Source organism: Triturus cristatus, chromosome 7 (genome assembly GCF_964204655.1).
Source record: "Triturus cristatus chromosome 7, aTriCri1.1, whole genome shotgun sequence".
Lineage (NCBI taxonomy): Eukaryota > Metazoa > Chordata > Amphibia > Caudata > Salamandridae > Triturus > Triturus cristatus.
Window position 1 is genome coordinate 1179205774 of NC_140590.1, and position 72089 is coordinate 1179277862.

Consider the following 72089-nt stretch of genomic DNA (forward strand, 5'->3'; position numbering starts at 1 on the left):
AGGCGTAGCAGGGTGCCACAAATGATGCTGCGGCTGCACAACGAACGAGCATGTCTTGTTGGTGGGTATACTCTGTTTGTCCTGTGTGTTGCGGTATCTTTGGCTCTTACGGCATCTCCTGACCCACTTATTTACATGATGTTTCCATGTAGGGGACTCTGGCTATCCCAACATGCCATGGCTGATGACGCCTCTCCGCAACCCAAGCTCATCTGCAGATCACCGGTACAACAATGCACACGGGCAGACCAGGCGAGTGATTGAGAGCACGTTTGGCCTCCTGTTGCGGTATCTTTGGCTCTTACGGCATCTCCTGACCCACTTATTTACATGATGTTTCCATGTAGGGGACTCTGGCTATCCCAACATGCCATGGCTGATGACGCCTCTCCGCAACCCAAGCTCATCTGCAGATCACCGGTACAACAATGCACACGGGCAGACCAGGCGAGTGATTGAGAGCACGTTTGGCCTCCTGAAGAGCCGATTCCGGTGCCTTCACAAGACAGGCGGGTCCCTCCCATATGCACCGGCGAAGGTCTGCAAAATCTTCCTCGTGTGCTGCATTCTGCACAACATGGCAGTGGAGAAGGCAGTGCCACTCATCCTGGAGCAGGATGAGCAGGAACATCCACCCGTGGGGGATGAAGGGCTTGGTCACGAGGCAAGTGAGGAGGAGGAGGAGATCCGGAGTCAGCTCATACGCAACTTCTTCTCATAATGGTGAGTCACTGGGTCTGAGTGTGCACGCTTGTAGCCTTGGGTGGCATGTGTTGCAATGTGTGTGTCCAGCTGACTGTATGCTAAGTGACTTAGACGTGTGTTCTGATGTGTTACTCGAGTGATGATGTCATTCCACACATTTTAGCTGAGACATTTTCTTTTAAATTAGCATGGGGACAACATTGTTCCTGTGTAGTAAATGACCATGTATGCGGAGAAAAATATTTTAGCTGACTTCTTGTGTGTCTGTCATTCCCAGGTTCTTGCGCATGTTGTCTGCTCGTGTCATCGTTGTCCTCCTGCTATTCCTCATGAGTATTGCAACGTGTGCTGAATCAGCGTTCCATGCACGGACATGGGGAAATGGCATTTTGGGTAAGGAATGCAGCAAGGCATTTTGGGGGTGGTACGTGTTTGGAATGTGTGGGGACTGCTTCTGTGCATGTTGTGTTACCATGCATACATGTCGACTCACCATGGGGCACATAACATGTAGCATGACTCCCATGAATTGATAGTCAGCTTTCGTGACAGTCATCTGTAATGGTTTTTGGATTCTGTTGAAGGCATCAATGTGTGTAAAACTTCCCTCTGAAACATACGGGATGCTACGGGTGGACATAGTGTGGGACATCCCCATAACAGGTTCAATGGGGAATTGCAGCCTCTCCGTGTGCAGCAGGAGGTGTTTGGCTCATCCCGTTAACTTGTGTGCCAGTTCATTTGGATTTACAACATCCGTGTTGTGAAGGGGGTGTCCAGCGTAGGTCCCACATGTTCAGTCAAATGACCTGTGAGTCTGTTCATATGGATGCATTTCCCTTAGTGGGAGTCTGTAGTGAAGACTGCTATTTATATACGTACAATGCTAAGTTAGCACAACCGCGTTAGATGTTAGAAAGCCATCTTGCCACTTTTGCTGCTTTTGCACACGACACTGTAGTTACATGTTATTAATTGAGAAATGCTTGCTCGCCTTTGCTTCACATGAGAACTGTCTGTTGTTCACATCCCTAACAGTGAGCAGCGACCTTGGTCTGAACATTGTGTAAAGAAACAGTCTGGGTCGCTAGAAGGTGCATGTTGTTGGGTTCAGGTTGATCGGCCCACTATTTAGCCATAACACGCACGCAGCTGCAAATACCTGAAAGTCGAGTGCTTTTGTCACGATTCCCCATCTCCATACCCTTAGCACACTTAGCACAGAGAGTACACACCTCAGCGCTCCCCTAGGGTATGAATGCACGAGAGAGAATGACTGAGACCCGTGGCACTACAACTCCCAGAATACCCTGGGACATTCCTCCGCCGATCTGATTGGCGGACACTAATTCAAACTCCCCCTTAAGCACCTCCTCCACAGGAAGAAGGTGCTTGACAATTCGTTTAGCTTCCTACGTCGGAGCGGACGATTTCCTTCCCGCGCAGGATTTCCGAAGACAACGCCGTTGCAGATTTCATCAGGGCGGACGCTTTCCTTCCCGCGCAGGATTTCCGAAGACAACGCCGTTGCAGATTTCATCGAGGTCCCGCTGGGACATTCAGCGCCGCGTTTGGAACTTCCTTCACGATCTTTACCGGACCCCGAGGGCTGCAAGGCATCGCTGTTGGCACTCACGCAAGTACTACTCCCTGAGTGTGACCGCGTTTGCCTTGCTTGTTACCCTCGTTCCTTTTTGCTTGCTGTGTTCTTGTTCTTCCCGCACAGAGGTGCAAGGAGAGAACTTAACCCGTGGTAATTTCTGCTTGTGCAGAACTGTTTTCTGCTGCCTCAGTCCACCCCGGCTCCTCTTCCCCTGCCCTGTGGGTACACACTCTCGTGCCGATTACAGGGGGGTTTCTACAGCTGTCCAGATTGCCCCGGGCTGTGCCTCACGTCAGTACTTTTCAGCTTCTGCCTTGGAAAGAACGGGAGCACAGACTTCCATCCAAAACATTTGCCTTGAACCCGTGGAGAACGGAACGCGTTCTCTACGTGTTGAATTCGGACACGTATTTCCTGGGTCGTTACTGCCTGGTTCCAGTAAGTGCCTGGGGTGGTTGCCTTGGGAAGGGAAGGGACGGGTGCGAGTGGATGTCAGTAGAGATAAGTGCTGATGCTTGTGTACCTTCTTCTCGTCCCTCTGTAGGGCCCTCCCGCTATCCGGATTTCGAGCGCAGACCAGACTCAGGCCAGACGCTTCCCAGGCAGTGGCCTTTCTTATTTTGTCCCCTTCCCTTTTCCCCGGGGTGCTGAGTCACATAGCTGCGTATTCTTGCACTGTGGGGCATAGCATTTCGGAGAGCTGGGAAGCCCCTCAGCTCGTCATCGTTCCCGCTGGCTGCTGCGACATGGTTAGTGGAGTCTAACATTGTTCGTCATCACTAACACCGTGACAGATTGTCAAGCCCACGAATTAACGACCAGCCTGAACGATGGACACGAATGTAGTGTTGACCTCGTTACTAGAGAGCTTGAATGCTCTACAGTTAGAGGTGCAAACTGCACGCTTAGAGAACCAAGATCTTAGAAAGGAAATGGGTATCTGCGTAGAGAGGTGGCAGGTCTAACGCGGAGAAGCCCCTACATTAGAGAAGCAACGCTCCCCCCCCCCAGGGGTCACCACACGCCCTCCAGCCAGGGAAGACCAGGCAGGTGTTTTTTTTTTTTACCATGTCCTCAGGTCCTTCACAGTCTAGTGATCCAGTACCTACAGTTCACGTGATTCAGAATACTAGCTAACCTCTGGCACCCCCTGAACGCTTCTATGGCGAACCCAAGAAATTTGAGACTTTTCTAAATCAGTGCCGGCTTCACTTCTTGTGCAAACCAGCGGTCTTCCAGGATGACACGGCAAAAACAGCATTCATGATGTCGTATATGGGGGGAAACGCCGCTAGCTGGACCATCCCGTTGATGGAGAGAAACGATCCGGTCTTGCACCAGTTCCAGGACTTTTGCATAGAATTACGTAAACTCTTTGACCGAAAATCCCATATGTTAACCTTGGACCGTGAACTCCTCACCTTAAGGCAAGGGACACAAGATTTGCTAACATACGTCACCGCGTTCAATCGATTAGTGGTAGAAACCGACTGGCCACCTGAAAAAAGAACCACCTTGTTCTACCAGGGCCTGAGAGGGGAATTGAAAGATGTACTTTCCCAAGTAGTTCAATTACCTCCGACGTGCGAGGAGATGATCGAACTGACCGTACAATTAGACCACCGGTTACAGGAACGCAAGGGAGATAAGACTCGGGGGGAAGCACGCCCCTGGTACCCCAAACCTAAAAAATATTCCGAAACAAGACCCAAGAACTCGGAAGGAGCCTGTCACCAAGACAGCCGACTGTGAGGGGAACCAAAGAAACGGCGGAAAACTGAAGAGCCCGAACCAGTTAGAGATCGCTGGACCGGGCGGAAGAAGAACCTCGATCTCCTCCGTCATAGCCAATACCCTACAACCCGCAGTGGCGCACCTGAATGTAGCCGTATCCCTATGGGTGACCCGGGGTTCACCCCTTAAAACAGACGCCTTATTGGATTCGGGGGCAACAGGGAACTACATGGATATCGACTACGCTCAGAAAATAGGCGTCCCCAGCGAAAGAAAAGAAAAACCCGAATGGGTAAAGGCAGTGGATGGCTCCGTGTTAACCTCAGGACCAGTCACCTCACATACACCACCGCTACTAATGCAGTTCGGTGAGAACCATCTAGAATGCATACAGTTTGACCTGATTGATGCGCCGCAATTCTGTCTAATTCTGGGAATGCCCTGGCTGACACTTCATGATCCAGAGGTAAAGTGGGCAGCCCGCACCGTTACCATGAGTTCCCAGTATTGCAAAGAACATTGTACTCAAGTTAAATTTCCCCCCGGAGCCGTCGAGAATACCAAGGCAAGGCTAGTGGCAAGCGCAAACATACCAGAAACCTCTGTTATTGCAGCCACGCTACCAGAGGAATACGCTGACTACAAGTCTCTCTTCGATAAACAATCCGCGACACAACTCCCGCCACATAGAGTTTACGACTGCCGCATTGAGCTGATTCCAGGAGCGGATATCCCGTGTAGTCGGGTATATGCATTGACAGAGGCTGAAACCCACTAATTACAGACATACTTGGAAGAGAACCTCGCCTCAGGATTCATCACCCATTCATCCTCACCAGCCTCGTCTCCCCTCTTTTTTATACCGAAGAAGGACTGCGACGAGCTCCGCACGTGTATAGATTATCGCGCACTAAACCGGGTTACGGTGAAGAATCGCTACCCATTACCCTTGATTCCGGTACTCCTCGATCAAATCAAGGGGGCCCGATATTTCACTAAACTGGATCTACGCGGGGCATACCACCTGGTTCGGGTAAAGAGCGGAGACGAGTGGAAGACCGCCTTCCGAACAAAATTTGGCCTTTTTGAGTACCGGGTGATGCCATTCGGGCTCTGTAACGCCCCAGCAGCGTTCCAATACTTCATGGACGAAGTATTGAGGGGATACTTGGACAGTTTTTGCATGGTCTATATTGACGATATTCACGTATATTCCACCACACTCCAGGAACATGTTACCCACGTCACCGCTGTTCTGGATCGGCTTCGTCAGCATTCTTTGTATGCTAAATTGGAAAAATGTTTATTCCACGTACAAGAGGTCGCCTTCTTGGGCTATGTCATCAATGCCCAGGGGTTCAGAATGGATACGAGCAAGGTGGACGCTATCATACAGTGGAAAACCCCACAGCACGTAAAAGCAGTACAAAGCTTCCTCGGCTTTGCGAATTACTACCGGTGATTCATAAAGGACTTTTCAAAAATCATCCAATCCATCTCGCATCTACTGAAAAAGGATGCTCCTTTTGTCTGGGGAGAGGCAGCAGACCGATCCTTCCGAAGTCTGAAGGACAAGTTCACTCAAGCTCCCATCTTGCGACATCCAGACCCGCAAGTCCCCTTTATTGTAGAGACGGATGCTTCCCAATACGCTATTGGTGGTGTTTTGTCCCAAAGACATCCTAAGACAGGGCAACTACACCCGGTAGCCTACTACTCGAAAAAACTAAATCCCAGCAAAATCAACTACTCCATATCGGACAAGGAATTATTGGCGATAAAAAGGGCCTGCGAAGAGTGGCGGCACTATCTGTTGGGGGCTCATCATACATTCGAAATCTACACAGACCATCGAAACCTGCTCTTTTTGAAGACCGCGAAAGCACTAACACCACGCCAATTACGATGGACTCTTTTTTTTTCGGATTATGATTTCATTATAAAGTACCGGCCAGGTTCCCAGAATGGAAAAGCGGATGTCCTCTCCCGGCTTCCTCACGAAGAGGGAGACACAGCAGACGCCCTCATGGAAACTCCATTCATTCTGGCAGAGGGAGTTGTGAAAACACCCACCATTGCCGTTATCACCGCGGACCAATTCCTGAAAGAAGTCCAAGCATCCCTGACCAACATCGACACACAAGCCTGGTTAACGAAAGCCCCGGACACAAGATCGGAGAAAGAAGGTCTGCTATTTGTTCAACACGCTCTGTATATCCCTACGACAGAATTACAAGAGCAAGTAATGACATGGGCTCATGATACGGCTTTGAGGGGACATATGGGAATACAGAAGACCATAAAAGTTATAGAACGATCTTTCTGGTGGCCAACACTGAGAGCTGATACGCGAGACTACGTCAAAACCTGTGCCGTGTGTGCTCAGGGTAAAGCCGTGCATTCGAAACCCACAGGACAGCTACGACCTTTACCAGTTCCCCCACGCCCCTGGCATACCATTTCTATGGACTTTATCGTAGAAATGCCTCCTTGTCAGGGATATACGGTGGTACTAGTGATCGTTGACCACCTTACCAAAATGGGACACTTTGTCCCTCTGGAAAAACTCCCTACTTCGTATGGTTTGGCAAAGTTAATGCTCCAACACGTAGTACGAGCCCATGGAATTCCCTGTGTGATCATTACAGACCGAGGGACACAATTCACCTCCCGCTTCTGGAAATCGCTATGCGCCTCAATGAAGATAGAAGCCAAGCTCTCAACAAGTTACCATCCCCAAACAGATGGAAAAACGGAGCGCTTGAACCAAACCTTGGAGCAGTACCTCCGCTGTTATACCATGCAGAATGCCACGGATTGGGTCGATCTCTTATGGACCGCGGAATTCGCATACAATAATACCGAACACTCTACGTTAGGATGCTCTCCGTTCTTCTGTTTATTGGGACACCACCCAAACATACTCCCCTTTGAGTGGCCCATAGAAACAACTCTTCCAAGCCTCCAGGAACACCATGCTCATCTAAGGGCAATTCTCATAGAGGCAAAACACAACCTGGTGAGAGCGCAAGCAGCTCACAAAAGATTCGCAGACAAGAAAAGAACCCAAGAACCCGACTATAAAATCGGGGATAAGGTCTGGCTAGCTACAAAAAACATACATCTGAAAGGCATAGACAAACTCGAACCCAAATACATAGGCCCCTACAGTATTGAAGAAATCATCAATCCAGTAGCTGTACGACTAGCATTGCCCCCTTCCTGGCGAATACATCCTGTCTTCCATGTTTCCCTTCTCCAGCCATGTCCAGTCAACGTTCGAGTTATAGATCAACCCCCTCCAGTTGTTGTAGATGGGCAGGAGGAATATGAAGTGAACAAAATATTGGATTCCCGATTGATTCGGAGACGAGTCCAATATTTGGTAGATTGGAAAGGATTTGGGGTGGAGGATAGAACATGGGAACCCGAGCAGAATCTCCATTGCCCCGAGTTAGTAGACCAATTCCACGACGACAATCCAGGGAAACCTGGACGACCGCCGAGTCGGCGATCCTTCAGGAGGGGTTCTGTCACGATTCCCCATCTCCATACCCTTAGCACACTTAGCACAGAGAGTACACACCTCAGCGCTCCCCTAGGGTATGAATGCGCGAGAGAGAATGACTGAGACCCGTGGCACCACAACTCCCAGAATACCCTTGGACATTCCTCCGCCGATCTGATTGGCGGACACTAATTCAAACTCCCTCTTAAGCACCTCCTCCACAGGAAGAAGGTGCTTGACAATTCGTTTAGCTTCCTACGTCGGAGCGGACGCTTTCCTTCCCGCGCAGGATTTCCGAAGACAACGCTGTTGCAGATTTCATCAGGGCGGACGCTTTCCTTCCCGCGCAGGATTTCCGAAGACAACGCCGTTGCAGATTTCATCGAGGTCCCGCTGGGACATTCAGCGCCGCGTTTGGAACTTCCTTCACGATCTTTACCGGACCCCGAGGGCTGCAAGGCATCGCTGTTGGCACTCACGCAAGTACTACTCCCTGAGCGTGACCGCGTTTGCCTTCCTTGTTACCCTCGTTCCTTTTTGCTTGCTGTGTTCTTGTTCTTCCCGCACAGAGGTGCAAGGAGAGAACTTAACCCGTGGTAATTTCTGCTTGTGCAGAACTGTTTTCTGCTGCCTCAGTCCACCACGGCTCCTCTTCCCCCGCCCTGTGGGTACAGACTCTCGTGCCGATTACAGGGGGGTTTCTACAGCTGTCCAGATTGCCCCGGGCTGTGCCTCACGTCAGTACTTTTCAGCTTCTGCCTTGGAAAGAACGGGAGCACAGACTTCCATCCAAAACATTTGCCTTGAACCCGTGGAGAACGGAACGCGTTCTCTACGTGTTGAATTCGGACACGTATTTCCTGGGTCGTTACTGCCTGGTTCCAGTAAGTGCCTGGGGTGGTTGCCTTGGGAAGGGAAGGGACGGGTGCGAGTGGATGTCAGTAGAGATAAGTGCTGATGCTTGTGTACTTTCTTCTCGTCCCTCTGTAGGGCCCTCCCGCTATCCGGATTTCGAGCGCAGACCAGACATAGGCCAGACGCTTCCCAGGCAGTGACCTTTCTTATTTTGTCCCCTTCCCTTTTCCCCGGGGTGCTGAGTCACATAGCTGCGTATTCTTGCACTGTGGGGAATAGCATTTCGGAGAGCTGGGAAGCCACTCAGCTCGTCATCGTTCCCGCTGGCTGCTGCGACATGGTTAGTGGAGTCTAACATTGTTCGTCATCACTAACACCGTGACAGCTTTTAATATTGCAGTGCTGCATGCTTTAGACACATTCGGAAGAAGAGCTTTCCCAGGGGCAGAGTCTAGCTGATCCTGTGATGTGATTCCACGAAGCTGATCTTTACGGTATGGGGTTCCCCATTCAAGCCTAGAGACCTTTTATTAGTCTAATAATAATAATATTAGTTTACTAGCGAAAGGAAGGTTGCTGTCATCCACTGTCATTTTATTATGATTACTCCTTTCATTTTCTATGGTATTGTAACTATGCTGATGGTTTTGATCTTAATCATTTGTCTGCTTATGTTAGCCAAAGTACTGCATCTTAGGACACGAGGGTTATAAAATAAACTCTTTAAACTTTACTGTGTCTCTGTTTATTCTGTTGTGGACTGATATGAGAATTATTACGAACAGGTATTTCTGATTCCCACCATTCCTGAGAATACACTAAGTCGCTTGTTCTGGGTTGTCTATACATTGGGACCGCCGAGATAAAACTCGGATAACGAATGGGACACTGATGCTGGTCGCATAAGGGGTTCTGGGTTCTGAGGTGAGTTTTTAGTACACCACAATTCACTGAGGTCCTGGTTTCCTGTGCATAGTTCTGTGCATAAACAGAATCCCTGCAACAAGCCTGAGTAATAAAGGTGTTCCTCACCCTCCAAAGTGCCTCATCTCTGTCAATGCAGGTCTCTTGCCACTTTGCATGCGTCATCTCTGGCATAGTTGTCAAAGATTGTGCATATGAGTGTATGTGTAGTTTGGCAACATGCATGCAGTTCTTCATGGCTTATAATCTCTATTGTGCATGAAGTCCATGGTTGTGTATGTATTTGGGCAGGTTGCTCCCGGCAATGGGCCGTCAACGCCTGCTGAGGGTGTGTCTCCTGTGCGCAGCTCGGCCTTCTGTTTCCTGATCCTGTGTCAGTCATCTTTGGTGATTGTTCATCCATTTTCTCTGGGTGAGCCATGAGTAACCTGGGACTCCTTCCTTTACATACGCCTGTTGCAGTTGTCCTTTCTGACATCCTTGTCTTTGTGTGCTACTTTCGGCCTAGTTTCCAGTACATGCCGCCTGCTGCTGCGGCCTCTGCGGCAAGGGCCCACCAAGTTCCCGGATTCTGCAACCCACACGCCTCCAAGATGCTCCTCCCTTCCTCCCTCCACCCATTCATTAGGCTGTCATCAGCTTGTCTGTGCCACTGTTGCCACCACGCGGTGCCAAAGGCAGGACCGTCAGCGCATGCAACGTGCACATTGCATGACCCTCATGTCCTTGCATGACACACATCACACAACAGTCTCATGTTGCAGCCACCCTCCAAGCAATGTCCAACCGAAAATCAACCGCATGGCATACCCTAAGCGCACACTCGACACCTTCGCATGCTGAGTGTGTAACTCCAACTGCCTACACAGCGCTGCCCCGCCTTCCAGGCCCTGTCACACCAACCAGGTTATGTCCCTCCTACTCCACACCAGCTCCGTCCACCAGCACGCCATTGGACTCTGTTACCTCCTCAACACAACAGGCCCACACATCACCTTCATGACAGTGACCTGGATGAAAGCATCCTCAGCACACAACTTCTTCATTGCCATCTCAGACGAACAATCCCGGAGGATGAATTGATATCTAGTCCCAAGTACGCACTCAGGGTCACAAATCCGGTTTGGCACAAACCCCCTGCAAACCCTCAGAGTAACACTCATCTACAGATCTCCAGGCCTACATCCACAATTCCGCAAAGTCATCAACATGTCCATCGTCACGCACGCCCTCACATCCACAGGATACATGTGGCTGTGGGCCAGGAACTTCTGGCTGGATGAGAACCACACCAGCATCCATCATTGGTCCATCCACATTAGCATCCACGTCTCCGACGAGCAACACACTGCCACACACCCCGCTACCAATCCGCCAAAGATGCTTGATGTAAGTCAACACAGACATGCTGTGTGGGACACTGGAACCAACACCACCGCCACGCCCTGCAACCTCACACACTGGATCAGCAACTGATCCAACAACCTAGCCACGTTGACGGACTTTCCTGTGACGCACATCAACAATTCATCCACCTGGGACAAGGCAGACCTACTGGACTCATACACGTCTAGCAGGACTCTTGTGCACAGCTTTCAACACAAATAACCATCAGTGGCCTTACAACCCTGGAAAACGGCACACACAGCCATCACCATATCATCAGCAAGGACAATTGAAGATCCATCAGATGGGGCCGAGGTCAAAAAACCGCTTGACATCAAGGAGCTCATCAGCATCGTGAGTGCACTGACATCAGCTCTCCATCCAAAAGACACCCCACCCTTGCAAGGCTGAGCCAATCCCTTGCAACTTTCTACCACTGCAAGCTCATGGACATACACGCAAGCCTTGGCACACAGAGGCAGAACGCACTATTATACTCGGGACCAACCCCCCTCAGGTTTTGGACTTCCATCATCAGCAGATACAACACCCGGCTCATGTGCAACATCCCCTGGGGATCTCCATCAGGCCCCTTCCCACACAACATCTCAAAAACATCATTCCCCATCCTTGTAGCCCCCGTCCAGCACGTCATGTATGTATCATTGGAGTTAGCCACATTCCATGGTAGAAAGAGGCATGCAGTGACCCAGGCCCTTCTTAGACAATGGACGGCAGGAACGCTGGCTCTCAAGGCACCTCAACGTGCTTCCCTAGCCAGCAAATGTCATCAGGAAGACAGTCAACGAGCAACTGGCAAACTTCCTCCACGCAAAGAGCTCCAGGCAACCTGCACAAGACTGCAACCGTCATCATTGCCACCAACACTGACAACTTTGCCCTGCTCAACAATGGTGAAGCCATCCCCCTTGACCTCTCCACAGCATTATACACGATGTGCTCACACACTGTCAGCTCACACATCTCCAACACTGGTATCCAGGGGATGGACCAGGATGAAATCACCAAGTAGCTCACCAGCAAGGCCATGGGAGTGGGACTCAAGCCTTCAGCATGTAGTACAGTGGCGCCATCTGGCACATGGCTCAGGGCTCATCTCTCAGCGTGTCAATCTTCAATGTGTCCAGGACCCCCCTCTCCACCATCACATGCGCACACGACCTTATCATCATCTCGTATGCCATTGACAGCCAGCTGCTCCTCACCCTCACCAAAGACACAGCCATTGCCAGTTCCAACCTTCAAGAAGGCATGAGGTCCGTTGATGAATGGCTGAACATCAGCCACCTGAGGCTGGACTTGTACAGGACTGAGGTAATCATCTGAGGATTGTCCCCTTACAGCTGGGTCAACTCCTTGTGTCCCACCCTCCAGGGCACTGCACCAGCACCCAGTGGCCACGCACACAAGATGGTGTGCATCATGGACTTGTCGCTCACAATTGCCATGCAACTCACCAGCATCTGTACCTCATGCTGCAACACCCTCCGCATGATGCACATGATCCACAGATAGATCCACTCCAAGGCAAGACAGACCGTCCCCCAGGTCCACGACACCAGCCGTGTCAACTACAGCCCCGCCCTCTACGGAGCAAGTACAGCCAAACTCCCAGAAAAGTTGTCCACATCCAGGGTGCATCTGCACACCTCAGCTTCAACATCCAGCGCCCCAGCCACATCACCGTCCACCTGAGATAGCTGCAATGGATCACTGTCTGCTGCAGGATGACCTTCACACTCCTCACCCACACTCAGGAGGCAGTCCACAACCCCAGACCCCAAACCAACCTTTGACGTCTGTAATCCAAGACCCCGTTGGGCCAACTCCATGCATCAAACCTTGCCCTGGCCACCATTCTTCACATCCACCGAATTCCAGCATGCAGGACATAGTTCTCCCACCTGGCCAAACATACCTGGGACTCCCTCCCCGGGAACCTCCACATGAGCCATGACCTCTACGCCTTAATGATACTCTTCCAAATTGGTCTGTCCGCACAGTATTGCAAGCCCCCCCTCAGCAGCTTGAGGCCATCACGGGTGAGTATTGTGCTCCATGTCTGTATTGGATGATACATTGTGACCCATGTGTGTCCTGTACCGGACTCAGATCCCAGGGTATGGATGGCTGGAGTTAGTTCACACAGCATAGTTTGACATTTCCCCACACGTATGTTGTGTACTAATGCAAAATGACTGCAACATCTAATTAAAGAAATGTAGTTATTTATTCTCGGTGGGGGGCGTGTTTTGTGGGGAAAAATAGGTGCCATACAGTGTGCCTAGAATCCAAAGTTCACAGGGGGAGATGGGATCCTTGGCATTTGAAGTCATCAGAGTCCAGAACACAGTGTTTGTCATCATTGGTCAGACTGTGACCAGCAAGTCCATGTGGCAGAGAATGTCAGTGAATGAGGTGAAGCTGTTGCGCCTTTTCCGTGGACGACCCACCTTCCTCGAGGGACCCTCAGATGCAGGCCTTGACGATGTTTGGGACGCTCCATCGGACGAATCCTCCTCCTCCTCCCTCCCTGTGGCTGGTGGTGGTCTTCACCTGGTGGCACAGGGAGGGTTGCCCACGTTGTCGGCGATCCGACGGAGTGAGCGGCTTATGTCCGTTTGCACCGCCAGGAGCTCAGCCAGTCTTGCGTCCATCCGTCCTTGGTGTTCTTGTTGACTGGCGTGTTGCTCGGCCTGCTGGTTCTTAATCTCTGTGAGGGTCTCCACTACCTGGCTGATGGCCCTGGTGTCCCGCCGGTATGCCTCCAGGATGTTGCGTATGTGTGACATACCGGTCCCTTCAGCTGGCTGGTCAGGTTCTTGCCTCCGCCTGCCTCCACTCCCACCACCCCTGCCCACACGAGCCTGGCTTGCCGTTGTGGGCACATCGGGTCTACGGGACCCCTGAGGGATGGCAGTTGCGGGGTTGTCTGCCTCATCCTGGGTGCCCAGAGAACCTTGTCCCTCCAGGTCAGACTGGCTCAGTTGTTCAGTGCGGGCAGGGCTCCTGGGTGTCTCCTGGGATGTGGCAGGAATGGGGGTGGTGGTTGGCACAGATGTACCTGAAGCAGGTGCTGCAGGGGCTTGGACACCAGAGGGTCCAGGTGGGTTGGAGTCATCCGCGGAATGTTGAGAGGCGTCGCTGCCGGTGGGATCAGGTTCCTCCCGAGCCTGGGACTGTGATTCTTTCCCCCCATTGTTGGGGGGAGATCCATGAGGTTGCCCTGGGTGTGAGAGAGGGACGATGTTAATGCTGTTTTATGCGACATCCATGTTTCATACATATTCAAGTTGGCACAGTTCCTCCAGGTAGTTGTATGTGCCTAGCATTCCCCTCAATGTTCACTTGTGGATGGGTATGTTGCGGGGGACAGATTGATATGTTCTCCTGAGTGTTTGACATGTAGATTTTTGGCTTGGATGCTTCTTTGGCTATGGATTGATCTTGTTGTGTCACATGTGCATTGTGAGAGTGGGTAAATCCATTGCCTGCCCCAGGGGTGTGTGCTTGTGTAAGGGGTGTGTGTGACAGGGCCTGCTGGTGGGTGTAGTGTGATTTGGCAGTGGGTCTCCCAGGTGATGTTTCTGTCCCCTCATGGAGCATGCTGCCATGACAGTGAGTGTGAGTTCCTGTCCTAGATATCTGAGCTTGTGGTGTTGGTGTTTGAGTTTACAGTGGTCACAGGAGGGCCTTGTGCTGCCTACAACAGGGCCAAGTGTCAGCTACCTTGTCAGTACTTTGCCAGTCCCTGTGCATTGCGCATGGTGCATGGGTATGTATCTGGGGCATATGGGCTGAGGGCAATGGTGTCTGATTCTGAGTTGAACAATGTGTTCTGTGAGCCCCACCCTCCCAGCATCCCGAACATCCAGCCTTGGGTTTGTGCTTCGTGTAGCCTGTGACATGGCATGGCCTTGCTTTGTGAATGGGCATACACATGTTAGTGGCATGAGCGTTGTTTTTGAGTGTGGTTGTGTCCGGTGAGGGCTTGGGGGTAGTTGCGTGCATTTGGTGTAGTTGGGGTGTGGATGCCATTAACCCCATGTTACGTAAGGTGTTTGTGTACTCACCAGGCTCTGCAACTCCTTCGACTCCATGTACTCCCACCGGCGGAAGCAGGGCCATCACCTTCTCCTCCCAGGGATGGTAATGTACTGGTCTGAGGGGGCAGCCCACCTCCAGTGATGTTGCTCTGGGCGTAGTCCTCGTTCATTTTCCGCTTGACTGCCCTCCGCAGATCGTACAACCTGGCTTGGCATTCCTTCCTGGTCCTTCTGATGGGTGCAACAGCATTCAGCCTATCGACGATCCTCTGCCACAGGCGTGATTTTTCGGCTATGCTGGTCTGTCTGACCAATGTTCCAAAGAGCTGTGGCTCGACTCTGATGACTTCGTTGACAAGGATGTCCAGCTCCTCCCTTGTGAACTTTGGATTCTTGTCTGTGGTCATGGTGTGGGGTGAGGGTGTGGATGGTTGTGGGTGTGTGGGTGTGAATGTGAAGGTGTGTGTGGGAATGTGAAGAGGGGGTATGTGTGAAGGAGTTTGTGTGAAGGTGTATGTGTTAAGGTGTATGGGTGCAGTTGTTGGGGTGTGCTCTGTAGCTGCAGTGAGTCTGTTGCAAAGGCTCATGGTTTGTGTGTGTGGGCCCTTTTTATTGGTCCATTTGTGGGTGTGCCTGAGTTTGAAATTTTGGTGGGTGTGTTATAAGAGGTGGTTGTGAGTTTGGGCATCTATTTGCCTGTTTGGATGTGCCAGGTCAGTCATTTTGATGTATTTTCCACTGTAGACGTGTTTTGTGGTGTTGTGCGAGTCGAATTGACCCTCCTTGTGCTGTTTTACAGTGTCCTGGTTCAGTACGAGTCGTTTTCGCGTATGTAAGGTGCGTACATACGCGATGTTGTTGTACCGTGCTCGCATACGCAATGTTGTTGTAAGGTCCGTACATACGCGATGCTGGGGTACGGTGCTGGGGTACGGTGCGTCCAAGTATGGGGCTGGGGTACGGTGCTGGGGTATGGTGCGTCCAAGTACGGGGCTGGGGTACGGTGCTGGGGTACAGTGCATACAAGTACGGGGCTGGGGTACAGTGCTGGGGTACGGTGCGTACAAGTACGGCGCTGGTGTACGGTGCGTCCAAGTACGGGGCTGGGGTACGGTGCTGGGGTACGGTGCGTCCAAGTACGGGGCTGGGGTACGGTGCGGACATGGGGGGGGGTACGGTGCTGACATACGGGGGTACGTGTGGACATACGCAGGGGGAGGGGGGACTGTATGACTCGAATCCCAGGCACAAGTTTACCCAGGATACGAGTGGTACAGAGTTTGCTCCGTACGGGACGTTTTACACACGCTTGTGTATTCGGAAGGGCGGTACGGATCGTACTTGTGCGCTCGGACTTCAGTTTTACGATTTGTACGTAAAACTGTCCGGGTACGTCTCGTAGATTTTTTCCCGATGCGATTCGTATGTATTTTTCACGTATGAATCGTACTTCACCGATGGGACGGGACTTGTACGATTCGTACGTAAAAATATACGGATACGAGTCGTACGTGAATTTTTTTTACCGGATCGGAATCGGCACCTTAATAACAAAACAAGACCGTACATACACGAGGATTGGGGTACGCCTGGGGTACGGTGCGGACATACATGGGTGGGGGGGTACGCCTGGGGTACGGTGCGGACATATGCGGGTGGAGGGTATGCCTGGGGTACGGTGCGGACATACGTGGGTGGGGGGGTACGGTCCGTACATACGGGGGATGGTGGGGGGTACGGTCCATACGTACGGGGTGGTGGGGGGTACAGTGCTGACATACGGGGGGTGGGGGGTACAGTCCGTACATATGCAATGTTGGGGTACGCACCGTACATGATGACACATACGATGTGGGTGATGGCATGTACGTCGCGTAGCGGGCCCCCTTTTCGTCGTGCATCGCAGCGTACTTAGCTTTTCCAGCACTTTTTGTCTCCCGTAAAAATATAGCCGTGCGGAGTGCTGTGGGTACGAATCGTACTTGCTGGTCCGTAAAACGCTGCCTGACTCGCGTACGCGCTGTCCAGGATCAGAATTGTATGTATTTTTTAGCCGTACAGTGTTTTTTACGATTCGTACGGAAATGGTATTTCTGTACGAATCGTACTTGCTGGTTTGTAAGGTGGAATTCCCGGGTACGAGTCGTACGGAGAAAACGCTCCGTACGACCATTCGTACCCGGGTTTTACAGGATCGGAATCGGCACCTATATATTTGTAAACGATATTTAACATGTCGATATTTTTGTAATCAATGTTACTTACCTGACAATCGATATTCTTGTCAACGATATTTTTGTTGTCGATATTTCTTCCCCAAGATATTTTTGCGGCGATATTTATGTATATCAATATTTATACATCGATATCCCTACTCTGTACCACCTGGAACAGCCTCCCCACGATCCTCCGGACCATCACCTCACTCCCAGAATTCTAAATGGTCCTCAAGATCTGGCTGTTCGAATGAACCTCCCAGAACCTGCAAGGACCTGGATACCTTATTGGCTGACTAGCCGCGTTTATAAATCCTGATTGATTGATACTTGTATTTTAATAGTGCATGTACAGCCCTGCAAAGTTTCCCAGGTGCATGTGTGATATGCTGTACCAGTCCATGTTTTTTTCTTTGAATTCAGGGATTTGTAGTCTTGGTTATTCTGTTATAAAAACAGAACTAACTACCAGTCAAAGAAAAAAAACTGCATTGGAGCAGCACAGCACGCATGCACCTTGGAAACTATACATGTGTGTGTGGAATATGGTCCCGGGTGCAAGCAGAGGAGGTCCGCGGCCCTTCTTGAATTTAGCCAGCACTGGGGAGACAGCGGGCAGGTGGGAAAAGCTGGAATGAACAGGGGAATGAATGAGGCAAGAGGGAAGTGTTTTCTGAGCAGGGAGAGGGAGAAATGAGAGATGAACACATAAACATATGACCAGGGGCTGCTGAGGGGCCTCAGAAATGCACCCAAGGGTCTTGGAAAACAAAAGGCCCATGAGCAGTACAAGAACAGGAAAAGAAGAGGGTGAACTGATCCCACATGGGGTTTTACTTGAAAACTCGGGTGAGAGCACAGCTCAACGGGGCCTGCACAAATTCGAAAGAGAAAGAACAAAGACCTAGGTGAGGGCTAAAAGGTCTGCACCACCAGGAGCAAAGCTTGGCTGAAATATTGCACATGCGCGCACAATAAGCTGAGAGGAAAGGTTGGAGCATTGCTCCACAGGAAAAGATGTCAGCAGGGGAATTTGTGGAGATTTTCAAATTACTGCATAGCGAGAGCAGATGCAAAGAAAGTTTCCAACGATGAGGAATGAGAATCGGCTCGCAGTCCTGGGGTGCCGGCCAGTCTCGAACACTGACTGTTTATCTTTCGCAACGTGTGCTGGTGTTATCTGTGAGGAAAGCCCAGACGGGAGGCAGTATTGTTCAAATACACGGACGTGATAAGATAAGCTCACACCGTCTGTGGGGGGATGAGCCGAGGTACGAGGAGGAGCTCAGACCATTCCTAAGAAAGATAAATCAAAGTAGGGAGAGCAAGAGATGTATTTATGGCGCCAGTGCATGGCCCCATAACTGCACGTCACACCCTTGGTTCAGCACAGGTGTCATTGATGCCCACTCTGGGGTCCCCCCACAAGCTGGCGCCAAGCAAAGCCGCTATCCGCAATGGGGAGGGGCATATCTGGCTTAAATAGGGGTGCATTCTCCAGATCCTTTTGTATGAGCAGGAGATCAAAACATCTGTGACAAAACCCGAAGGTTGCTCTCAATGTGGTAAATAATAATAATAATAATAATAATACTGATATTTGTAGAGCGCGAACAGCTACCTCACAAGGAGGTGTCCCGGCGCTATAGACCGCTGGGGAACCCGTCCTGGCTATCCCTGTGAGATGGTCCCTTTCTGGGTATCTCCAAGGTGAAACCAGGCATCCCCAGCGTCTGTGGGGGGCCGTTGTAGAGATGAGGCAAGCTTAATGCCCAGAGTTGCCGAGTGTGTTCCTGGTTAGAGTAGGTACCGAGGCGAGAATTATCGAGTCCGTTTTGACCCTGGTCCACGACCCTGCCGCGTCGGGAATTGAACCCTGGTCCCTGGCCAATTCTCTGCTTACGGGTCTGCCGCCTCTAACCAGTGAGCCACACCTAGTAAAATCAAGCAACTGATTGAATGTCGATAAACATATTAAACGGAGGCACTTTAGATGTTTTTTATTAATAGACTTTTCATTTGAACCACTGATATTGTTCAATTCCCCAGTCATCTCAGGGGGAGTGACGGTACACAATTGTGGTTTCTAGAGCAGCCTAGTGGCGGATGGCACACTCAGCACAGCTGCCTTTAATGCTGTGGGTCAGTAATGCGAGAGAAAAGCGCTCCTTACACAAAACCTATGGGTTAGGGCCTCTGACAGGAGAGCTATACCTCAAGTTACAGAGACAAGTCAGGGTGAGACCTCTGACAGCAGAGCTATACCTCAAGTTACAGAGATCAGTGAGGGTGAGGCCTCTGACAGCAGAGCTATACCTCAAGTTACAGAGATCAGTGAGGGTGAGGCCTCTGACAGCAGAGCTATACCTCAAGTTACAGAGATCAGTGAGGGTGAGGCCTCTGACAGCACAGCTAACCTGTAAGCAATGGGCTTGTGAAATATGTGATCTCCTCAGATAAAAAGGATTCTGTCCTATGAGACTGTCTCAAGACTAGGCTAGAGACCAGCTTTAAAAATGTCTCCCACCGCATCGCGCCTTTGTCATTGGCGGCCGTTATTGCAGCACTGTAAAACTGGCCCCAAAAACAAAATCGTCCCCAGCGCTGCAAACCCTCACCCCCCCCCCCCCCCCCCCCCACCTCCAACCTTCCAGGGAAATGCCCGGTGCCCGCTATAGCCAGTCCGGCACTAGGAGGAAGGCAGCAGAGAGTCTGGGGCTGGCAGTATGGTTTGATGGCAATTTAAGTGTGTGGCAGGCTGGCAGAGTGGCCTGAATTTGAGGCCTGGCAATGGATCTGCAATGACCAAGGCTGGCAGTTGTGCTTTGAGCGCCAGCAGCAGGGGGCGAGTAGCGGAAGACTCAGGGCTTCCTAGGTGTTACATTTAGGTATGAGAGATAGCTGCATGGCTCCAAGGGATACCTGGGATCCACAGATGTTGAAAGGCGGTAAAGATGGTCCGAAGCCTGGTAGAGAGGATCCTGATTGTCAGAAGTAGGGCTCTTGATAGTCAGTGGTGGGACCATGGAGTTGTCACGGGCGGGGTTCTATAGTTCACCAAAGGGCCCTGAGAGTCTATAAATTGGCTCTTGTGATCAATAGAAAAAAAGGCGGCTAGTGAAAGCTGTCAAAGTAGAAATCTGAAGGAAGAAGAGTCAGGAGAGGGGTCTAAGAGAGCTTCTGGGGTAGGCGGGAGCATAAGGAACAGGAGAATGTGTGGAAGTGCTTGCCGGCAGAGCTGGCCATGATATAAAAAACACTGGATAGGAGCTGTGAGCGTGCTGTTTTCTCATCTCCTTTTATATTGTGAAAATAATGTCGATAAATAATTCTAAATGTGGCCACATCAAGCAAACATTCCCATATAGTGATCACTGGCACTATAAAAGAGACATTTATTAGGCGTACACAACAACTGCTTATTGGCCTATTTAAGTCTTCAAAATGTAGGTTTTCTTGATTAATTCCAATGTGCACTGCTTAATGTTTAAAATAACATAAGTGCTGGGGCACAAGGTTTCGATCAGGTGATGCTGAATGACGGGTTTGCGTAATACCAAGGCTGCCTCGTCTTGATTCCACTTCATCCCTTTCCTCCACTACGCTAGACCTCCGGTACTTTTATCTCACTCTTGCAGTTTCCTTACTTTTCCTCCCTGCTTTCTCCTTTTGCCACTGTTTTCCCATCTTTCTCTTCCTCCTTCTACGCTTTATGCCTTTATCTCTGTTGTTCTGAGTCAAGTCTGTCATTGAAAATCTCCTGATCCCCAAAAATGAGTGCCGGTGCCCACCACCTGTAAACACCGCCACAATTTAAGCACTTCAAATGTGTTGTGACTTGTTTTTTATTTTAAAAGTGTCAGTGTCATTCAGAGCCATATATATGTCACACAACTGCCTTTATCTTGCTAGTTGTAGCCCATCAGTAGCCCATTTTCGGGGTGTTTTAGACAACGAGAGAATTGTACTTTAAGGCACTTAAGCTACTACCTTCTTCAGAGCCATGATGCAGGACACAAGATGTAACACTGTCCTTCTAAAGCCAAACGAGTCTTACAAAAGGCAGGCTGCACCAGGCTCTTTCCCTCACTCTCCAATGGAGCTGTCTCCTTTGTTCCAGCGGCTGTGCCATGTGCTGCTACTAGAAGATCTTGCCTCGAAAATGCCAAGAGGAAAGAGATGTATGATGGCAAGGTCTCGGTGTGGAGCCACTGCACCTCTCCCTGGTCAGTCCCCACCTTGTGCTGTTCACCATACTGCACGAGATCATGTCTCGTAGTGTGGCCGGTTTCTGAAACTGTCTATCTCAATGGATGCTACGGCAACAAGCAACAAGGTAACATTTTAGCCACTTAAAATCACCACAGCCACATTCTAGACCATCCTTTGTTTCACCCAGAATGCCAGTCTAGACACAGACCTGCCATATGAAAATCAGTCTTGATCCTGCTACAATAGTTAGTCCAAACTGCAGGGCCACGTCCCAGTGGCGTAACAAAACTTGAGAGGGCCCACCTGGGTAAATTACATGGAGGGCCCCCCACTCTGGATTTAATTAGGAGCTCTCGGGCCAGAGTACTGTGCTGAGGGGGCCACCTGCAGATCGGGTCCCCCCGCACCACAAGGGATGCAGGCGCCTGTGCTACGCCACTGCCAGGTCCCCTTCAGTTGAAAGCACAAGCAACCCCAGACTGGTTTTGAACTACTTATGCCTCATCAGTGAGGTATAGATTAAGGCCAATATTAATGAAGCCTTTGCGTCATCCTTACGTCACCCAAGGCAACGCAAGGCCATAGCAAAGGCTTCAGTAACATTTACAAAGCCACTCAAGGCCTGATTTGTAAGACCTTGCCTGGCTTTTGTAAAGAAATGTAATGCAAGACAGCTGCTTACGCTGCGATACGTTACATTTCAACTCGGGAGGCCTTCCATAGGTGGAGCGTGGGCATTTCCCTGCATCCACCCATGGATTTTGGTGGATTGCCAGGTTTACAAAGCCTTTAACATTTATAAACCTGGGACTGTGTCAAAATGCTATGCTTTCCCAAGTGAGGTGTAACAAGGAGAAATATCTGTATTTCTCCTTATTTCCTCATTCCACGAGTGCTGCATTCTCCAACACACACAGAAAGAAGAAAATGCCTCTAATGATATTTTATGTGCAGTAAGTTGCGCCTTCTTGTGCAAAAACAATCCTGTCTGTAACCCGGGCATCCTCGCACTATGGTGCAAGGGTGTCTGCACCATAGGAGAGCAGAAATACTCTATATCTTTGTAAATATGGAGCATTTCTGACTCTCCCTTTCATGTAATGCAGTGCAGCCACTTTGCTTGCTGCCCTCCGTTGCGTCAAATTTTTGCAAATGGGTCCCTAAGTCCTTAGGCACAGTGAGTACGGGACCCACGTCTTGACATACCTGTTGCACTTAAGACGTCTACTGCGACAAACTACAAGAGGATGGAAGGATGCGTTGAATTCATCTCAGCCACTGGTGATCACCTTGTGGCTGCTTCTATTTGCCTTGACAGAATTAATTTCAGGGAAAACACCTTGATTAGATTGCCTTTATTGTTGCGGTGGCCATCAAAATTTAACTTAAAAATTTACCATAATGTTAGTTGAGATGTTTTGTTCTTTAACCCCGGGAAGTGCCTTTAAAAGTAAACTATTAAGCCACACTTTAATCTCATCACAGTGCTATTTACACATGCTACATTAACATTTGGACGTGGAGCCATTGTAATTTTGGTCCTGAACATTCTAACAGGAGGTAGACACCAGGGGGCGCATTGTTAAGGAGAGATAGATTGGGGGAGCGATGGGCGTGAAGGGCCAGGGGTGTGACTAGGTGTGCAGGGAAAGGGCACATGAATCAGTTTGTTTAATAGAATGAGGGAGTGGGCGGACCATTATACAGGCAGAAATAGGGCCACAAAGTTGGGTTTCAGGGTTCCATACAAAGGAGGCATAAGGGAAGAAGGGTAGGAAGTCTGGCCTGAGTTTAGGACCAGCCAAAAACCAGACTAAGAGCTAAGTGACGTCAGGATGGCAGTGCCATTCAAGATGGTACCTTTGGAAGATTTAACGACTTCTCTTCTGGTTTTTTTTGCTATGGAAGTAAAGGGTGACTGTAGACAGGTATATGACTTATCCTATGACTTTATAGGCCAATTGGATTGCTCATTTTGCTTTTCAGATAAATGCAAAGCAATTGTCTTAATAAGGGGGTAGTACAGGGAGGTGCAATGTCAAAGTAAGATATAAAATCAGGTTTTATTTCTCCTTGGCTAGTGGACACTGAACGTTTTCAATGAATAGGAATACAAACTGGAGATTAAGATTAGATGTTTGTGGATAATTCTGTGCCCATGGGTTGCTGTGGGATCTGTGCAGTTTTGGAAAAGTTTAGCGCCTTCCTCAGCGGAGTGGACAAGAGGAAGTCTAGGAGGGAGTATGACGGGTGGATACTGAGGATACTGAGTGTTGCGTTGGAGTCTTTTTACAATGTCTATAAAAGAATATCACATTAAGTGCTGTGCAGTCTTGTTCACTTGTCCTGGATAAGGACAGAAACGCATCTGAAGAAGACGAGAAGGGTAGAGGGTCAATCTATGGAAGCTCTAAAAGAAATACGTTGTCTCTTATTCTAAGAGAAAGAAGGCGTTGTAAGCGTGGAAGTGGGTATCATCCAGGGATGTTGTTCTGGGTGCGGAATAGAGCTAAAAGAAAGGTTAGGCGGGGTTTAGAAGCAACATCAATGTTAATAACGTTGGCTTTTCTTTAGGAAGAGGGACAGTGAGTGCCTACCGTGGTCCAAGAGTAGGCAGGGCTGTCAGAGGTCTGGGTGAGGTCGGTAGAGCAAGAGAGCTGGAATAAAGTAAAATGCCGGGAAGCCCAGCGGGGGAGTGGGATGCTTCCTAGTGGTATGTGGGAGGAGGAGGCTACAGAGAGAAAGGGCTAGTTGGATCTGTTTTTAAGGAGTGTGGGAAAGTACAGATGAAAACGTTCAGCGTAGGTATGTATGGCAAAAGGCCAGGATCTGAATGTTTCCAAGGCCCACAATTAAAGATAGATTTTATCAACCTGAGGATCAGGGCCGTCTTAACAGCGGTATAGACCCGCGGGCAAAGCAGTGCACTGGGCCCTGTCTACACAACAACTCACAGGAATAAAAATGTTTAATGGAAAATTAGTGTTAAATTCTGGTCTGCATGGGGCCCCTATGCTCGTGGGGCCCCTGGGTAATTGCCCAGGGTGCACATAACGGCACTGCTGAGGATGTTCTTGTAGGTCCCCTGCCACCATCCTCATCCTCTGGGTATGAAGAAGGGGCATTCGAGGGGCACCCATTGTCCAGTTGGACATCAGGTCCCTGTGGAGACTATTGGGAGGGATGTTACAGGGGACACCACGCTTTCCTGATACGCCTGTGCGGCACTCAATGCCTCCCTTGCGTTAGCGTCTTGGTTGGACATAGTAAGGGCCATTTTTGTTTGAGATATGACTGAACTACAACAAATGAATTGTGTGGCGTCGCTCAGACAAAGGTAAAGAAAAAAGCAAAGCAAAGAAGGGAGGTTCTAGTTCAAAAGTGGTTATTGTTCAGTATGTGTTTTCTTCAGGAGAGAGTTAGTGAACAGATAGGGCAGCCCTGTTTAGTGTAAGATCAGTTGGGTGGATCAAGGAAAAATGAATGGATAGTAGGAGTTGCGGGGTATTAGGGTGAAAAAAGGCCCTACATGTTCCAGATGGGATGCTGAGGTATGCTTTGAAGCTGAAGGAGTGGTTTGATTTATTTAAGGAAGTGGGGTGGTAGATACCTGTGTGCTTTAGCTTACAGTCTAGGATTTGTATTAGCTTGTATGGCAATGAGCCAATGATGTGGTGATTTGTAAGTTCTGTTCTTCCTGAAATAAATCAGCTTTTTATGAACCTAAGGACGTGTCTGCGGGTGCCGGGCTGTATGCCTGAATGAGTCACAACAGTTCTGCGGAAAACAAGCAAAATTACAAGCACAGATTCTAGGTTCATCCCCATTATTCCTCAATAAGGCCCAACTGTAGCCTCCCATTGAGGTAACGCTTAATGTCTGGTTTATTTTGTGTGTGAGACGAGGGGATGATGAAGTGACATGATTTTTAGGCGGAGCCTGCAGACTGACGCTTGGCAACAACCTATTGTATTAAAAATAAAAAGCTCTCTAAAAAAGCGCACTAAGCCCGCCCATTACTTACCATTCGATGGCATCCTTATCAATCTTCTTTGCTGCCTTCTAATTCGGCAGCACTTGCAAGGCGTTACTTACTGTGTGACTTCCGTGTGTTTGTGCGGAGCACGGACGAAGTACAAATTGATTTAGCTTAATTAGTGTCCATCTGCTGCTCTCTCTGTAAGTTGAGGTACTATTGTTTTCTTTGCATTTTTATATAGTGCAGACTCGACCTGACTGGAAAGTACTAGGTGCTATGAGCACAAGTTACATTACACAAGTTCACATTCATTTTGTTATGCCAGGAGATCAAGTGATTTGCCCAGAGCCACAGGATGTTGAGGTGATGCCACATGTTTTTGCAGCAGAAGCCCTCCACTAATGCAGTTGTTGAACCATTAATGCACCATTGTGGGTGGCTTCAGGCAGAGGTGCTTTCAGTCCGTAGCAGTGACCCATGTACTTTCACTGTTCCCAGTACAAATCCGACATGGAGACTGCCTTGCACTGGCTGAAAAACAATAGTTTTGGTAGTGTGACCTGGTCATTTCATGCAGTTAAAACTGTTATCAAGAATGCAGCCCATTTGCATGTTCCATGGTGACCGCTGCTGCTTTGTAATCTACCCCACTCCAATTTACCCCATTCGACTCCAGCTACCCCACTTCAATCTACCTCATTCTACCAAATCTACCCTAATCTATCTCAATCTACCCCACTCTACCGCACTCCAATCTATCCACCCAATCTACCCCATTCTACCGCACCCATTTACCCCAATTGACTCCACTCTATCCAATCTACCCCACTCAAGTCTATCCCAGTCTACCCCACTTCACCCCATCCCACTCTACCCCTCTCTTCCCCACGTTACCACACTCTACCCCCTCCACCCCACCACAATTTACCACTTTACGCTCTACCCCAAGCTACGCCAGTCCAGTCTACCGCAGCCTACCTCCACTCCAATATACACCAACCTACCTTACTCCAATCTACACCACCCCAGTCCACTCTAATCTACCCCAGTCTACCCCACTCAAGTGTACCCCAATCTACCCCAGTCCAAACTACTCGACTCCAACCTACCCCACTTCACTACTCTACAATCCACACCAATCTACCCCATTTCAATCTACCCCACACCATCCCAGTCTACCCTACTCCAATCTACCCCACTCCACTCTACTTCAATCTACCCCACTCCACTCTCCCCCACCTCAAGCTACCCCAGTTTACCCCACTCTACCACCACTTCACCGGATTCTACTCTACCCCAATCTACTCCTCTCAACTCTTCTGCAATTTACCCACCCCACTGTACCCCAATCTACCACACTCAACTCTTTTACAATCTGACCTACTCTAATCTACATCAGATCACTACCCTACAGTCTACACCAATATACCCCACTCCACTCGACCTCACACTACCCCAATCTACCCCATTGCAATTTACCCCACTCTACTCCACTCTTTTCAAATCTACCCCGCTCCACTCTTTCCCAGTCCACCCCACCCCACTCCTCCCCACTCCACTCTACCCCAATCTACCCCACTCCATTCTACCCCAATCTACCTCATTTATCCCTACCTCAATCTACACCACTCCACTCTACACCACCTCAAGTTACCTCAGTTTACCCCACTCTAACCCACTCCACACCACTCCGCTCTACCCCAATCGATGCCACTTCACTTTGCCCCAATCTACGCACCCAATCTACCCCAAACTGCATTACTCTATCACACTCCACCTCATTCCACTCTACTCCAATCTACCTCACTCCCATCTACTCCAACTACCACACTCCACTCCATGCCAATCTAACCCATTTCAGTATACCCCCAATCTACCCCACTTTACTCTACCCAAATCTACCCCAGCCAAAACCACCATAATCTACCCCACTCTTCCCCACTCCACCCCACTCTACCCAAATCTACCTCAATCCAGTCATACTAATCTATGCCACTCTAACCCCACTCCATTCCACTCTACCCCACTCCACTCTATCCCAATCTTCCCACTCCACTCTACCCAAATGTACCTCATTTATCCCTACCCCAATCTACCCCACTCCACTCTACACCACTTCAAGCTACCCCAGTTTACCCCACTCTAACCCACTCCACTACACTCCGCTCTACCCCAATCTATGCCACTCCAGTTTGCCCCAATCTACGCACCCCAAACTGCATCGCTCTACCACACACCAACTCAATCCACTCGACCCCAATCTACCCCACTCCCATCTACCCCACTCCACTCCATGCCAATCTATCCCATTTCACTATACTCCCAATCTACCCCAACCAAAGTCACCCCAATCTACCCCACTCTACCCACTGCACCCCACTCTACCCAAATCTACCTCAACCCAGTCATACTTATCTACGCCACTCTACCCCACTCCACTGTACCCCAATCTACCCCACTCCACACTACCCCAATCTATCCACCCAAAGCCACCGCAAATCTACTGCGCTCTACCCCACTGCCCTCTACTGCAATTTCATTGTACTTTGGAGAAAAGGAAGTGGAGTTGATAAATGTGTGACTTTTGCATAATGCTTATCATGTAAAATTCCTGGAATTACGTCATCATACGACTTTGTGTAGTTACGCATCATTTGAAGTAAACTTTAACAGTAAATAGCAGCATTCACAGTAAATATTTACCACAAATGTGCAGAAACAACAGACATGAGAAACTGTGCTTTATTGTAAAAGCATCCCCACACCAAAAATTGATGTGAAGACACATTTTGAGCTTAAATATTGCGCTAAATTACACAAATGCATTTCACCTAAGTACATGTAACTTTATGTAGTTTCGCACAAATATGTAAAAGCAAATTACACACATTTCGCACATCCTGAGTCTGTTTATGCCTGGGCTAAGTGAGCATGCTGTAGAATGTTGAGTGAGGATGCTGAGAATGTGATAATTTGTTGGAATGTTGGCTTGTTTATGCCGGGTGAAGCCTGCCAGGTAAGTACAGTCGGAGGGAAAATGAAGCCCTAACAGGACCTACCGGCTGTACTGCAATATAAAAGCCTAAAATGGAATAAAGAGCTTACTTCCTACTTGAACGGCTCGACTCTTGTGTGAAGACCTGCCCTCCAACAACTACATCCATTGAAATTATTCTCCATTCCCTCCACACTGTGTTCTTGAAATTGTAGTTAGGACTATGACGTGTTTTTTAGTCAACAAATTGTGCATTCTGTTGCTCATATAGCAAGTGCTTTTTAGCTCTGGCAGGCAGATTCTGATTCAGTTCCTCTCAATCTGCCTATAACCAGTGCTTAACTTGAGCCGGTGGCTGTAGGTGAGGGCCACCGGCACTTATGTTTTGGGACCGGCGCTTATTTTTTTGGATCAGACTTTGACTTAGAGCAAGAGAGAGAGAGAAACAAAAAAGGAATAAAGGAGGAGGAAGAGAAAGATGGAAACATAGTGCTTAAAATTATCATGCAAGAGTGAAACAAAGGGACAGGGAGTGTATGTTGGGGAAGAAAGAGGACTGAGATGGAAATAGACCTCACAGCTTTGGTGTTTAGCAACCTTAGCATTTGGCAGTGCCCGTTGGGGGCTTCTGAGAAAAACTTTGGGCATTGGCACTTTGGGGCAGATTTATGTTTCCTGGCGCATCCCTGCAAATCAGCAAGGATGCGCCAGGAATGATGCGCCACACATGATGCGGCGCATTTACCATGCAGCGCATCATGGCGCAGGAATAAACAGATGCGTGACGCATCCGATGGCGTAAGGTTGGCGCAGTGCTTCAGTTGCGTCGCAAGCGCGACCCAACTCCAGCACTGTTCCAACCTACCCTATCCCTAACATGGTGCGTCAAGCCTTACGCCTGCTTCAAGCAGGCGCAGGGTTTTGGCGCATCAGCGTTGGGAAAGTGACTCAGTCAAATCTTATAGATTTGACTGAGTCACTTTTCAGGGGAGTTCCTGCGACGGAACGCCCCCCCCCCCTCTGTCAACACACCCACGTGAAACCTGATGCAGGTTTTACGTGGCGCAGGGCTTTACATCGTGACGCATCTCCATAGATGCGTCATGATGTAAATATGGCGCAACGTGGCGAAGGGTTTACACCGCCGCTGCGTCACAAAAGTGACGCAACGGCGGCGTAAAAGTGGCGCATCTCCAATATAGATCTGCCCCTTATTATTTTACAAATTAAGCACTGACTGTAACTGCCCAGGCATTCTACTATACTGTAACAGGAGTTTATAGTGCTCATTTGCCACCTTAAGTTCTGTTCAGAGGTACCAGTGAGCGTCTTAACACTCTCTCTTCATCGACACCTGAACGCAACACCTTTGTATACTGAGCCTAACAGTCATTCTCAGCTGCAACATTCGGCTTTATAGGCCTTATTTAGGGTATGGCGGCCGATCCACCTGTCTGCCAGATCAACAGAAGGATGTAATCCACTGATCTAATGGGATCCGACCACCATACTTATAAATCTGTGCAAAACTGGGCAGACATTCATGTGCCTTCTGCAGAGCTGGCTTTGCCACAGATCCGCTGAAGGCACCGAAGATTTTCTGAGCAGCTGCCATGTTTAATGCACCCGCTCGAAAAAGTTCTGGGGTTTTTCAAAAATAGCCTTGACACCCTGGAAATGTTCTCCTAGTCTTTAGAGGGTCATTTCTGTGGTTCCTGTTTGGGACCACAGTGCTTTCCATGGCTGTTCCGTACACGAAAACATGTATTTTGGAGTGACTGCCCTAAATAGTTCGGATCATCTGAGGTACATTGACTGATGGCCCAATGGTAGATGAGCCGTCGATCAAAGATTTCTGTCATCGTACTCAGTGTACTCTTGTTTTCTGAAAACATTGTGCGCTCCTTAACTCTAAATAGAAAAGGAGAACCGCAAGTATTGTGTATGGGCCATTCGCCTCTTATTTCTCAAATGAATTGCACCAGCCAAACTCTAAATGAGTCCCTATGTCTCTGTTTTTAGGTCTCGCCTGACCCAACGCATGCGCTGGTCTGGTGAGGGCTCCAAAAAGTGCTACCAGGCCAGCCTAGACCTACAGTGCATGTGCGCGGGTGCGCGCACCGCGCTTGACCACGATTACTTTCACTTTCGCGGCCGCACGGCTGCTTTAATGTTTGATCGCAATCACTTTTGCGGCCGCATTGATGTTCTCCGTGAGGCTTCAATAGATTGATAGGGGGGTCACAGCGGCACGGTAGGCGAGCGGACACACGGAGGGAGCGAAGGACTACGGCTCCCAGCAACCTAGCTGACACCGCCCCCTCCAGCCTGCACTTCCGCGCCCGGAGGCGCTAAAAACAAACGGCTCCCTCGGTGGAGCGGGGGTCACAGCGGCACGGTAGGCGAGCGGACACACGAAGGGAGCGAAGGACTACGGCTCCCAGCAACCTAGCTGACACCGCCCCCTCCAGCCTGCACTTCCGCGCCCGGAGGCGCTAAAAACAAACGGCTCCCTCAGTGGAGCGGGGGTCACAGCGGCACGGTAGGCGAGCGGACACACGGAGGGAGCGAAGGACTACGGCTCCCAGCAACCTAGCTGACACCGCCCCCTCCAGCCTGCACTTCCGCGCCCGGAGGCGCTAAAAACAAACGGCTCCCTCGGTGGAGCGGGGGTCACAGCGGCACAGTAGGCGAGCGGACACACGGAGGGAGCGAAGGACCACGGCTCCCAGCAACCTAGCTGACACCGCCCCCTCCAGCCTGCACTTCCGCGCCCGGAGGCGCTAAAAACAAACGGCTCCCTCGGTGGAGCGGGGGTCACAGCGGCACGGTAGGCGAGCGGACACACGGAGGGAGCGAAGGACTACGGTTCCCAGCAACCTAGCTGACACCGCCCCCTCCAGCCTGCACTTCCGCGCCCGGAGGCGCTAAAAACAAACGGCTCCCTCGGTGGAGCGGGGGTCACAGCGGCACGGTAGGCGAGCGGACACACGGAGGGAGTGAAGGACTACGGTTCCCAGCAACCTAGCTGGCACCGCCCCCTCCAGCCTGCACTTCCGCGCCCGGAGGCGCTAAAAACAAACGACTTCCTCCGCGTCGCGGGACGCGCGCGGGCGGCGCCGGGCTAAGCCCGGGCAAAGGGCGGGCCCTCTGTGGCCCTCAGAGGACCGATTGAGGCCGGGACGGGCCACGTCACTAACGTGTAAGACTATTTAAGTATTCACACGGTGTGGGCGATTTGCCTATCCCTGGTCTATCGTTTGTGTTGTATTGATTTTAACCTGTTCATTTTTGGCTATTAGGTATCATCACATGTGTTGGTGTTACCATACTGTACGTTAGTTTAATTTAAGTTTTAGGAACTCCCAGAGGTATGCCTATTATGGCCAAAGCTTTAGCAAGCAGTAAATCCTTGACTACGTCAACATTAGATAACTACCTAGTCAAAGTAGTCACCAAAATTAATAGCGATAGGCGCAAATCCTTAGGCCAGGGTTCAAATTCAACGACTACTAGCCCTCTCTTAAATAATACAGTCACCATATCCTCTCCTCCATCTCATGCCATGAACTGTTCAATTGAGAATAATGATTTGGAAACCTTGGGTGATCAACTCCCTATTGAACAAGAATCACCTGAAGTAAATAGGGATTTAGTAATTGACGTCAATGAGGCCTCAGAAGACTTCCCGGACCTGTCTACCCAGAGAGTGCTAAGATCTCGGAAACGCACTCAATTGAAACAGGGTTGTGCACGAAGCAATCACAAAAAGACGGGTTCTGCTTCATCAAACCGGGTTACTAAGGATTTAGCCACTCCTAATAACCCCACAGCCAAGATAGATTCTCATCAATTTGATTCCTTGTTAGGTCTTTTGGAGACAAAAATTTTGAAAATTGTTGAACCCCTAGTAACTAAGATCGACGAACTATCCGCTGAGATTGAAGGCTTACGCAATCTTTTGGCCCTTAACAATAATTCCTCTGGGAAAATGTGTAGAGTAGCTGAGGGTCTGTCTGTATCTGTCGATACCCCTAAGTCCTCAAAGGTAACCCCAAATTGTGCAGATCCACTGGTTGTTGAACCCACGATAAATGTGAACAACATTTTACCCCCCGAAAGTTGTTCAAGTAGCAATAATGCAATGGCAAGCACGCATATAGGAGGAGCGAAACCAGATTTACCCCCTGATTGTGCCCCATTGGTTGCAGTGCTAAAAAACGTACCCCCCTTGAAGGATGGTCCCCAGAAAATTAAACCAGAAACCCACGAATCTCTTAAAAATAAAACAGTCTCGTGGTTAAATAAGCACTATGGTTTTCCAGTGCACTTAGCCCACCAGATAATAACAACGAGAAGAGTCTCCTGGGTAGGGCGTTCTCGTAAGACCATAAAGGGGGACTGTGTTGTAATAAATTTTAGAAATCCCTTCATAGTGAATAACATCTTATTAAAAGCTACTTTGCTCCCTCACATTGATGAGGGTATTACCCTTCGCCCTCTGGGTTACTTCTACAAACAACAGACAAATTTACCCCATAGTGTTCCGTTGGAGGGCAGAGTACGTTATCCTGAAGGTCAGTTTTCTCAAGGTCTTGTTACTTCCAATCGCTTTCAGGCTTTGAGTAACCTAGATTCTAATGACTGACTGCACCATGACGGGGCTATTTCCAGACTTACTAGGGATAGTTTATCCTCTACATGGGAAGAGGACCTGGTTTCTAGTGGAACTGTGCTAGGCACAAGCGTAGAGGGCACCCAAAATGCCATGATTACAGTGAGGAATGTCATCGTTGAAAGAGTGGATAATATTGGCGATGCACCGCGTTTGCCCTCAGGTACAAGTGTCCTTAGTTGGAATATAGCTGGCCTCAACAGTAAAGCACATGATCCCACATGGAGGGACTGTTTATCAGGCCACGAAATCATTGGTTTACAAGAAACTTGGGACACTGAAAATACCTTTTTGTTGGATGGGTTTTCTGCTTTTTGGTCACCTGCGGTGGCCTCTTGCAGGGGGAGGGCCAAAGGCGGACTTTTAACTCTCATCTCATTGACTATTGAGGGTAAATACAGTAAAGTGGAGTCAGGTTCGCCTAATTGTCTAGCAGTTGAAATTCAATCCAACTCTAATGGGATTTGGCTTATTGTAAATTTTTATAATTCATTTACCAAGAGTACGCCAAATGAACATTTACTCAGTCTATATGATTTTTTGCAAAAGTATAATGAATCTAGCAAAAATCCTTATTCGGTTATTGTGCTTGGTGATTTTAATGTTCATTGTTGTTTTAACAATTGTTTTATATGGGACAGTTTAGGTCCTCCAAATCAAGGAAACACACATTTCGATCACTCACCACAGGGGATGTTTCTAGATGAGCTCCTTGTTGGGAATTCCTTGGTTCATCCCGTCAATTACATTAATGACATCCCGACCTACAAAGGAAGTGGCTTAGGTTCCACCATTGACTACATTTTTGTCAGCTCTAATTTAGTAGACAATGTAAGTCAATACAAGGTAAAATGGTCCATTTATAGTGATCATAATCCTGTCCAGTTAATTCTGACTGATGATCTTAAGAAAAGAGAATCTGATAATCCTACTGTCAGAACTCTGGACATAAGGCCAACTGACCAAACACGTCGCCTGAAATGGTGTCAGGTGGTCCCAAAGGATTTTATTGAGAACTTGTGGGGAACGGTTGGGGATGAAATACATTTGTGTCTGCAAGACGGGATCCTTAGTGATGCAGTCCTGACAGCTTATGATAAAATCTGCTGTCAGGTAAATAGTGATCTTAAAAAAGTATGTAAGGTTAAACCCATAATTGGGGAGAAATGGTTTGATCACAGCTGTTCAACCGCCCAACGGAAGTTAATGACAGCTCTGAAAGCGGTCCCACTAGATAGAGCAGAAATTGCCATATGTAGGAAGGCCTATAAAATGGCTCAGAATAAGCGTAAAAATGAAATCAGGGATGAGGCCTTTTTTTAATGGTAAAAGTAATAATGAGCTTGAATGCGGTATCCAAGAGGATAAATGGTATACCCATTTTAAACAGGTGTACGATGGAGATGGAGATGGTCCGAGGGTGGGGTCCTCATCTAACCTGAGAGTTATACCCTGTCTTTCACAGAACTAGAGGTCACAAACGCAATCATGCAAATGACAAGCAATAAGGCGCCGGGACCTGACGGAGTCCCGGCTGATCTTTTTAAATCAGATATAAAACTCTGGTCCAAAATCTTATTTAATGTTTTCACAAATGCATGTCAACTGGGCCTACCGTCGACGTGGGCGAAATCTGTTATCATTCCTATTTTTAAAAAGGGGGATAGAGGCGACCCGAGCTGCTACCGTCCAATCTCCCTTATAGATTCTTCCGTGAAAGTGTTGGGGAGGGTGGTCCTTGCCCAACTGAATGGTTGGTTAGAGGAATCGGGAAAACTCTCTAAGGTCCAGTACGGATTTAGAAAAGGGATGGGTACCATAGACCAATGTTTAAATCTACAACTATTAATTGGTAAATACACGGTGGCCAAGAAGGGAACCTTGTTGTTTGCCTTCATGGATTTGTCATCGGCCTTTGACCGTGTAAATAGATCAAAACTGTGGTCCCTGCTCCTATCACTCGGAGTAGACAAAGACATCGTCTACTTCTTAGCAGATCTACATAGAGAGTTATCAGCAAAAGTTCGTTACGATCAAAGGGGTAATTGCACAAGAGATATACCCATATCAAATGGGGTTAGGCAGGGGTGCATTTTGGCACCTCTCCTTTTTACACTGTATATAAATGAACTAGACAATACCCTAATCGCCTCATGTAATGATATCCCTCGTGCAGGGAAATGTTTAATCCCTGCTCTTTTATATGCTGACGACGCCGCCCTAATTGCTAGAACGGGAGTGGGCCTTCAGTTACTGCTTAATTCATTTGCTGATTTTATGAGGGCTTTGGACTTATCTGTTAACTTTGTCAAATCACATGTCATGGTTATTGGCCCTAAATCCGCAAAATCTAAAACCTTTTTATGCGGGGGTCACCAATTATCCAGGGTATCTTCTTTTCCTTATTTGGGTGTTCTTTTTGACGACCGAGATTCTTGGGTAACCCAAATAATGGCAAAAAAGATTGTTTTTTCAAGAGCAACTGTGGGTGTTCTGGGTTTCGCCAGAAAGCTAGGTGCCAGACCAATGAGGGCCCTTATCCAGGTTTATAAAGCTAAGTGTCTCTCCATAGCTTTATACGGAGCTGAGATATGGGGCATTAAAAATGCCAAAAGCATTCAGATTGTTGAGGATAGATTCTTAAAAAACCTCCTCTCAGTCCCGATCTCAACTGCTAACTATAATGTTCATCAGGAACTTGGAATCGGTTTTCTAGAAGACAGTATTGCCCTGGCCCCGATACTGAAATGGATCAGCATTTGGCTTAACCCGGATTTACACCTGAATCACACAATTCTGAGAGACTGTATGTTGCTAGACTATGGGTTACATATACCCTGGCTGAAATATATTCGGAACCTGGCTATTAAGCTTGGTAGACCTGAATTGTTTCATTCTCCTGAGACCCTGGTAAAAGGTGACATTAAATGGTGTATAGAAACATTTATGTACATATCTACCACGGATAGGGAAGAAAAGGAGCTGGTTAAGGGCACAGTTAGGGCCCACCAGCTCTGTAAAACAACACCCTTCATGGAACCTTATCTAGGATTTGTCACAAATGCAAATCACCGTTTCCTTCTAACTAGATTTAGATTGAATCAATTACATCTCCTGATTGGAGTTAAGAAAGGTTGGAAAAGGGCATTGGACCTTGGCCCTTGTTCTTGTGATAATTTTTCCCCTCAGGATATGATACACTTTTTCTTCTTTTGTGAGCACTTTATTGATATTAGGAAACGTTTTTTAATCCCTATATTAAGAAACAAAGGCTTTCTTCAAGTGAGACCTGCTTTCTTATATCTTCAGTTGTTAAACAATGTATGGGAAACTTTTAATATTGCGAACTTTTTAACTGTGGTAATTCGCTCCTTGAAGAAATGAACTGTACCCTTTTAATGTTTTTTAATTGGACACGTTGCCCAGTTAAATTTATTTGTGTCAATGTGATTTTTAGGCACAGTAATCCACTATAATGAACTTTGTATTTTTAAAAATGTATTTATTGTAGTATGCTTTTATGGTTTGCACTTAAACCGAATAAAGACTTTATGACTGACTGATTGCAGCAATTAAAACAAGCATTGACATAGCCAATAGGTCTCGCTTTTGGGACCTAATAAGTGTTTAGTTATGCAACTGTTGCATGGTTAAACACTTATAAGGTCCCAAAGGCGAGACCTATTGGCTATGCCAATGCTTGTTGAAATATGCCATTAAGGTTTTTTCAGAGTGGTTACCCTTTTGGTTTTGTTGCTTGATGCACCCCTCATCTCATGGTGTACCCTAGTGTGTGGCCTCCATCTGCTTGCACACTTCCGCGTACCAGTGCCTGATAGCTCTCCATAGTACACAGACAGGCTCAACTCACTCCACCAAACTCCACTCCCACTATGAGTCCTGCACAGGTCTGGGCATTACTGGTACATGAAGAGCATCTCCAGTGTTTCTTCAGCTCCTAATCTGGCAACTTATCAGTGCAGCCTCCCCCGCATTCTCTCTGGTCATTGAATGAGTGTAGCTCTGGAGAGCTCACACAACCGACTTTAACCTGTAACCTCGCAGAGCACGCGATTCCAGGGCAGGGACTCCCTAGTTACTTTATTATGTTGATCTCCCAGCCTGTCCTCAATTACCTTACATCAGAAACTGCAAAATCCCTACATTGGTGTCTCTTGCGCTCTTGCCTCTTCGTGCACAGTTCCATGAACGGCATTGCGCGCAAGGTAGGAGAAAGAGATATTCTGAGGCAGTGGAAAGAGATATTCTTACCTGACCTCGCTCCCGGCATCGCCCTCATCCTCCAGCTCCTGTGGTGGATTACCTGTCTGGCTGTTGCCCCTTCATCCTGAATGCACTGTCTGCACTCGTCATGGTGGAACATTATAATAAGAGGTCAAATAAAATCACAAGCTAAGAGTATGTTGAGTTAACAAATAGTCTGTTCTTCAGCAGTGAAAGATATTACCTCTTAACATAGGCTGGCAGCACAACCGCCACTGTGTACGATACTTAGCATGCCCGTCGTCTCAAAGCGCCCACAAAAGGCAAAAAGTTTGCATCATATAAAACATCTAGGGCCATATGTACAAAAGGATTTAGATTTTCTTAATTGACCGAATCGCAATTTTGGTCCATTAAGAATTGCTAAATTGCCTTTCCATATGTACAAAAGCAGAAAGGGAATCGCAAATAGGGATTTCCTATTTGCGATTTTTTAAGCACATGCACAAAGTATTTTCTAAATGCAACATGGGCATTTAGGAAATGCTATTACCATCAACTCCAAGTCAATGGTAACCTTGTGCAATTTTAAAAAATGCACCCAAAATGCATTTTTTAAAGTCCTATGTAGCTCGCACATGCCCCTAGGGCATTTGTGCGCCTTACATGTGTACCACTTTTTTAGGGGTGCATCAAGGGAGGCCTTAGGCCCTTAGGCACCCTTAGTTTACATTTCCTATTTTGAGATTTCCTATCAGGATATTGCGAATTTGGAAGTGCAAAACCATTCGTACCTATGGACTTTATGTCCATAGGAACTAATGGTTTAGCATTTCCTAAATAGCAATTTCCTACTAGCGATTCCTACTCTGTAGGAATGGCTATTAGGAAATCTTTATTTTTGTACATTCCATTTTGCATTTCCTAAATAGCGATTTTTGGGGATTCACTATTTAGGAAATGCAAAATGGAAATTTTGTATATATTGTCCCCAAATGCATAAAGTAAACAGAAGTGCAAAAGTATTTGGATTTTTTTTCTTCCTCCGCCCTTTCTCCCAAAATCAGGGAACATTGAGGTTTACTCTTTGTACATAATATGTAGAGATGTTTTAAAGCATGGGCAAAGTGGGCTCTGGTCCAGGGCCCCAGCCTCTCGGAGGGCCGCCTGATGTACGAGTTACTTACCTACGGTAACGATGTATCTGGTAGAGACGTTGTCTAGCCGCAGATTCCTTAACTTAGAATATCCCCAGGCGACAGACTGGATCCGGAATTTTTTTTTTGCAGCACCTCTGCGCGCTGGGGGACGGCGCCACACTACCCCACCCTGACGTTGTCCACGTATGTTTTCTTTGGAGAAACTTTTCTGAGGTACAACACGGAGCCGCTAACAACAAACTGTGAAAGTATGGGAACAGTGTGTGAGGGATGAAAAATCCGTGAATAAAGAAGGAGGATGGTGCAAGACACCATCGTAAAAGACAGTTAGACACTGCCTACATATAAGTGAAAAAGCTGTGAGAAAGAACCCCGCAAGCTAAGCGAAGACCCTTCCCAAGTGCAACAAGGGAAGAATATCTCAACAGACAGAAATAGACTGTTATTACCATGCAGAACAACAGACAGAAATAAACTGTCATTACCATGTAAAACTGTGTCGTCTAGCAATAACGGAGCACAGAGAGAACAATAGTCCACCGCAGGAAGGTATGAAAAGACTGGCACTGCCCCTATAGTAATGGAGGTCTGAGACAGAGGTCAACAGATTCCCAAAAAAGACGACTGTAGAGGAGACCAGAACCCTGAGCCAATAGAGAAGGCGGGAGGGAGGGAAGGCAGCAGGAGAAGAAAAGATAATGAAGAAGAATCTCCTGGGAGTCAGCTGTATTATGGCAATTCTCAAAGGGACGCAGAAATCTTAGCACCCGTGAGAGAAAAACCAATGGCAACTGAAAGAGGCCAGCGGAGAACCCCACTTGGCAAGATCCTCGCAGAACGGGGAGGCTGGGTGGGCGTTAAGGAATTTGCGCTAGACAACGTCTCTACCAGATACATCGTTACCGAAGGTAAGTAACTCGTACATCTGATAGAGACATCTAGCTTCAGATTCCTTAACTAAGAATAGATACCCCTGCCATACCCCAAAGGGGAGGTGGGTCTGCGACAGAACAACAGAAAGCGCCAAACACTTGAGCCGGCAACAGAGTGACGGACAATGGGGAAGGCTGTGGTGGAACAGCCAGACAGCAACCCAAGTAGCTCGGAAGAGCAAGACATCCTAAAAATGCCAGCCATATACCAGAAAAAAAGAAAGAGAGAGGAAGAAGGACCACTCTCAGCTTAATGGCGCACTATGTGAACACCGACCAAAGGTTGAGAAGAAACATGAAGAGATGCATCCAGAGCCTACCAGGCTAGCCCACGGAAGGAAGGCCGGAGAGGCTACAACCAAGGACCAAAGGTCAAGAGTAGAAATCAGCAATGTTTTTAGAATTGCAGGCCAAGATAAGAAACACGTCCCAAAAGGAAGAAACAGGGGCAACCAGTAATAATATTAGGCATGCTGATGCGGGCCACCACAGAAACATGCACAGAGCAAACAGCCACAGAGACAATAAGGTGGAGTAGCTAAAATAAGCTTAAAACTGCCACAGAGACCATAAGGTGGCGTAGCTAAAATAAGCATAAGGCTGCTCGACCAGGCGAGATCCAAAACACAAAATACAGATATGTAGGGTGTAGACCTAGGACTTTTGATATCAGAAGATTTGTCTTGCATGCCCAGCTGATATAATATAGGGTGAACTTAAAGAAGGAGGCACGCCCGAAGGAATGTGCAGCAGAAGCACCAAACTACTAAGGCGTAGAAACAGAGAGAGAACCTCAGAATTCCAGACCACACCCTCCGACTGGAAGGAAAGTAATCCGTGTCCAGAAGAGAGAATCGATCAGTAACTGAACAGGAAGAAGGGAGCAGTGTAAAACCGGGGAACCACCCCAGTAAGTAGAACGCAAAAAGGGCCTTATTGGCAATGCCGCATGCAGCACTGAAAAGCTCCCTAAAACATGGAGATTTCGGACCAGACCTTGCAGCCTGGAAGAGAGGTGAAGAGTGAGGAAGCAGAGTACCCATGGAACTTGTATATATACATAAATACATATATATAGCAAAAACAGGTAAACCAGCCACGACTATGCAACATGGTTGTAGAGGAACACACCTGGTGCAGTAATGGCAGATGGAAGGTGCCTTTCAAGCGTGATGAACACCCCGAAAAACCTCCCAAAGAGGAGAATGAAGCAAATAAGCAAGATGACCCATGACGTATAGAAGAGGACACCGAGGTACAACATTGAGCACCGTACAACAGCAGATAACATTAAGCACCGTACAACGGCAGATAAGAGCACTAGAGGACGCATAAAGGCCAAGGAATCTCTTATGCCCAGTTGACATAAACAGAGCTATGTAATAGCAAACAAGTACCCCACACAGAGTATGCACACCCCAACAACAGGGAACACCTATTAGGACAAGCCACAGACAGGGGAACAATCTGTGGAACACTGCCACAGTAGGTTAACTGCCAGTTTAAAACGCATAATGCATCCAAAAGGATGCTAAATGAAAGGGTAATCATCCCCGATCATGCGAAAGGAAGACTTGAGGCTTACTAAAAGCCTAAAACACATAACGCATCAAAAGGATGCTAATTGAAAAGGTACCACCCCAGAACAAACTCCTGAGGAACACAGGCTTAAGGGGCGGGGGACGAAGGCCTGCAAGGAGGCGCTGAACAGCCGAGTTGGCATGAGCATCAAACAATAAAATCCCATCAAAGGGTAAATCAACAAGTCTCTTCCGGATATTCTCCGGAAAGACGCTATCCCGTAACCAAGCATGGCGCCGCAAGGCGACTGAACCAGCCATAGCCTGGCCTAAGGAATCAGCAGTGTCCAAGGCGGAGCGGATTGTAAACTCAGCAAGGTCACAGCCATCCCGGAGAAGATGAAGGAAATCAACACGAGCGCCTTCAGTCCTGGTGGAGAGCAAAGACTCTGCAGAGTCCCACAGGGCAGAGGTAGCCTGAGCCAGGACCCACATTGTATTTAGTGGCTGTAGTGCAGCACTAGTGGAGGCAAAGATGTTCCGACCCCATGACTCAAGCCATCTGGACTCCCAGGAGGGAGGAAGCATTAGCCGGGGCAAGGAAGGAAAGGCAGTTTGCAAAACAAACCCCTGCACGTCTGGATGCACAAATAAGCAGACCGGATCATGTGGAGCAGGACGGTGGCGGTGCAAGACCGAACGAGCCACCGGATCACAGGAAGCTGGCCGAACCCAGGTACCCAAAAGGGCATCATAAAGAGAAGCTTCAAAGGGCAGAAGCGACTCCACATTCCCTGGCCCACGGTGAAGGACGTCAAGTAAAGGGTCCATAGACAAGGGCGCCGAAGGGGGTTGCATGTTCAAAATCCAAGTGGCCAAGGAGACCACTCTGAGAAAAGCCGCACCAGCCTTGGTAGCCCTCCGAGGAGGGGTTAGTAGCTCATCAGTAGGTGAGGGCTGTAAGCTAACCCTCTCAAGACAGTGAGGGTGCGACCAATGCCCAACTGAGGGGAGCCCCATTGACGAATGGGGGTCCTGATGAGGCTCTTGAAGAGGCAAGGAGCCTGCCGGGTGCGGGTGCGCTTGAGGAGGTGGGTATCCTGCCGGATCCACATATTCTAAGGGAGGCACAGGCAAGAATACATCCGGCGTTGCAGGGCGTGAGGCCTATGCCAAACTCTCTCCAGATGCTTCTGGAGAAGAGTCAACACCACGGCGTCGATGCGGCACCAAAACGACTTTAGCCGCTTTTGACTGACCAGGAGAGCTGCACACGGCCGGGCTTGGCTCCGCTGTGTGTCTGAGGCCGGGCTTGGCTCCGCCGACCTTCGTTGTGGTGTTGAGAGGGCCAGGCTTTGCTCCGCTGGTGGCCTGGCCGGGCTTGGCTCCGCCGGGCCACGTAGACTACAACCCCCAGCAGCCCCTTGCGGCAAGGACGCCGCCGCGCAGGCAAACAGGAAGCGCCTGGGGCGCATAATGGATCCCTTGCGACGGAGAACGGCGGGAGCCGCTTTTGACTGACCAGGAGAGCTGCACACGGCCGGGCTTGGCTCCGCTGTGTGTCTGAGGCCGGGCTTGGCTCCGCCGACCTTCGTTGTGGTGTTGAGAGGGCCGGGCTTTGCTCCGCTGGTGGCCTGGCCGGGCTTGGCTCTGCTGGGCCACGTAGACTACAACCCCCAGCAGCCCCTTGCGGCAAGGACGCCGCCGCGCAGGCAAACAGGAAGCGCCTGGGGCGCATAAAGGATCACTTGCTCCCTCGTCCCGCGGGACGCGCACGGGCGCGCCCGGGAGAAGCCCGGGACAAGGGCGGGGCCGTCTGTGGCCGTCAGAGGCCATAGGAGGCTGGGCTGGGCCACGGACTTTGGCTTGCATTACTCAGATCCTGGACTTTTAGTAAGACACTACTTTTAATATTGGTTATTGTTTGTTTTATGTTTGTTGGCCCTATTGACATCTTAGTTTTCTACAATAACTAGATAAGTTACTGTTGTTCAAATTACTCTGTAGTCAGTACTTGCTGGTCCTATTATGTCCAAGCTTAGGTCTTCAAAACCAGCGGCAATTAATGACACAAGGACAATGGACAACTATCTTGTTAAGGTAGTCAGCAAGATTAATAAGGATAGGAGACTATCACTAAGCAGGGTAAGCCCAGAAATGTCACCTACAAGGCTGAGTACGCCTACCACACCGTCGCCCCACCCAGACAGTGGCTTGGCTAACTCTAATAATGTTGACACAAATAACGATGTATCCATCATAGTGTCAACAGAAGAGCGGGAAATTTTAACTGAATCTATTCCAAGTCAGAGTTCGACACCCTCCCTAAGGCTCTCACCAACTCAATCTCCCGTACGGAGAATGGTGCGTGCTTGTAGGAAGGCACCTGTCAAAAGGGTGGTGGGACGGAAGACCAAAAAGGCAGGCACAACATCACTCAGCAGGGGAGACACTCCAGAGTCCATAAACAATGTCGAGGGAAGTACCCTGCATCCAGCCCATATTGAACTCTTGGCAACCATCCTTGAGTCCAAATTAGAGGCACTGATTAGACCATTGGTGGCAAAGTTAGAACTAGTTGCCCAAGAGGTCACTAGACTGGAAGGTCTCCTAGATTCCCATATGACCCGGTCTTCCATCCTGACGAGCCCTCAACCTGGCCCATCGGGTCCTATGGGCAACAGTACAGCGGGACCCGTAGCATCTGTATCAGCATCTGTATCAGCTAGTACCAGGGTTAGTGGCACAGGGGCTATTGCTCAGGCTCCCTCAGTCGTAAACGCACTGAATACCCCACCTTCTAACCTACCACCAGTGGGAACTGCAATAGCACAAACATCAGTACAACCACAAATAGCACAAAAAGGCAGTCAGAATAACTTAGCAGGGGGAGATATTGCCGGGAGAAGTAGACCTAGGAGGAAAAACGTTGTCAACCTCCCACCGGAGTGTGTCCCATACACTGTGGTACTAAGAAATGTCCCAGAGGTTGACTCTTGCCTGACTGATCCTAGGCTAGAAACCCATGCTGCCCTAAAAAATAAAACACTTGCCTGGCTGAATAGGAATTGTGGTTTTCCGCTTGCCTTTTCAAATGATATAATATCCACTCGTAGAGTCAGTTGGATTGGCAACGGAAGAAAAAATACAAGAGGGGATTGCGTCATTGTAAATTTTAAACATCCACAACATGTTGCAACAGTCCTCCTTAGAGCTGCCTCTTTACCAACCCTGGAAAATTCTGTATGTGCTAGACCACTTGGCTTCTTCTATAACCACCTGGATAACACCCAATACCGACTGCCTCATCAGCAAAGGTATCCTGTAAATGGGCACGGAAGGGGGATGGCTGGTTGTGTTCCGAATGTACCTCTGAATGTACCTCTGCATCAAAATAGTGGGGACTTATATCGTTATCAGTTAGCTAATAGGCAGTTTGATAATACTCTACCTCTTTACAATCGTTATACTGCTTTATCATCACTGGAGGAAAATGATTGACTGCCCGATGCCTCGGGGAATTCTATCCAGTTATCAGCATCGTCCCTTAAAATTGCTACATGGAACATTGCCGGTATAAAGAATAAAATTGGGAATGCTGAATGGCTAATGTCATTAAAATCTTTTGATGTCATTGCCCTACAAGAGACTTGGGACCATACGAACAGCTTCTCTTTGGATGGCTATAGCCACTTTTGCAACCCAGCTATTAGTAGTGTGGCAGGAAGATCTAAGGGGGGCTTGCTAAGTCTATTTAAACTGGACATAAAAGGCACACTAACTCAGTGTTCTTCGGGTTCTGAAAACTGTTTGATTGTCGAACTTTCTACTCAAGATAAGGCCAAGATTCTTTTTGTTAATTTTTATAATTCACATGCAAATGAGTGTACCAGTCAAAATTTGGAAGTACTGGATACATTTTTGTCAGTCTACAGTGTTAACGTAAATACTTTTGAATTAATATTATTAGGGGACTTCAATATACACCCATGCACCCTACCATGCATTAGCCAGGATGATGAAGGCCCCCCCCCCTCTCCTCATCTGTTCATCTGGAACATACCAGGCATGGAGAGCATCTTGAAACCTTTCTTGCAAGATGGAATTTATATGAGTCAGGCTGCGGGGATGGAAAAAATAGGTCCCCTACGTTTAAGGGAAAAGATATGGGTACTATTATAGATTATATTTTTGTGTCTTCTTATTTGTTAAATAATGTGATAAATTATTACACAGAGGTATCAGCTTTTAGCGATCATCATCCTGTTTTACTTGAAGTGAAGCATACAGATTTAATTTCCTTAAAAACAGTAAAAGTTAGAGGGGGAGTAAACCTCACGGTAAAAGACCAGAACCGTAGGTTGAAATGGACAAAAATAGTCCCTGAAACCTTTCTTCAAGAGGTTTTGTCCAAAGTAGAGGATGAAGTTGCAATATGCTTAGCGAATAGAACACAATGCAAAGAGGTTATAGCGGCATTTGATAATATCTGCATAGAAATTAACCGTAGTCTTCAGAATAAATCCAGGCAGAAGTCGCTAGTGGGCAAAAGATGGTTCGACAAGAAATGCTCAAAAACGCATGGAGTACTACTAAAAGCCCTGAAAGCAACTCCCAAAATTCGTGCAGATATAGCTAGTGCAAGGATTGCTTACAAAAAAACTATCCTAGAAAGAAAGAGGGACCTGAAAGACAATGCTTTGGCCCAACTTCTTGAACCAGAAACTCTAAAAAATAGTGGCCGATTCTGGAAAATAATAAATCAGCCACTCTTTTCTGATGACCCAAACACCCCCTTAGAGGCAAATATTTCAGATGAGGGCTGGATCAAACATTTTAGACAGATATATACAGAAACTAGCAGTGCTGCCACCTCTGCTGTCATTTCAGAAGTTGAGGTAGTGGAACTCTGTACTGCTGAGGCTGCCGTCACTTTTGTGGCAGCAGAAGTGGAAAGGGCAATAGATTTGACCCTGAAAAACAAAGCACCGGGCCCTGACGGGGTACCAGGGGATGTCTTCAAAAGTGCACCGAAATTTTGGTCTAAAGTCTTATGTAATGTTTTTAATGCTCTTACAAATGACAAAATCCCGGACTCCTGGAAAAAATCCATCATTATACCGGTCTTTAAAAAGGGTAACAGGCAAGACCCATCCTGTTACAGACCCATTTCATTGATTGACTCATCGGTGAAAATATTGGGCCGGGTTATTTTATCAAAACTGAATGATTGGTTAACCGAGAAAGGGGTCCTATCAAACGTTCAGTATGGTTTTAGATCCAAAAGGAGCACAATAGATCAAGACTTTAATTTGCACTTACTAGTAGAAAAATATACGAGGGCCAAGGAGGGGTCCATGTACTTGGGGTTCATGGACCTCTCGTCAGCTTTTGACCTTGGAAATCGTTCCAAACTATGGAAAATTTTGCTCGATATGGGACTGGACAGGGCCCTTGTTAGTCTTCTAGCAGACTTACATACCGATCTAATAGCTTCTGTTAGAGTTACCGCGGAGGGGCGTTGCACGAGTCATTTTAAATCAGAAAGGGGAGTTAGGCAGGGGTGCATTTTGGCACCCCTCCTATTTACTGTTTATATAAATGCCCTGGAACCTACCCTAAAAGAGGCAACCCTTGACATCCCACGTATAGGAGAACTTGGAATTCCAGTTCTTCTATACGCGGACGATGCCGTCTTGCTCTCACGTACTGGTGTTGGTCTTCAACGATTATTGGATGCTTTTGAGGACTTTATGGGTTCCTTGGACCTAAAGATTAATGTCAAAAAGTCTCAAATTATGATAATGGGCAAGGGCAAAAATAACAAGTTCTCAAAAATATTTACTTGTGGGAAACAAGAGCTTTGCAGAGTAGCCACTTTTCCCTACCTGGGGATCACTTTTGATGAGAGAGGCACCTGGGGTCCCCAGATAAAAAATAGAAACATCTCCCTTGCTAGATCATCTTCTGCACTCCAGGGCTTTACAAAAAAATTGGGAGCAAGGCCAATAGTAACTCTGCTAAAAATCTATAAAGCAAAATGTCTTGCTGTTGCTACATATGGAAGTGCTATTTGGGGTAACTGTTCTACGGAAAGTATACAGATCACTGAGAACAAATTTTTAAGATCTGTTCTCTCTGTACCACAGTCCACTTCAACATATATTGTTCACACTGAACTTGGTGTAGGATATATCTCAGACCTGATCAAAGTGGCCCCTGTTCTGGCGTGGCTAAAGACCTGGTTGAACCAAGAAATCCCCCTTAACCATATCATCCTAAAAGACTGCTTGCAGCTGGATAGAGTAAACAAAATACCGTGGCTAGTTTACATTAAAAACTGTCTTGTTAAGTTAGGGAGACCAGATCTCTTTTTTTCCCCGGCCTCGATAACTGCTAAAGACATTGTTATGATTAAAGGTATGATGGGAGAATTGCTAAGTCTGGAAAGGGAACAAGTAGAACTTGAGAAACCAACGGTGCGGACTAGCATTATTTTGAGCACTCATGCAGGCCCTGAACTATACTTAACTACTGTAAACCAACTTTATCATCGTTTTCTTTTAACCCGTTTTCGGTTTAATTTGATCCATTTAACCCTTGGACACTTCCCAACCTGGTGTACTCCCGAAAATGCAATGCTGTGTAAGTGTGATAACTTTTCGACCCAGAACACACTGCACTTTTTGATGTTCTGCGATCACTACACGCCACTAAGAAGGAAATATTTGATCCCGATCCTAAAGGAGGCAGGGTTTATACAGGTTAAGCCAGCACTCCTGTTTTTACAGTTATTACAGACCCCCAGGATTATGTTCCATGTTGCTAGTTTTCTAGTGGGGGCTGTTAGGATCAAGAAAAGGAAGTTGTCCAATAATCCAACTAATATGGTTCTATAATGGTTGAATTTTAATATTGTCCATATGAAATGCTTACTTCATGAAATTAATATACATAAATGTAACATGCAAGTGATGTGAATAGATTGTTTTATCTAACTGACCTCTTTTTAATACATTTTAATAATTGAGTTTTTAAAAAGAACATACTTCTTTTGTATTCTTTTTGTGTAAATAGATATAGTATGTAAATTTATCATGATTTGACTTTGTATTAATTATGAATTGATGATTGTGTGAAATTGTATTGTTCCTATGTCTTTTTATGATACTAATTTATCGAAAATAAAGTATTTTGACTGACTGACTACTTTAGTCGGCGCCGATCGAGCTACGTCCGGCGCCGACTCGACTCCATCCGGCGTCGAGTCAGTTCCGTCCGGCGCCAAATCCACGACAAGCTTCCCTTACCAAGAAGGAGAAGGTGCCGGAGTCGGGGAAGCAAGCCTCCGGCACCGTACCGGCGCCGACTCAGCCTCAATCACAACTGGCTCTGACTCCGAAGAAAGAAGCGGAGGCAAAGCCGGGGAGGCGACCAGCCCTCCTTCCGAAGAAGGAGAAGGCGCCGGGAAGGCATGCCTCCGGCGACGCACCGGCACCGCCTCAGCCTCAACCACAACAGGCTCCGACTCCGAAGAAAGAAGCAGAAGCAGAGCCGGGGAGGTGAATCTACGGCTGCCTGCCCAGAAGGCCGAGGCGTGCACAAAGCAAGGCTTTGAGCACCAGAAACCACCTGCGACGCCAAAGGTAGCCCCACGGGACTATGCAGCGCACCAGGGGTGCAATGGGTCGTAGAGGGAGACCCAGCCGGGCCGCACCCTGACAACGCCATGTGGATCGTAGAGGGGGACCCAACCGGGCCGCACCCTGACGATACCACATCTCCGACGTCCCTGTAGGGCAAGGGCGCATTTGACACCGGGGGCGAACCCACCGGCGAATCCGTCAGGGACCCCACAGGTAGCGGTGGCACCGACGATGCCCTAGGGACGGGAGAGGACCCAAGGGAGGCCTGCAGAGCTGTGGTATAGGCCTCCATCAGGGCCTGAGTCACCCCACACACTCGGATAGGGCAGCTAGAGGGGGGAAGACTGTCGGGGGCGCACGTCCAGAAAGTTCCGGTAACCAGTGCCCTGAAAACAGATGAAAGTGAGGTTGAGGACCTCTGGGACATGTGCCACGACTTACCAAGAAATGGTGAACGACGGCCCCAGGCCCCAGAGGGTGATCGACGGCTGAACTGCGTTGAAGAGGCCGTGGGACAAGACGACTGCGACCGAGCAAGCCGTGCCAAAAGAAGCTTCATCCGGCGCTCCCACCAGGACTTCGGCCTGAGGTGTTGGCAGGAGTCACAGTCCGTGGAGTCGTGGTGCTCGCCCAGACACCACATACAGATAAGATGTGGGTGCATCGCGGACATTTGCCGTGAACAGGAAGTACAAGATTTAAAGCCCGAAGGCATCGCACACTGTTCCAGATGTGAAGAGTCTAAAAAGGGCCTGATAACAGGCCAGAGGAACCGCTCACTCTGAATCCGCGTTGTACGCGGAAAAGAAGGAAACTGACGTCAGTGCGCCGGGAGGGACTTATATGACCTCGCTGACGTCACAGACGTGGACGACGTCATGGTTGGGTCGTGTGGTGCCGCCCCCCGGCGCACAGAGGTGCTGCTGCTGCAAAAAAAATTACGGATCCAGTATGACGCCTGGGGATATTCTAAGTTAAGGAATCTGTGGCTAGATGTATCTATCAGATAGATCAGGCTTTGTTCACCACACAGTCCTGCCCCTTGAATGATTCTTAAACATAGATTTTTGAAATACCATTTTCCTTTCATTTATTTTCAATAGGGGTGATGTGTGTGAGCCTTTTACAGACATTTGGTAGAGAAATGTTTTGTTTATGTTTTTCAACACCATTCAACAATAAAAAAAGTTCCTATTAGATCAAAATAGGAACTCACATATGAAAAATGGTAGGAAGTTGCACAGATTACTTGCAATAATATTAGTGATCTGCTGCTGTATTGCAATGTTGAAAATACGGATCGCTATCCCTGAATATTAGATGGAAACACATTTAGGGTTTGGGCGAGTGTGCCTGGGCAGTGAAAGTGACATGGCCAGAGAGGGATGAAAAAGATGAAATTGGATCATAAATGTAAAGCTGCTCCAAGCAGGGGCCCTCATAATACGTTTGGCCCAGGCCCCCAAAATCCTTAAGATGTCCCTAATAATATGCTTATGTTCCTGAGAACCCCATCCGATCTCATGATAAAAAGAGGTGGCTGTGGTGTGTTTGGTCTAGATCAAAGCTAGCTAGTGCGGTTGTGTTGTTGCCGCACCTTGTGCACATGACTTACAAGATGTGCCTGTGTTTACAATCAACAGCATTCACCTCTGGCTCTGTACCTCGTTTGCCGTGGTTCTGTGGCGCTTGCCTCGAGTTCCTGTATTTCCTATTTTTATATTACATTCCATGCGGATAAATTAATAAAAGCGTTAGCCGCACGTGCATTCAAACACAGAGATATGCAATTCTCATACCCACCACTTCTCTAACTATTTTATCGATGCTTTGGATCTAATTCCTCAACAGCACATCAATTTGTGACTTATTCTGCATACATGTATTTTGGATACATTTCAATGTAAACATTGCTCTGACACAATTTAATTATTGCCTCTCTTGCGCAAACATTCTACAGATATCCGCTTTCTGCTGTACCATGTCGCATGTTTATAATTTTTCTCCCAGTATACATATCACTGAATGTATAAAACTGTTCTCACACCAATTTATTAGCTGTTTCTGTTGTCATTATCGTTTTGCATATATTTGCCCTCTAATTATAATTAATGTATCCTTGTCACACGGTTCGCCTTTATGCCGATACTCTCACACATACTAAGTGCAAGCTCGTTTCCTTCTCCAATACTTTTGTTACGCATTACCAATGGTTGTCTACATCACCCCTTTTGCATTACCCCACCCCTTCGTCACCCTTTCCCTGCTCCTGCCTCCTGGTCCCCGCCCCCTTACTCGATACCGCTGCCCCGCGACCGTTTCCACAACCACGGCTTCTAAGATGCGTGCGCACGCACATTATCACATGACCTTCTTCGAATCCTTTTACTCCACTTCCTGGTTGTTATCCACCACACACCGCACTTGACCGTGGCGGATACCAGCCGATTCAGACGCCCTCTGTTCCCGACTGAAGCTCTATTTACTAGGTAAGCCAACGCCACCAGGATCTCGCCCCCCACCCCTCTACCAACCCCCCCTCGCCCGGGGTCGATCGGACCCAATTCTCATTTGCCCCGTTTTCTCCAACAGAGCCTTAACCGTTCAATCAGTGTTTTTCCCGCCGAGGTTTTCCCGGACACGGTTCCTGAGCTCGAATTTTACTACAATTCAGGTACTGTACTAGCTAAACCACCCCACCCTGGTCACGCCCACCTCCCATTCTCCCCCCCAGTTCGTTTGGACCCAACTTTCCCCTTTTCTCCCACAGACCCGCATCAGTGCCTCCCCGCCTACGCCATCCCAGACATGGCTCCTGAGCTCAACTCGTTGCAACAATTCAGGTACTTGATACACTATTAGTGGCTGCCCTTCGTTCTTTCTCCGTACCATTTACTCACACTAGTGCCCTTTTTACACAGATGGATTAAAACCCGGTTCCCTGGATAGGCCAATACATAGCAATACATGGCTCCTCCGCTCTCCCAGGTACTCGCGATTTCTGCCGTGTACCACGCTAGCTATCCCCCTCACAGATCACCCTTTCAGCAATTTACGCCAGGCGATTTCTTCTTGATACATATCTTGCTATGCCTTAAGAGGCCTTCTCATTCTACTCTTGCTGCTTCTTAAGGATAGCACAAACCCAGGTACTCGCGATTTCTGCCGCGTACCACGCTAGCTATCCCCCTCACAGATCACCCTTTCAGCAATTTACACCAGGCGATTTCTTCTTGATACATATCTTGCTATGCCTTAAGAGGCCTTCTCATTCTACTCTTGCTGCTCCTTAAGGATAGCACAAACCTTCGCTCCTTTTCCCAGCGCCCTACCCAACCCCTGTTTTCCTCATCTTCCCATCCCTTGCCCATCCTTTCTCCTTCTTGTGCAGCACCGCCTTTATCATGCCAAACCGGTCCTGATGATGATCCCAAGTTACTGGGAAACGCCTTCGACCTGTCAGCGCAATTGATGGCACACTTCTCATGTGGGTCTTTGAATAACTGCCTATTAATTCCCAAAAAATTGCGAACTTCTGACTAGAACCTCTGATTTCACTGTATATTTGTTCACTTCACTTTGCGCCGTTCCTAGCTGATTTCACATTGTCACTTGCGTCGCCACACCGTTGTGTCACGAACACACTCGAGCACCAAGTACAATTCGGGTTGTTCACGCAAATTTATTTTGCTTGCAGTGCTGTTACAACTGTAATTTGCCCTTTTTATTTTATGTTCCTTTGCCCTTGTCATTTCTGTTTGCTAAATACATGATGCCATGTGCATATTTTTCAAAGGGAACCGACTGAGAATCTCCCCTTCTTTCTTGCAATGCTTTGCACATGCATTCCTAACTGTCTTCTTTAAATGAAACCAGTTGAGAAATTGTTTTTGTCTCTCGTGATCCGTACACAAGGCACTTTTTGTGATTTTGTACACAACAGCTTTTTGACCAATCATGTTGCGGTGCCTCCGGTTCTGCAGTTCTTGCGGCACGTGCTTTCCCATGCGAAAGAGCGCATTGACCCCTCCCCCCTACCCCAGGCGCGCAACACCCATTGGATTCAAAGGGCTTCAGCCCCCCCCCGTCGTGTCTGGCAGCCCGGGATGAGGCAGCTTCCCGGGCAAAAAAGCAGCCGCACCCGAGCACTTCACAGGTCTTTAAAAGACCATTTGCATGTTAATGAGGCCTCGCTGTTGTTTCACCCCTTCTAAGAGCCCCTGCAGCTCCACTCTGCCTATTGTTTAAAGTTAGCCCCCCCCGAAATTTTTGCTCAGCCCCCCCCGAAATTTGGCTCTAGTTGCGCCTCTGCCCTACCCACACTTAAGACATCACAAGTAAATGCTTGTTTGAACGTGAAGGATGCGACCAGGAACTCGCGCTGCCTGCTGCCATTTTGTTTTCCTTTAAAAACAGACACTGTGACGGTGCCATCAAAGAAAGCCGTGACTGTACGTTACTTCAGCCACGTGTTCAGCGACAGCAGCCCATTCATAACCAACATTTCTGAGCTGTGATTTTGAAAGAGCAGGGCCTGCTTTTCTTAACATCTTCACCACCTGTCCCACTTTTCTCTTTCATTATTAATTTAACCCTTTCTCTTAACCCTTATTACTTCCCTATTCTGAATTTTTTTAATTGTTCATTCTTTTATTTCGATGTTTCTCCCGACTTTATTGTTTTCAGAAATTCAATTTCCGATTTAATCACGTCACTGTTCCCATGAGAGACAGACACACAAATGCCAAATACCACATTAACTCACTGAATCGTCTTTGCCGGCGTCCGAGCTCCATAACACCCTGCTGCAGTAATGTAAACCGTTTGAGACAATTTGCTGAGGATTAGCAGCATCTTGTCTGTTTTTGGGGCTGTGTTCATACCTTTTGCTCTCCTGAGAGTCTCCTCAAGAAAACATGAACATTTTAATTTTACAGCTGCAGACTTCCAAACCGGGTCTGCATCACGTGGTGACAGGTGCTTCACTGGGGGACAGGAGTTGTAAATGAAGAGACTTTCCCTCTAATTCAGCTCCCTTCCTTGGAGTCGGTAGAGTTGTCCTAGAGGGTAGAATAAGGGGTGTTTGTCACAGCGGTCCTTATGTAGCTTATACCTCCTGGAATACCCTTTCACCTGGGTCAGCACTGGGCTCTAGACACAGCCAGACGGGAACTCTAACTATGTAATAAAATATCCAACGCGTTCACCTCTTACTTGACCATGGGAAACAAGGGAGCTTTGATGGGTAGCATTGGCAGAGGTGTCCCCAAGGAGGAAACAATGTTCTCACCAAGCCAACATGTTCAAATGTCTTACAAGACGATCACTTGCCATCTACCTGTCTGCCGCGAAGTCCCTTACAAGTTAAGATGCCTTGAGGCTGATTGGTTCATTTGTCACCAATCGTGAGACTGGAACAGGACATGGAACATAATTAATGCAAAAAAGATATGGGACAGTTTTTAATGTTTTGAAATATTTCAAGACTACATGTTCACAATTGATTGGTAAACTTTTTTGCTTTCTCAAATTTTCTTTAAAATGCACTAGTTGCCACAGTTTTTTTCAAATGTATATTTTGGGAGCCCCCCCCCCCCCTCAAACAATGCCCCCTTTCGTCAGTTGGACTGGCTCGCTTTGCTCGCTAGCGACATGACTCATCCCCAACTTTTACACCCCACCACTTTCAAAGCTTATCAGTCACCACTGACAGCTGTACTGATTGAGATAAGCTTTAGAACGTTCATGTTCATTCACTCTGCTACTTTCACTAGAAATTACTGAATACTGGAACTTGCCATATTGAGAGTGGTATCTGATCTCATGATGCGTTTTGTATCACCCACCTATGTCATAAACGTGAGCCCAAAGGAAAAAATGGCGAAGGCCAGTTGGTCGACAGAAAGGTTGAACAAGGGTAGTCTGTGAGTGGAGTCTTGAGGGACTGCAAAAGACACACAATTGATGGACGGAATGCAGAACAAATCAAAACATTCACCCCCAGTCAAGAGATCTGGGTTATATCCATCATTCCTTTGCTCACCATGCCACCCCAGTTTAGACCTGGCCATATGCAAATCAGTCTTGACCCTGTGCCTCATGGGAACAGTCCAGCCCGAACTGCTAAGCCAGGTCCTCCCTGGACCGGAAACAAGCATCCTACGACCGGTTTCGGGGTTTCACCCCTCTTCAGCCAGGATAACTTGATTCCAGTGGCATGGAGAGCACGGGACTGCACATGTAAGCAGTTTGTAAGAAGTTTGAAAGGGCTGCAGAGTTACTGCTTGAGATCGGCCTCAGTGAAGAGATGTTAGCCATGATTGCATGTTGGCTGTGATCCATGTGTCGTATACACACGACATGAGAATAGGTTCGGACACAGTGCTGAAGGCCCGAACAGATCTAATAAGATCACAACGACAGTCTCATTCAGGTGGAGGAGTGGTGGTTCTTAGTTGAGTTAGTATGGCGACTAGAGCAACGTCCACACCATGAATGGCCACAAGCCGCCTTAATGAGGATCCACAATTGTTTGAGTTCATGAGTGAAGATAGCTGCCAGTTTACATTCTTCAGATACTTGTGCTAGAAACGGATGTAGATTGGACCGTTCTGGAGATGGAAAGGGGACAACATGGCATGTTTTCATGGAGATGCATTTCCTGTACAGTTGAAAGAATGGTTGCAGAGATTTTTAAGTCTCACCTGGCGTTAGCAGCGCGCAAGCGTTGCACTAGCCATGCAAGGCCCTTTAGGAACCGATAAGGATTCAAATGTGCACGCGGACGGACAGAAGGTGTGCACGCGTAGACTGGAGGCTTCACTGGCGGCGTGACACTAGGCACTTTTTTGGGGGGACTTTTTTGGGAAAAGCTTGATGTAAAGGCGCCGCTCAACAAACTCTGTTGGGCATTCTGCAAGCCCCGCCGAGACCTAGATGTACCTTATTTCCTATTTCCCCCACTGGGATAATATTTTCCATGTCCTGCTATACAAACAGCTAACGCTACATCATGGATTTTGTCCTCTTTTCGTCTATTGTCCCATCTTTCTCTCCTTATGCACCAAAGCGCTTAAAGCAGCTTCAGGAGAGCACACGCGCTATACAAACAAGAAGCATGTCAACGACATGAGATCACGATTAGCCTTCCTTTTGTTCCATCCTTTTCTCTGTTTCACACGCTCTCATTATTTCTGATCACGATCAGACTTCCTTTTGTTCCATCCTTTTCTCTGTTTCACACGCTCTCGTTATTTCTTTGCTCCTGATCTTGTCAGCGCTTTGAAGCGACTATAGGACTGCATGAACGCTAGACAAGCAACCTGAATGAAAATAATATATTTGTCCCTTATTTCTGCCATTTTCCACTTTTATCTTTGCTGCTCCCTCATTTTCTCTCTCCTGTCGTTCGTTAGTGCTGTGAAACGGGTCACCGCAGTAAAAGCGCTACATGGACAGATAACAGAACCAGGCTGCAAATGCCTCTGACTACACGCAGACGCACAAAAAATATTACTGTTCATCGTGTTGTTTCAAGGAAAAGCCTGTGTCCCATAAAAGTTTAATGCATAAAAGAAAACTGGCTGGCACATGTTCTCAGCATGGCAACCCGGCCATTGCTTTTCTAAGTGTGTGGAAGGCTGGAGATGCGCAGCACCACACAGCGCGCTGCTGGACTGCACATCTCGCGCTCCTCCACTGTCCTCGCTTAAACATCCCTGTATTTTGATTTTCTCTGATATTATTGTTTCCATGAGTGCCGCCTCTGGCACAGGCACCGGGAGCCCGGCCTTCCCATAAATCATTTCAAGATAAAAGGGGTTTAAAGAGATTGAGGGGCTTTATTCCAAGGAGGTCAGGAGGGCGCCGGTGTGAGGAGCTGCGCTGGGATGAATCAGATGGGGATCACACGGTGAGCTCAGTTACACTACATGGCTAGGATCCAGGGGGCTTATGGTGGATGAGGACAGGCAGGGGTGAATTCCTCCCCGCTTTAAAGCGGGTGTGCCACTACTGATGCCGGCTGCATCTCCTGAGAACCGATGCCTTCTGCGGCACACGGCAGGGACCCAGCGCCGAGTCCCTTCCACAGGTGCCCGGACACCTCTGGCGCGCCACACCGGCTGCGGCACCTTTCATGCTATGAAATCACTCTGTTCGGAACGCAACGGGAGCTGTTTTTCAACCTGCCAGAAACTCTTGCAAACTCCATACAACCTTTATCAGTTACAGTACTGTTTCTGGTTATTGATAAAACTATATTATAATTACAGACATTTAAATGCATGGCGTGGTTTCGTATGTCAGGATATGGCTGACAAAATTATCATCTCCCATAATAGTGTGTCCTAAATATTGCTTACAAAAATATTGTGTCCTTTGGTGTCGATTTTGTCTATAGAATTTAATGGGTGATATGTTTTTTAAACGACATTTAGGACACAACATTTTTGTCAGATGATATGTAGTCCATGATCCTCTGTTACTACACCTAGAGTGTATATAAGGAAATTGCGAGCCACATCGCTCTCCGTAGCTCTATTAAACATCTCAATCCATGGCCTGCAGCCCGCTACAATCCTTAGTGACTTGCAATATTCATGTATCTCATGACAAAGGGCACTATATTCCATATACCACTCCTTCATTAGGATTAAATGGATATATGGGCTATTCTTGCACTCTTTTACTCTTGGTAGAGGTCAACTGGTGGTACTTTCAAGACGAGGATGTGGCGTTTCGGCCAGAGCTGCCAGATTTGGAACTGGGGAACCAGGTTCTAGTCTTAGCATTTTGTGATTCTGGACAAATCACTTAGTCTCCCTGTGCTTAAAGAAAATAAACAAGCATTAAAAATGCAAAAGGTCTCGCCTTTCCTTAAGTTAAAGCCATTTGCTTTGCTATACAATACCATTAGCAAATCAAATGGCTTTAACTTAATCAAAGGCGAGACCTATTGCATTTTCAATGCTTGTTAGTAGTGGTTACCAACTTGTAAGATGTATGATTCACTTGGAATACAGATCAAGCGGGGACACATGTTTAAACTGAATAAAGGATGGCTGTAAGAGAATCCATCAATGGAGAGGATTATTTCAAGTTACATTGGAGGGAGGGAACCAGTGAAAGGGCGGTGCCAAAGGTAGATGTTTTTATAGGCATAAATGATATTCGAATGAGAGCCATTTTGTCAATGAAAGAAATCACAGAGTTTGAGACTGTACAATATAGTAAGTGAATCATAGAGCATTCAATAACCATTTATTACACTTACATTTTCACGCACTCTCTTAACTGGCTCTTTATTCCTGTTATAACACCCTCCCTCCTGTCCCTACAGTGTTGGTCTATTCATCCTGGTGCAATCCTCTGAGCCCTTTCAGTACTAAAGCCAACTGGCTCTGTGTCTCCTGGGCCATCAGCCCTACAGGTGGCGCATTGCGTACTCCTGTGCCAGTCTCTCCCAGCTCCCAGATCAGCATAATTCCTTATGCTCATCTACCTCAGTGGTGTAAAACTGGACAGCATTTGTTACTTCCCTGAGTCCATCAGACACGTGACACGCTCTGTATTCAGTGGCAATTCCCAACTGCATGCACCTATAGCGGCGCCAGGCCCTGCCTCTACATGTGGGCTCCACACCCATCCCACCCTGGAGTTCAGAGGCTCTGTACCCCCATAGCAGTCCAAACTATAGCCACACGCAGAGGTGGCCGGCATAGTGCCCCTGTGCCAAGCCCCTATCCAGAAATAGCCTTGTGTGTCCGTCAGTCCTAAGGGTTGTATGATTATTTTCCCTCTGCCAATACAGACCCCAATTCTCTCATCCCATCCAGCTCTAGAGATTGCAAGCTCATCTTGTGTGCCAGTACCCAGTTCCCATCCAGTCCTATGGGTGACTAGGCCTATGTGCCTGTGCTTACCTCTGACTCCATACAGCCCTACAGGGGACAAACTCTACATTCCTGTAGCGATTCTAAGCCAAAGTGGCACCAAAGGTATGGGTGCAATCGCTGTGCCAAACCTGAGCCTACTCAACCCTAGAGTTGAAAGTCTTTCGCATTACTTCCAAATTCCAGCTCTGCCCCTAAACCGATTCATGGCCAGAGATGAGTAATTCTTTATTATGCCAGTCACCTGAAACAAGGAGTCAGAATGGGTTCTGTACCTATATGGCCATCCTTGAGCAGGCCCACTTTTGAGGTTCTATCCATGTGCCATTCGTCAGAATCTTCTAATTCTGGAGACAAAACGCTCTGTATCCCTATGCCAGTCCTGTGCCTGCTCTAGAAGTGACAGGCTGTGCATAATGTGCCAGCTTCAGAAATGACAGGCTCTGTATCCTGTGCCTGTCCTATAGCTGACAGGCTCTGTATCATTTGTCAGCTCTGTATCCGATGCCTGCCTTAAAAGTAACAGACCCTGTGTCCTGTACCAGCTCTAGAGGTGACAGACTCTGTGTCCTGTGCCGGCTCTAGAATTGAAAGGCTCTGTGTCCTGTGACAGCTCTAGAAGTGACAGGCTCTGGCTCTGTGTCCTGTGTCAGCTCTAGAAGTGACACGCTCTGTGGCATGGGCCAGCTCTATAAGTGACAGACTCTTTGTCCTGTACCTTCTCTAGAAGTGACAGGCTCTGTGGCGTGGGCCAGCTCTAGAAGTGACAGGCTCTGCATAATGTGCCAGCTCCAGTAATGACAGGCTCTGTATCCTGTGCCTGTCCTATAGCCGACAGGCTCTGTATCATTTGTCAGCTCTGTATCCTATGCCTGCCTTAAAAGTGACAGACCCTGTGTACTGTACCAGCTCTGTAGGTGACAAACTCTGTGTCCTGTGCCAGCTCTAGAATTGACAGGCTCTGTGACCTGTGTCAGCTCTAGAGCTGACAGGCTCTGTGTCCTGTGCCAGCTCTAGAATTGACAGGCTCTGTGTCCTGTGCCAGCTCTAGAAGTGACAGGCTCTGTGTCCTGTGCCAGCTCTAGAAGTGACAGGCTCTTTGTCCTGTGCCTGCTCTAGAAGTGACAGGCTCTGTGACGTGGGCCAGCTATAGAAGTGACAGGCTCTGCATAATGTGCAAGCTCCAGAAATGACAGGCTCTGTGTCCTGTGCCTACTCTAGAAGTGACAGGCTTTTTGTCCTGTACCTGATCTAGACGTGACAGGCTCTGTGGTGTGGGCCAGCTCTAGAAGTGACAGGCTCTGCATAATGTGCCAGCTCCAGAAATGACAGGCTCTGTATCTTGTGCCTGTCCTATAGCCCACAGGCTCTGTATCATTTGTCACCTCTGTATCCTATGCCTGCCTTAAAAGTGACAGAGACTGTGTCCTGTACCAGCTCTATAGGTGACAAACTCTGTGTCCTATGCCAGCTCGAGAAGTGACAGGCTCTTTGTCCTGTACCTGCTCTAGAAGTGACAGGCTCTGTGACGTGGGCCAGTTCTAGAAGTGACAGGCTCTGCATAATGTGACAGCTCCAGAAATGACAGGCTCTGTATCCTGTGCCTGTCCTATAGATGATGGGCTCTGTATCATTTGTCAGCTCTGTATCCTATTCCTGCCTTAAAAGTGACAGACCCTGTGTCCTGTACCAGCTCTATAGGTGACAAACTCTGTGTCCTCTGCCAGCTCTAGAATTGACAGACTCTGTGACCTGTGTCAGCTCTAGAGGTGACAGGCTCTGTGTCCTGTGCCAACTCTAGAATTGACAGGCTCTGTGTCCTGTGCCAGCTCTAGAAGTGACAGGCTCTGTGTCCTGTGCCAGCTCTAGAAATGACAGGCTCTGTGGCGTGGGCCAGCTCTAGAAGTGACAGGCTCTGTATAATGTGCAAGCTCCAGAAATGACAGGCTCTGTGTCTTGTGCCTGCTCTAGAAGTGACAGGCTCTTTGTCCTGTACCTGCTCTAGAAGTGACAGGCGCTGTGGCGTGGGCCAGCTCTAGAAGTGACAGGCTCTGCATAATGTGCCAGCTCCAGAAATGACAGGCTCTGTATCCTGTGCCTGTCCTATAGCCGACAGGCTCTGTATCATTTGTCAGCTCTGTATCCTATGCCTGCCTTAAAAGTGACAGACCCTGTGTCCTGTACCAGCTCTATAGGTGACAAACTCTGTGTCCTATACCAGCTCGAGAATTGACAGGCTCTGTGACCTGTGTCAGCTCTAGAGGTAACAGGCTCTGTGTCCTGTGCCAGCTCTAGAATTGACAGGCTCTGTGTCCTGTGCCAGCTCTAGAAGTGACAGGCTTTGTGTCCTGTTCCAGCTCTAGAAGTGACAGGCTCTGTGTCCTGTGCCTGCTCTAGAAGTGACAGGCTCTGTGGCGTGGACCAGCTCTAGAAGTGACAGGCTCTGCATAATGTGCCAGCTCCAGAAATGACAGGCTCTGTATCTTGTGTCTGTCCTATAGTCGACAGGCTCTGTATCATTTGTCAGCTCTGTATCCTATGCCTGCCTTAAAGGTGACAGATCCTGTGTCCTATGCCGCTCTAGAGGTGACAGGTTCTGTGTCCTGTGCCAGCTCTAGAAGTGACAGGCTTTGTGTCCTGTGCCAGCTCTAGAATTGACCGTCTCTGTGTCCTGTGCCAGCTATAGAAGTGACAGGCTCTGTGTCCTGTGTCAGCTCTAGAATTGACAGTCTCTGTGTCCTGTGCCAGCTATAGAGGTGACAAGCTCTGTGTCCTGTGCCAGCTCTAGAATTTGCAGTCTCTGTGTCCTGTGCTAGCTCTAGAAGTGGCAGACTCCGTGTCCTGTGCCAGCTCTAGAATTGACAATCTCTGTGTCCTGTGCCAGCTCTGGAAGTGACAGGTTTTCTGTCCTGTGTCAGCTCTAGAAGTGACAGGCTCTGTAGCGTGGGCCAGCTCTAGACGTAACAGGCCCTGTGTCTTGTGCCAGCTATAAAAGTTACAGGCTCTGTGTGTGTCCTGTGTCAGCTTTAGAAGTGACAGGCTCTGTGGCGTGGGCCAGCTCTAGAAGTGACAGGCTCTGTGTCCTGTGCCAGCTCTAGAAGTGACAGGCTCTGTGTCCTGTACCAGCTCTAGAAGTGACAGACTATGTGTCCTGTGCTAGCTATAGAGGTGACAAGCTCTGTGTACTATGCCAGCTCTAGAATTGACAGTCTCTGTGTCCTGTGCAAGCTCTAGAAGTGACAGGCTCTGTGTCCTGTGCCAGGTCTAGAATTACAGTCTCTGTGTCCTGTGCCAGCTAAAGAAGTGACAGGCTCTCTGTCCTGTGCCAGCTCTAGAAGTGACAGGCTCTGTAGCGTGGGCCAGCTCTAGAAGTAACAGGCTCTGTGTCCTGTGCCAGCTTTAGAAGTGACAGGCTCTGTGGCGTGGGCCAGCTCTAGAAGTGACAGGCTTTTTGTCCTGTGCCTGCTCTAGAAGTGACAGTCTCTGTGTCCTGAGCAAGCTCTAGTAATGGGAGGCTCTGTATCCTGTGCCTGTCTTATAACTGAAAGGCTCTTTATCCTGTGTCTGACTTAGAGGTGACAGGCTCTGTGTTCTGTGCAAGCTCTAGAAGTGACAGGCTCTGTGTCGCGTGCCAGTCGCCTCGGGCACCCACCCCCCCAGCTTGACGCTAGCTCTGTTTCTGTGACGCTGCAGGTCTGTCCAGCTCTCCTCCAGCTCACAGTTTCCAACTGCCTTGGTTTTGGGATGGTTTCCCGCAGAAGGTGCTGGGCAGTGCCAGTCTGAGGTGGGCGCAGACAGCTCTGTGTTCACATTTTTCAAGCGTTGCTCATTCTTCACTGATAACCATGCGTACTAAGTACATGATGTGGGGGAGGCTTTTTCAGCACATCCTTCCCTCCGACAGGCAGTGTATTGGGGTTACCACCCCCCTGCCACCTCCAGGGACTCCTCATCTGCCCTTGGATGAACCAGATGTAAGAACTGAGGATTCATCTTTCATAAGGAATGAGCATGAAAGACTAGTCTCCTGTTTGTTCAGCTAGAACTCATTACCAAGTTCTATGAAAGGAGTGCAACAAGTGAGTACCTCAGCCTAACCATCACTGGCAAAGCCAATAGGTCGGGCTATGGCCATCAGCCTTTTGGCTTTGTCAGTGCTTTTTTTGTTTTATTTTGTCATGGTTTTTACAAAACGTTATTGTTGGGGAAGGGTGTAGAGCCGCTTGCAAATAAAGAACAATTGCTAGAGCAAAACAAATGTGACCATGAGGTTGAACACAGGCCCCTGCAGCGGACGCCTTCGTCCACTGAGCCACCAGACCCTGCATACACACATCTCTCTCTCTCTGTCTCTCTCTCTCTATCTCCCTCCCTCTCTCTATCTCTCCCTCCCTCTCTCTGTCTCCCCCCCTCACTCTCTGTCTCCCTACGTCTCTCTATCTCTCCCTCTCTCTCTCTCTCTCTCTCTCTCTCTCTCTCCCTCTCTCCCTCTCTGTCTCCCTCTGTCTCCCTCTGTCTCACTCACTCTGTCTGTCTCCCTCTCTCTCTCTCTCTCCCTCTCTCTGTCTCCCTCCCTCTCTCTCCCTCTGTCTCCCTCCCTCTCTCTCCCCCTGTCTGTCTCCGTCTGTCTCCCTCTGTCTGTCTGTCTCCCTCTGTGTCTCTATCTGTCTCACTCCCTCTGTCTCCCTCCCTCTGTCACCCTCCTTCTTCTGTCTGTCTCCCTCTGTCTGTCTCCCTCCCTCTGCCTGTCTCCCTCTGTCTGTCACCCTCTGTCTCCGTCTCTCTGTCTCCCTCTATCTCCGTCCCTCAGTCTCCGTCCCTCTGTCTCCCTTTCTCTCTCTGTCTCCCTCTGTCTGTCTCCCTCCTTCTGTCTCCCTCTGTCTCTCTACCTCAGTCTGTCTCCCTCTGTCTCCCTCTCTCTTTGTCTCCCTCCGTCTCAGTCTGTCTGTCTCCCTCTGTCTGTCTCCCTCTCCCTCCCCCTGTCTCCTCCTTGCTCCCTCCTCTGTCTCCCCCTGACTCCCTCCCTCTGGCTCCCTCTGCCTCCCTCTGTCTCCCTCCCTCTGTCCCCCTCTCTCTCTCTGTCTCACTCTGTCTCCCTCTCTCTCTGTCTCCCTCTGTCACCCTCTCTCTCTGTCTCCCTCCCTCTCCCTCCCTCTGTCACCCTCTGTCTCCCTCCGTCTGTCTCCCTCCCTCTCCCTCCCTCTCTCTGCCTCTGACTCCCTCCGTCTCCCTCTCCATCTCCCTCTCTGTCTCTCTGCCTCTCTGCTTCTTTGTCTCTGGCTGTCTCAGTCTCTGCCTCTATCTGTCTGTCACTGTCTCTGCCTCTATCTGTCTGTCCCTGTCTCTGTCTGTCCCTGTCTCCCTCCCTCTGTCTCCCTCTCCGTCTCTCTGTCTCTGTCTGTCTCTGCCTCTATCTGTCTGCCCCTGTCCCTGTCTCTGCCTCTATCTGTTTCTGTCTGTCACTGTCTCTGTCTCTGTATGTCTGTCTCCCTCCCTCCCTCCCTCCCTCCCTCCCTCTCTGTCTCCCTCCCTCTCTCTCTGTCTCCCTCCCTCTCTCTATCTCTCTCTCTCTCTCTATCTCCCTCTCTCTCCCACACTCTCTCCCTCTCTCTCTCTCTCTCTCCCTCTCTCTCACTCACTCTGTCTCTCCCTCTCTCCCTCTGTCTCCCTCCCTCCCTCTGTCTCCCTCTCTCTGTCTCCATCCCTCTGTCTCCCTCCCTCTGTCTCCCTCTCTCTCCCTCTGTCTGTCTCCCCCTGTCTCCCTCTGTCTGTCTCCCTCTGTCTCCCTCCCTCTGTCTCCCTCTCTCTCTGACCATTTACTTGTTAATGAGGCTTTGTTGTATTTCACCTCTTCTCAGCGCCCCTGCATCTCCATTCTGACTATTGCTGGAATCGCCTGGCCCCCATAGAGCACAGTGTCTCGAAGTCTGCGCTGCTGCGGCGGTGTTTGCTGACACTCTTTACATTTTTTTTAAAAACACAGGTACAATGTCTGCAAGGTCCGCGGACCGCCAAGGTAGGCTTGCCGGGCCGCTGGCAGCCCGCGGGCCATACTATGAGTACCCGTGGCTTAACGCCTCACTCCGCCACTTCAGAAACCCAAGGCTGCACCATATTCAAAAGGATAGGGTGCAGCCCTGCGTTTTCCCCTGCGCTGACGCTACACTTAGCAGTGTAGTGCCGACGCAGGCACCCTTGCACCATAGTGCAAGGGTGCCTGCTTGCAGGGGGAAATTGTTTATGTACAGGAAGGTGTCCCTTCCTGCACATAAACAATCTTAAAATGCCATTTTGTCACTTCTGTGTGTGCTGCTTAATGAGGCACACATGGAAGTTACAAAATGTCTTTTTTTTGTATTGGATTTTTTATGTGCATTAAGGGTCACCTTCCTGAACATAAACAATCCAAGATGTTTTCCTTTTCCCACGTGTGCTGCACTAAGCAGCACACATGGAAACAGAAAAAACAAGAAGAAATAAAACATTTCTCCTCATTTTGCCAAGTTATGACCAGGTTTTCCCTGGTCTTAATTTTGGCACTGCCTCCTATTTACGCTGCCCTTGTAAATAGGGGGAAGCATCAAAATCAATGGGTGTTGCGGTGGAACGAGGGCTTAACACTGCCATGTAAATAAGGCAAGGCCCTAATTGCCATCCCAACGTCACTGAAAGTGATGTTGCGATGGAAATAGAGGCTTGTACATATGCCCCTCAGTGTTTTCTTACTGATTTTCACGGACTCTCCCACATTCTGGGTACTTTCCACGGACAAATTTCACCAGATTTTTCCCTGGCAGAATCAGGATTTTTGCAGTAGAATCGTAGCAGAAAGGCTCATGCAGTAACTGATGGGTCGGGTTCTTAACCATCTGCCTGAATCATATTTACAATCTAATGGTGGTACAGAGATAAAATTGAAAAAAGTTATCTTCCGAATAAAACGATGAAACTTTAATGTGAAGGTAAGCTTGCAAGTCAGTGGATCACTTGCGTGCTCAAGCTTACATAAGTCCAGCAGTCTGGGTAACCCTCTTCTGTTAGTTTTCTAAACTATGCTTACTACACCACCCTCCTTGATGTACATACTGCCACGATTGCCAAGTAAAACGTCTCTGACCAAAATGGTGAGCAGGAAGTATACCGACTTTAATGGACTGGTGTAGAGATATGGATATAGCCATGGTAGCGGAGAAGGCCACATTCATTCTAAGCAAATGCCCAAAGAAATGAGGAAGGGTGTGGGGCAAATGGAATGTATATAGGGGGAACATCTGTACCCCTCCGGGTTTGGATCATGACTCGGACGAGGACATATAACATTACCACGGCCATATAATTGGTGTTTCTCTCTATGAAAATATATACCGAATGACTGTATGTGCATGACATCATGATGTTTAAACTGTATACTCAGATCCTTTGTCGTTTCAATAAAACTTTAATTTTTAAAAAAAAAAGTCTCTGACTGAAATGTTATTGTACCAAATACATGTAAAAATAAAAATGTAAGAAATCAAAAAATACCAACTGCACACAGTTTTATCCTCATTTTCTGTGGGTCTGTTTTTCTTCAAATTGAAGAAAGTGTATGTACCTCAATTCAATAAATACCATTGATTTCACCAACCCTTTGACCCCCACATGACATCATTAGGTAGACCCTAGATCAGCCTTTAGCTCCTCAAAATAAAAGAAAGTAAACAGGGTCTTAAGAGGTCCATTACAGTCTTTAGAGGCCTGTATTCTATCTGTTCTCCGACTGCCCTCATGACGTCTGAGGAGTCGCGGCTCGAACACATAAGCTTGGTGGGACGGTGAGGCGGGGACGGGGTGGGGTGGGGGTAGTGGATGGAAATACGATAGGATATTCATAAGTAAATAAATAAATAAAACCACTTACCTTGCTCTCGCCGCCTCGCCAAGTCGGCGATGTGGTGAGTGCAAGGTAAGTGTTTTCATTTATTTATTTATTTACTTTTGACTATCCTTTTTGTAGGTCGACTTCCACTACCCCCTACCCTGCCCCACCCTGCCCCTGCACCGCCACACTGCCTCACTGCCCCACCAAGCTTACCTGTGCGAGGCACGACTGCCTGTGAGTCTAGGGGCTGAATTACATGTTGTTGCCCTGGTGCTAAGAGCGTGTGCACCCACTTTTTGAGCCCCCAGGGAGCTATTATATCACAGAACGGGCCGCAGATGCTTGTGCAGCCCCTTCTGTAATACTGATAGCACTGGCTCACATGTAGCACCAGCACTACCTTCAGAGAGCGTTCCCTTATTTGAATGGGTTTGTGGGTGCATGCAAAGTAGGGAATCACTGTGCCACTTTGCTCGCTCAGTATAGTGGACATATGCTCAGAGGTAAATAGGCGAAAAGAAGGAGTACTGGCATTGCACAACAAAAAGGCGTCATCCTTTCATTTTGCCTCCTGAGGGCAGCCCTGTGGAGGGTGGAAAGATGGTCACATCGAACCCCAAACATTCCCCTGCAGGCAGGTGCAGTTACTCACTGCGCCTGCATGCTAGGAGATGTCTCCCCCTTTGTTAAAGTGCAGGCAGCATTCCGCCTGCACTGTGAGACACAGAGCGGTTTGTAAACAGCCAGTATGTATTTCACTGAATGCGCTGCCTCCGGGGCGGGCACAGGTTAGCGGCTGCCCTGGGGGCAGCTAATTAGCTTTGATATGGCACACTGTCCGATGCACTGGTTGAAGGTGTGCCGTGGCGCAAAGAAGGGGAACAACCTTTACAACGCAACTTTTACAACGCACTACACTTACAACGCATTTTTTACAACGCAGCATCCACTACAACGCATGCCATTACAACGCAGGACACTACAACGCATTTTTAAAAACTACCTTTACAACGCATTCCATTATAACGCATACTACCTTTACAACGCATACCATTACAACGCATAATATTACATTAAAACCCCTACACTATCCAACACTTGCCCTACTGTTGCACCCCCTGGAGTTAGAATAGTAATTTTTACCCCTATACTATCCAACACTTACCCTACTGTTGCACCCCCTGGAGTTAGAATAGTAATTTTTACCCCTATACTATCCAACACTTACCCTACTGTTGCACCCCCTGGAGTTAGAATAGTAATTTTTACCCCTATACTATCCAACACTTACCCTACTGTTGCACCCCCTGGAGTTAGAATAGTAATTTTTACCCCTATACTATCCAACACTTGCCCTACTGTTGCACCCCCTGGAGTTAGAATAGTAATTTTTACCCCTATACTATGCAACACTTGCCCTACTGTTGCACCCCCTGGAGTTAGAATAGTATTTTTTACCCCTATACTATCCAACACTTGCCCTACTGTTGCACCCCCTGGAGTTAGAATAGTAATTTTTACCCCTATACTATCCAACACTTACCCTACTGTTGCACCCCCTGGAGTTAGAATAGTAATTTTTACCCCTATACTATCCAACACATACCCTACTGTTGCACCCCCTGGAGTTAGAATAGTAATTTTTACCCCTATACTATCCAACACTTACCCTACTGTTGCACCCCCTGGAGTAAGAATAGTAATTTTTACCCCTATATTATCCAATACTTACCTTAAATCCAATGTAATATTATGCGTTGTAATGGTATGCGTTGTAAAGGTAGTATGCGTTGTAATGGAATGCGTTGTAAAGGTAGTTTTTAAAAATGCGTTGTAGTGTCCTGCGTTGTAATGGAATGCGTTGTAGTGGATTTTGCGTTGTAAAAGTGTGCGTTGTAACGACATACATCCCGCAAAGAAGGACAATGCACCCAATTTGTAAAAAGGTCCCAAGTGCATCAAGTCAGGGTTTCCGAAAGGAAGGCTGGTGTGGCAGTTGATACACTGGCTGCCCCAGCTGAAGTCACTGCTTCCACACTCCTGCAGGCATGGCTGCCAGAACCCTAGCTAACATGCAGATTTCTTAGAGCACAGACAGAGGTGACTGGCTCATTCCCTCCATGTTACCGCAACTAATGCCCGCTGGCCACTATATAACAGGAGCTGGATGCACGCTTGGATATATTTGACATTGATTTAGATAGAAAGGCGCATAGCAATCAGTGGTGAGCAGAGCAAGTCCTATGTTGCTGTCATCACATATGGGCTACATTGGTCAGGGGCGGAGCAAGTTAAGAGTACTCTATTGTTTGTAAGACATGTAGGGCCCGATTCACAGAACTAACTTAAGACAAAATCCCAAACTTACTACTTTTGGTATTCACAGAAGTTAGGATTTTGTCTTAAGTTTGTCTTAAGACAAACTTAAGACAAACTTAAGACAAACTTAAGACAGACTTAAGACAGACTTAAGACAGACTTAAGACAGACTTAAGACAGACTTAAGTTAGGATTTTGTCTTAAGTCTGTCTTAAGTCTGTCTTAAGTTTGTCTTAAGTCAAACTTAAGACACAATCCTAACTTCTGTGAATACCAAAAGTAGTAAGTTTAGGATTTTGTCTTAAGTTAGTTCTGTGAATCGGCCCCGTAGTTTGTTGTTCTTACTGGCACCAAGAGCCGGACTGACCATACAGGGCGTTGGGCGCATCCCCTGGAGCTGGAAAGGTGGGGCCCGGTTTTGTTACCGAAGGCCAGTTTTGCAGCAGTCCTGCAACACCGGCCCCCAGTAACAAAAACAACAAGCAAGCGTTTTCAGCCGCCCGCAGTGCTTCCTCAGGGGCTGGTCGGAGAAAACTGCCAGGACTGTTTTCGGTTCCCAGTCCGTCCCTGCTGGCACCTTCTTGCTTTGTGGGGAGCTGAGGGTCAGGGATGAAGTAGAGGAAAAGAATCCAGTGAATTGGGGAGAGGACGTGGCGCAGGGCCAGAGCTGCCAACTTTGGAGCTGGGGAACCAGGTTCGAGCCTCGGCGTCGTCGGCTCAACATCCTGTGATTCTGGGCAAATCACTTAATCTCCCAGTGCCTACCAAAAAATGAATGTGTCCTTGTGCAATGTAACTGGTGCTCATGTAAAGCGCTCCAATACCTTCGGATCGAGTTCGTGCTATATAAAACTGCAAACAAAAAAAAATAGTCACTTGTGTTGGCCTTGCATCGCCATCTTGATTTGATCCCCGTTAAGGTACCAGGAATGGTCCCACCTGTTTTCATCCAAAGATGAATTCCTGTTTATCTTCATTGGGTTTCCTTGGAATGGCTCTTCGGTGGTCAGCTCGATGCAACAGACTATGGGAATCTGGCCAAGTACAGCTGCCTCCTCCCTGCCAGGCATTGGCTGAACGTGGTGTGCACTTCCCAGAAAAAAGGCTGGAGAAGGCCAAAAGATTCATGAGCACAGATTACAGTTTAAATCATTCTACGCTTGTTTTAGAGATTATAATATTTCTCCTAGGAAACCAACCTGTTTATTTCATTCTTGGCATGAACACATCTTGATTCATGTCTTCTTGTTACAGATCAACATCTCGACTGAATAAAGCCCTCCTTGCCTTCTGTCTCCTAGCATCAAGGTTCATATGTGTGGAGTTAGATGTAGTAAACCCTTTACTTACCTATATATTTACATTTACCATATTTTGGTAAACTATATTCTAACTGCAATACTTTGTTAGCACAATATTTAAAAACTGATATTCTGTTAATATGCCATTAGTAAAAAGGGGGGTTCCCTCTTATCTTCACACTTATATACCTGTAAGGAAGTATTGAATTCGGTGTAGGATGTTAGTGAATGAATTATCTGGGTGCGACTGTGCCTTGTCATGGCATATTGGCACCGCAGATGAACCACCAAATGTGATCTGGCTGCTTTCCAGATTCTAATGTGCACCGCCTTTGCATCAGGCACACTTTGTTCAAATATGCAGTCATCCATAATTGTTATTTATATTAACTAATAGGAAACATTAAGAACATTTCCGGAAAATTCAAAACATGAATGAATTTCAGACAGCTTTATTGGTAAGGTGCATACTTTTCATTGTGCTTATTCAAAGAGTGCTTAAGTAAAGTGCACATTTCAAACTTTGTTTAAGTGGTCCTACCAAGTATATTTCATACATAGGATAGCGCTTTGTCAGGGTAGGTGTACCAATGTAAAAATACTTGTGCTATGTGATTCTAATAGTATCAAGAAAGGATGCTGGAAATAAACTAGCACACCATATATAATGGCAATGAAAATATGCTTGTTCTTTCTTTACTCAAGCCGTATGTGATCAGCGTCCTTCTTCACTTTATATTTCTAATGACGGCACCCGGAATCTTGCGAGTACCACCAGGTACCTCACTTGCTCTGCTTGAGTTGATGTAGTGAACGCAGTGTGGTTTGCTGAAAATAGGTTATAGTATCAAATCAACTGAAATCAAATGTTATTGTTTCAGCTAGTAGCCACTTAAAAAATAAAATAACGATAAAATAGAATATTTCATTTAAAAAAGTAGCTTTGATTATAATTTTTAAACAAATTATAAAACACAATGTTTATTACTATAGTACGGACCTCATAAGCACACTTATACATATGTGTTCAATGAACTGTAAACACACATGGGTGAACAGTATAACATGCAATCCACACCTGTAGAAATGTGTGCCTGATTCAAAGGAGTGTGTAGTAAAAGCTGGAAAGGAGCCAGATCTCTCGTCATACTATAGAGCAAGTGCCCACATCATGTCACTCTCATTCCTCCTCTACATTTATTCCCATTGGGGATTTACAAATATTAAACTCACCACTCTTACATATAAAGTCTCCTTAAGACCCCTCAGCAGCATTGGAGATCAAGTGTAAAGAAAGGAAATAGCCAGACTGAAGGGGTTAGCAAAATTAATTGTTTTAATGCTTTCGTAAAGGCCTGGTGAGGATCTATAGCTCTCATGTATAGATCAAGGCATTTTATAAGTGATGGCCCAGGACACCAATAGGTTTCCCACCTATTCACAATCTGTAAATTCTGGGAATGGCAAGCTGTGACTCGATATTATACAGCAGGATTCTCCAAGAGGTGGCGTCTGAATTGTTCTTGTAGCCAGACTATCTCAATGGTATACAATGTCCTCTGCACCTCTTCATATTATTTCATATATTTATTGCAGACAGCAGAACCGGCCTATTCCTCATTTGCAGCATGTTATGCTATAGTGCCTTGCGTTTTGAAACACGCAACTTCCACTACTGTGGCATTCCGGAACTATCCGTAGCGACGGTCCAATGCCAGAATACCATATTCTGTCAAACATTATCTGATATAAATATTCTGCCCTAAATATTGTTTGCAAAAATATTGTCCCACTGGGTATAAATCTTATACTATTAAATCGAGTGAGGTGGTATTTTGGTAAAATTGTATTTAAGAAGAGCTACTTATGTTAGATGATATGCTGACTGTCATATTCTGGTCCTAGACCATAGCGCTTACAGGCAAAGCTGTATGTTTCGTTTCATCGCTGTCTGTATGTAGTGGAACCCATGTGGGAAGAGCTGGGTGAAGAGCACGACATCCTGGCACGTGGCCTGGGTTTGTCGCAGTGGACTCAGTGCTGCTGGTATGCTTCCTCGTGTTTATCGGGTGTGTGAGGCATGAGAGACTGTGTGTCATGCAGCATCATCAAAGTATGTCTGGGTTGCTGAGTCACCATCTTGCAGGTATAACTACCTTGTCCTTACCTTTGAGGAGTCAATAGTTCAGTGACTGATGTGTGTTGTCTTGTGGACCAGAAACCCAAAGAAGAATGTTTATACTGCCGTCTCGGAAAGCCACGTGATATTGTAGTTGACTTATCTGGATGGTGAGAGAAATCCAAGCTTTTGTTCACTTGGACTTAGAATCTTTGAGCCCAGTTCATTGACTATCTGCTCTTTGAGTGGCAATAG